This window comes from Macaca thibetana, chromosome 8 (assembly GCF_024542745.1).
Source record: "Macaca thibetana thibetana isolate TM-01 chromosome 8, ASM2454274v1, whole genome shotgun sequence".
NCBI classification, from domain to species: domain Eukaryota; kingdom Metazoa; phylum Chordata; class Mammalia; order Primates; family Cercopithecidae; genus Macaca; species Macaca thibetana.
In genome coordinates, this window is record NC_065585.1 from 44,401,656 (window position 1) to 44,470,248 (window position 68,593).

A 68,593-nucleotide genomic window follows, 5' to 3' on the forward strand; every position below is an offset into this window, starting at 1 on the left:
AGTGAAAGCAGGAAGATGAGTTAGTAGTCCAGGTTAGTGATAGTGTCATGGTGGCTTGGATTTTAGTGGTAGCAGCACAAAATAAGGTGTGAGCTGATTTCGTTTAAATTTGAGAACTAGTAGTAGTAATTACTAGAAGTAGTTATGCCTAGTTTCTGCTGGCAGCTACCAGCCTTGTTTGTTCTACATCAGAGGTAATCACTAACTTCTTAAGGTCATCAACGTGTCAGTGTTGACGGAGGCTTCTGTGACTCACTTGTTCCGAGAGTATATAGTTGCATAATAGATCTGGGCTTATTCAATTTACATTACAAAATCATGTTCATATATGAAACAAAGAATCTGACATTTCCGGTTTATTCATTTTTGGTTACCAAGAGTCACTTTTGTATCAATAGGAAATGAAACTGTAAGAAATAAAACTATCAAAAGTCCTCAAGACAGGAATTGCTATATTATAATGACTGTGTTCCCATAGTGATCTCACAAGATATGCAAAAAACTTGGGCCACTTTGCAGTCAGCACACGACCATGGATTGACAAGAAGGCCGTTGGTGGATGGTGGGAGTCTGCCTGTAGCTGCAACGTCCTTCCAACAGGCAAAAACATTCACCAGTAACAGAGGGCTGAAAGCTGCCATAGGCTTCAGTTACCTTGAAAGCTTGTTGATGCACAGTTGTCAAAGATTTAGGAGTACAGAATTAAAAAGCCAAGCTAAGCATTTTGAAGATAGGCAACCTTATATCGTCCCAAGTCCGAGATCGACCTCCAGGATAAACAGGCAACCTGGAGAATGAGGTCACATGGGTGAAATTTGTCCTTGACCCCCTGAGCCATCTTCAGCAATATCCAGCTGTTTGTACTTTAAAACGCAGAAAAGTAGGATCAGTAGTGCCATGGATTAGAACATGAGTCACGCCTTTTAGTCATGATGCTCCTCTTTCCAGCACATGGTGGGCAGAAAGGTATAATAGCAACCACTTTCATTGCTCTGAAGCTAGGCTGCCGGGCAAGACTTGCCACGAAGACAATAGGCAACGCGGCTGTGGGATGCTTGGGAGGAAGGAGAAGCCCATAAACCCACCTGGTGTGTCAATTAGACTCAAGGTGGGTCTGCTCAAGCAAATAGGAGGAAGACAGATCCCTGATAATTTTAGAAACAAGTCCTACAAACAGACAGATACTAACCAGGAGGCAGTTCTATCCCAGCCTGGTGTGGTAGACAGTGCTAAGGGCTCCTGCGTAGGCACAGAGGTATCAGAAGAGCAAACAGGGGCTCCTTGGCAGCTTCTCATGGGAAGAGAAGACTAAAGCCAGAAGACAGGGCTAGTCCTGGCTTTGCCACCTACTAGCTGTGGAACCTTAGGTATGTTCCTTAAGCTGTTTGGATCTCAGCTTTTCTCATTTGTTGCCAAAGACCTTCCTGAGTGCTTGTCCTATGTGTCATCTCTGCAGCATTTGACACTGGTACCTACCCTGGCCTTAAGTGCCTTGCCTCTTCCATTGACTTATCTCACCCTGTGTTCTCTGACTCTCCCAGTTACTCCGACCCCTCGTTCTCATCTGCTTCATTCGCTTCTCTTCCAGTGCTCACCTCTTAAGTGGCAGTGCTCCCTCTTCCCATCTCATACTCTGGGCAATCCTGTTCACATCCAAGCTCTGACTACCATGACGTTTTCTAAATTTCTGTCTCCAACTTCAACCATTTTCAGGGTCCTTGGACAGATATTGCAACTACCCACAGGATTGGACATTTCTACCTGGATATTCTGTTTTTTGTTTTGTTTTGTTTTGTTTGAGACAGAGTCCTGCTCTGTTGCCCAGACTGGAGTGCAGTGGCGCAATCGTGGCTCACTGCAAGCTCTGCCTCCAGTGTTCAAGCGGTTCTGTTGCCTCAGCCTCCTGAGTAGCTGGGATTACAGGCACACACCGTCATGACTGGCTATTTTTTTTTTTTTTTTGTACTTTTAGTAGAGACGGGGTTTCACCATGTTGGCCAGGCTGGTCTCAAACTCCTGACCTCAGGTGATCCTCCTGCTTCGGCCTCCCAAAGCACTGAGATTACAGGTGTGAGCCACCGCTCCCGGCCCTACCTGGATATTCTGCAGTCAACTCAGATTCATTAAGTCTAGTACTGAGCTCATATTCTTCTCTCTTCTTCTAGAATCTCTACCGCAGGCCAGGGGTGATGGCTCACACCTGTAATCCCAGCACTTTGGGACACCAAGGCAAAAGGATCATTTGAGGCCGGAAACTTGAGACCCGCCTGGGCAACATAGCAACTTCATCTCTACTAAAAATAAAAAAGAAAACTAGCCAGGTGTGATGGCACGCGCCTATAGTCCCAGCTACTAGGGAGGGTGAGGTGGGAAGATCGCTTGAACCCAGGAGTTCAAAACTACAGTGATCTATGATGTAGATCTGCACACCAGCCTGGGTGACAGAGTGAGACCTTGTCATATATAAATAAACAAATAAAAATAAAAAAATAGACTCTCTACCAGTTAACACCATCACCATCCAATTGTCTAGAAACCTAGGAGTTGTCCACTTCTCCTTCCTCTCCCTCACCACAAGATCAAAGCAGTCATCAGAACAGAATTTATTTCTGAAGTATATCTCTTCCTCTCTGACACATACCCACTGCTTTAGTTCTGTCCTTCACTGTTTGTCTGTCTTATTCTATTACAATGGTGGCAGAGGCTGTTAATTTTCTGCCAATATTCATTCCTTTGATTTTTCTTTTAGTACAGAAGCCCAGTTTGAGCTGTATAGAAGGCTTCCCAGCTAGAGATTAGATTTTCCAAGGTTCCTTACAGCTAGTTAAGCCACAGGACCACATGGCCACATAACTAAGTTCCAACCAGAAGACTGTGGGCAAAAGTGATACACTCAACTTCCAGGTACTTTCTGGAAAAAGGAAATGGTTTCCTTCTTCCTTTCTCTTCTTCCTTTCTTTCTGCCTCTCCATAGGCTGCTCCCATAGTCCTAACATGACAGATGAGCACAAAATTCTAGGTTAGTGTTTCTCAAACTTGAGTGTGCATCAAAATCACCTGGAGGTGGCTGGGTGCCATGGCTCATGCCTGTAATCCCAGCACTTTGGGACGCTGAGGTGTGATCACCTGAGGTAAGGAGTTTGAGACCAGCTTGGCCAACGTGGTGAAACCCCGTCTCTACTAAAAACACAAAAAATTATCCAGGCGTGGTGACACACACTGTAGTCCCAGCTACTCGGGAGGCTAAGTCAGGAGAATCACTTGAACCCAGGAGGTGGAGGTTGTAGTAAGCTGAGATTGCACCACTGTACTCCAGCCTGGGTGACAGAGCGAGACTCTGTCTCAAAAAAATAAATTAATTAATTAAATCAACTGGAGGGCTTGTTGAAATACAGATTGCTCATGTCAGTTTACCATTGCCATGGCAACACCCAGGGAAAAAACACAGATTGCTGGGCCCCACCCCTGGAGTTTCTGATTTGCTAAGACTTGGGAGAGGCCTGAAATTTTTCATTACTAATAAGTTCCCAGGTGATACTGATGCTGCTGCTCCAGCAGCTGCATTTTGAGAGCCACTCTCTTAAGAGGTAGCAAAGTAATCAGGTAAAAGAAACCTGGACCCCTGAGTGGCCTCACAGAGCCGTGTCCCTTCTGTGGCTCTTGACCACTCACTTTTACACTGTTACATGAAACTCTTGTTTGGGCCTTATTTTGAGTCTCAACGTTATAAAAGTTTAGCCTATACCCAAATAATACACCCCTTAGATCATCCTTCATGATACAACTTACACTATCTTTTTGTTTTGTTTTGAGATGGGATCTTGCTATGTTGCCAGGCTCAAGTGCAGTGGGTATTCACAGGTGTAATCATAGCTACAGCCTTAAACTCCTGGGCTCAAGCCATCCCCCCGCCTCAGCCTCCTGATTAGCTGGGACTACAGGTGTGTGCCACCATGCCCAGCCCAGCTTACACTATCTTTTAAGCCACTAATCTGACATGTCATTCCCCTTTATTAAATTCTTCAAATCTTTCCTATTGTCCAGCACAGCTTGACGCAACCAAGATGTCCTGACAAACATTAACCTGAAGCATTGTGAGGAAGGGAAGGAATCCCAGGCAGCCAGCTGGGGTGGGAGGGACGGGCATGACCCTCTTCTATTCCTTGGGCCATGGTGAGGGATTTTCAAAATCCAAGCGTTCTCAAAGTAGAAAGTATATAGTGACTTCATCATCAGGGCAGAGAATAATAATACCTAGTATCCTTTGGGTTAGATACCAGGCATATAATCCTCCAATTGCAAGAGATCTACTACTAATATTTCCGTTTTGCCACTGAAGAGACAGAGATGCAGAAGTAAGTAGACCACCTGTGGTAGGTACCAACATGTGCTGCTCAGAGCCCGTGCACTTCACCCAGCTACAGGGAGTGCAGTGAGCAGACAACTTCCTCCTGCAGGGTCTCCACTGCTGCAGACATCACCCGAGGCCTGGCCCCACCTGGGGCAGCCTGTGTCTGGTGATGGAGCAAGGCAGGGTTATAAAGGCCTGGCCATTTCAGTCTGATACAGGTCAACCCTGGCAGGCCACACTCGTTCCAGAATTTCCCATCAGGTTGGCCAAGACTTTGTTGGGCCTGCTGTTTGACTTCCTCTGCCCAACCTTGCTTCTTCCTTCTTCCTCTCATAGCTGTTAATTCCTAATAAACATCTTACACTCCAAATGTGTTCCAGTGTCTGCCTGCAAAGAACCCAACCTGCAGCCCAGCCCATGAGTAGGGGAAGCTGGGCTTCAAACACAAGCAATCTGCCCACGTTCACAAATCCACAGTGCATTGCAAAATCCACTCACAGGAGAAATTCAACTTCCTTAGCATGGCATTCCAGGCCCTTTATAATGTGACTGCAATATTCTTCACTCACCTTATTTCCCACCACTCCCCAAGACAGGCCCTACTCCATTCCCATTCCGAGCATTTACTCAAGTGGTATATTGACAGGAACGCCCTCCTTCCTCCTGACAAGGTCCTTCCAAGCCTAACTCAGACACCTTCTCCTCTGTGAAGCTTCCCTGCGGTCCCCAGAGAGGAAGGAGCTGTCTGGGGTAGTGAATGGAGCCTGGGAGTCTGTCAGGCCTGAGTTCAAATTCCAGCTTCATGACATAGCTATGCGACATGGAGAGAAGTCCTTAACTCCATCTCCTATCCTACACGACGATAATAGCAACTTACTTACCAGGTTTTGAATTAAACGAAATCTATACATCGGCTGGGCACCATGACTCAGGTATATAATCTCAGCACTTTGGGAGGCCAAGGCAGGAGGATCACTCGAGGCCAGGAGTTTGAGATCAGCCTGGGCAACATAGAAAGACCCTGTCTCCACAAAAACTTTCCTTTTAAAAATTAGTTGGGTATGGTGGCACGTGCCTGTGGTCCCAGCTATTCAGGAGGCTGAGGCAGGAGAAGTGCTTGAGCCCTGGAGTTGGAGGCTACAGTGAGCTATGATGGCACCACTGCACTCCAGCATGGATGACAGCAAGACCCTATCTCTAAAAATAATAACAATAATAAAATAAAATAAATCTGTCTACCACCTAGCCTAGTGCTTCTCGAACTTTAATGTGCATAAATATGTCCTGAACGTTTTGCTCAGATGCAGATTCTCTTCTTTTTTCTTTCTTTTCTTTTTTTTTTTTTTTTTTTTTTGAGACAGAGTCTCGCACTGTCACCCGGGCTGGAGTGCAGTGGTGCAATCTTGGCTCACTGCAACCTCCACCTCCCGGGTTCAAGCAATTCTTCTGCCTCAGCCTCCCAAGTAACTGAGATTACAGGTGCCCCCCACCACACCCAGCTAATTTTTTGTATTTTTAGTAGAGACGGAGTTTCACTATGTTGGCCAGGCTGATCTCGAACTCCTGACCTCAGGTGATCCACCCAACTTGACCTCCCAAGTCCTGGGATTACAGGCGTGAGCCACTGCACCCAGCCAGATGCAGATTTTCAATCAGTGGGTCTGGGGTGGGGCCTGAGATTCTGCATTTCTAGCAAGCTCCCAGGTGATGCAGCTGCTGGGGGTCCGTGGACCACACTTTGGAGTAGCAGGGCAGAGCCCTAGCCCAACACCTGGCACTTGGCTAGCACTCAATGACATGTACTCTCCCCACCCCTTTCATTACTCCCTCTTCCTGGCACCCATAGCATTTCACTCTTACCACCTACACACTGCTCACCACACCATACTTTAGTTGGTTACTATGTTCGCATCTCCCACTGCACTGTATTGAGGACAGAAATTATATTATCATCTTCTCGGTATCACCAATGCCCAGCAGAGCGACAGGTATATGAAAGAGGATCAATAAATATTTGATGAATGGAGCCTTTAAAATGGAAATAAAAATATCAACTCTGCTTGTCTCAACAAGTTGTTGTAATGAGCAAATGTGATAATTTGGGAGAGAGAGCGTAGAAACACGTATTGAGTGGTACAAATATAAAGTATTTTTACCCGTCAGCCCTCCAGCCAGCAGCAGTTCAGACGGATGCAGCTGAAGTGTGTTTACTCATGGCATTTGCTCAGACGCTAGCGATTTTAAAAACTCAGATTCATCTATAGTTTAAAAATAAACCGTATCCTCTTCAGGATAACAACTGTGGCACTCTTTGCCAATTATAAGAAAGTAATTATAATGATTTCAATGAAAAGGATGTGTCTTTCAATCCATAGGCAACCAATCAATCAATCATGAAGCAGGCACAGAGTACCTCTCTCCAGGAGGCACTGGGCTTACAAAAGACATTTGCTTATCGACCTCCCCCAAATGAGCAGGAGATACCAGCCTTGTCATCTCCTGCCTGTTTGAAGGGTATAACATTCAAAGAGACATCCAGATGAGGCGAAAGAGAGAAAAATATCACAAAATGTAGACTATACCAAGTCAATGAGTATTCCTCTCACGCAGCTTGATACCAGGTATGCTTTCTGGATTCATATGGGTACTGTAAGTCTCAGACATGGCGGGAGGCAGATGGTCCACACAGCTGCAATAGAAAAAGAATTTTGAGCCGGATGTGGTGGTGTGTGCCTGTAGTCCCAGCTCCTCAGGAGGCTGAGGCAGGAGGATCCTCTGAGCCTAGGAATTAAAGTCTAGCCTGAGCAACATAATGAGACTCTATCTCTTGAAAAACAAAACTTGCAAAAAAAAAAAAGTGATTTTTTTTTTCTTTCTTTCCTTTTTTTTTTTTTTTTTTTTTTTTGAGATGGAGTCTCACTCTGTCACACAGGCTGGGGTGCAGTGGTGTGATCTCAGCACACAGCAGTCTCTGACTCCTGGGTTCCAGCGATTCTCCTGCCTCAGCCTCCCGAATAGCTGGGACCATAGGTGCCACTACACCTGGCTAATTTTCATATTTTTAGTGGAGACAGGGTTTCACCATGTTGGCCAAGCTGGTCTCGAACTCCTGACCTCAAGTCATCCACCTGCCTTGGCCTCCCGAAGTGCTGGGATTATAGGCATGGGCCACTGTGCCTGGCCAAAAAAAAAAAAAAAGAGATTTTTAATGAAAAGATGACTCACTGAGTGAGGGCAGAGTCAAGATAACCAAGCGAGGCACCTAGGGACCAAGAACAGTGGAAGACATCACTACCAATGCCAAGAGTCAGGGGCAAAAATTGCTATTACCAGAGCTTAAAAACTGGAGCCCTGGTGTAAACACCAAGTGCAGTAGTATTTACAACTAATTTATCACAACCAGCTACTGATTCCTTTGTTCCTTCTCCACTCCCACTGCTTTGCTTGACTAGCCTAAAAAAAAAAAAAAAAAAAAAAAAAAAGGCCGAGTGTAGTGGCTCACGCCTGTTAATCCCAGCACTTTGGGAGGCCGAGGTGGGCACATCATGAAGTCAGGAGTTCGAGACTAGCCTGGCCAACATAGTGAAATCTCGTCTCTACTAAATATACAAAAAATTAGCCAGGTGTGGTGGCAGGTGCCTGTAATTCCAGCTACTCAGGAGGCTGAGGTAGGAGAATCACTTGCACCCAGGAGAGGGGAGGTTGCAGTGAGCCGAGATTGCACCATTGCACTCCTGCCCCGGTGACAGTGCGAGACTCTGTCTCAAAATAAATAAATAGGCCAGGTGCAGTAGCTCATGCCTATAATCCCAGAACCGTGGGAGGCTGAGGCAGGTGGGTCACATGGTCAGGAGTTCAAGACCAGCCTGGCCAAGATGATGAAACCCCGTGTCTACTAAAAATACAAAAATTAGCTGGGCGTGGTGGCACACACCTGTGATCCCAGCTACTGGGGAGGCTGAGGCAGAGAATTGCTTGAACCTGGGAGGCAGAGGTGGCAGTGAGCCGAGATCATGCCACTGCACTCCAGCCTGGGCAACAGAGCAAGACTCCGTCTCAAAATAAATAAATAAATAAATAAATAAATAAATAAATAAATAACTGGAGCCCCGGAAAAGTGTCTGCTCCATGGAAGCTGTGACCACAAAGGGACACAATCACTATGATTCATAATGAAGAATCATAGGGAGAGAGCGAGAGGAATACATATTCTGACCTTTCTCTATTTCTAGCCTCCTGCCACCCACTGGTGCCTCCCATTGACTTAACCCAAGCCTTCTAGCAAGGGAGCCTAGGTAGTGCACCACATAGACATCAGCCTTCCAGGCACAAAGCGAGGCAGAGAAGGGCAGAAAATGCATCAGTTAGTGGGCTGGGCACTGTGGCTCCCACCTGTAATTCAGCAATTAGAGAGGCTGAGGCAGACTGCTTGAGGCCAGGAGTTCAAGGCCAGCCTCGGTAACATAGTGAGACCATGTCTCTGTGAGGAAAAAAAAAAAAAAAAAGCCGGGCACGGTGGCTCATGCCTGTAATCCTAGCACTTTGGGAGGCCAAGGCAGGTGGCTTACCTGAGGTCAGGAGTTCAAGACCAGCCTGGTCAACATGGTGAAACCCCATCTCTACTAAAAATAAAAAAATTAGGCATGGTGGAGCGTGCCTGTAATCCCAGCTATTCGGGAGGCTGAGGCAACAGAATTACTTGAACCTGGGAGGCGGTGGTTGCAGTGAGCCGAGATTGTGCCACTGCACTCTAGCCTGGGCAATAAGAGTGAAACTCTGCCTCAAAAACAAACAAACAAACAAAAAATAACAAAAAAACCAACAAATAGTGGGTGTGGTGGTGCACAACTGACAACTGTAGTACTTCCAGCTACTCCGGAGGCTGAGGTGGGGGGATCACTTGAGTCCAGAATTCAGGTTTCAGTGAGCTATGATTGCACCACTGTACTCCAGCGCCTGAGTAACAGAGACCCTGTCTCTCTCTTAAAAAAAAAAAAAAAGAAGAAGAAGAAGGCCAGCGTGGTGGCTCACACCTATAATCCAAGCACTTTGGGAAGCTGAGGCAGGCGGATCACCTGAGATCAGGAGTTTGAAACCAGCCTGGCCAACATGGTGAAACCCCATCTCTACTAAAAATACAAAATTATCCAGGTATCCTGACGTGTGCCTATAATCCCAGCTATTTGGGAGGCTGAGGCAGGAGAATCATTTGAACCCCGGAGGCAGTTGTTGCAGTGAGCTGAGATTACACCACTGCACTCCAGCCTGGGCAACAGAGTGAGAGAGAGAGAGAGAGAGAGAGAGAGAAAGAAAGAAGAAAGAAAGAGAGAAAGAGAGAGAGAAAAAGAAAGAGAGAAAGAAAGAAAGAGAGAGAGGGAAAGAGAAAGAAAGAAAGAAAGAGAGAGAAAGAAGGAAGGAAGGAAGAAAGAAAGAAAGAAAGAAAGAAAGAAAGAAAGAAAGAAAGAAAGAAAGAAAGAAAGAAAGAAAGAAAGAAAGAAAGAAAGAAAGAAAGAAAGAAAGGAGGGAGGAAGGGAGGGAGGCAGGGAAGGAAGGAAGGAAGGAAGGAAGGAAGGAAGGAAGGGAGGGAGGGAGGAAGAAAGGAAGGGAAGGATCAGTTGGGAGTTGGGATAGAGTTGGGCACTCAGTCAGTTCAGAGATACCCTTGAGCTCTTCCCTCAATTGCCCTAATCCTGGTGATACTAGTCCCAGACTATCCTTTTCCCCATATTTTCTAGGTGCCTGGTCTTTCTGACTCTTCCAGTCTTCATAAAACTGCTCATAACTGGAGCAAATCCTCTAGTTATGTAATGTAAACCAGTATAATTCAAGACCACCCAGTTCCAGTTAAAACCTGAGAGACTAAGACAGAAACAACCATCAATTCTGCATCAATCACTAGAGATAAAAATCTTTGTAATCCACCAAACTGTAATGTCTAGTAACTCAGGGCTAAGAAACGAATTTACTTAACCAAAGATTACTTTTCAATTAATTGTGCAAAAGTACATGCAAACCACACAAAAAATGAAAGTAGCATCCAAGCGGGAGCAGGATGTTTTGCGAACAGTTCCTCCGTGCTTATAAATTCATATTGGATGTGCATAAATCCAGAGAGGCCAGGAGTTCACCCTAACTGGAAGAGAGCCTCTCCTCCCCAAAAAGGGACCTCTGCACAGTCAGCAGGCCAGCACGCTGCTGTTTGGCCTGAAAAAGGAACTGGCCGAATGCCAGGATGAAAGTTTTCTTTTTTAGCAACATGTTCATCATTGTCTTCATCAAAGTGACTATAAAAAAATGCCACACAAAAGAATGACATAATCCTGGACCTGCCCTCTGTTGTTTATAGTATAAGCAAGATTTACTAGTGCAAATAGGTGTGGACAGATTGAAGACATGTTATGGTGAACCAGCAAAAAAAGAAAAAAGAAAGAAAAGAATTCACAGCCTACACACAAAAGGGATAACAGCAAGAGTTAACAGAATGCACATACAGTAGTCCTATGGGGTAGGTATTATTATTATCCCTTTTCTATAAAATATGAACATGAAGTTTTAAACCTCACATTCACATAGTGAGTGGCTGGTAGAGCCATGTATACCTAACAACTGGCTTGGGTACCTGTTTCTTTTTCTCTCTCTCTCTTTTTTTTTTTTTTCGAGATGGTGTCCCGCTTTGTCACCCAGGCTGGAGTGCAGTGGTGTGATCTCCACTCACTGCAACCTCCGCCTCCTGGGTTCACCATGTTGAAACCCTCCTGGGTTTCACTATGTTGGCCAGGCTGGTCTCCAACTCCTAACCTCAAGTGATCTGCCCGCCTTGGCCTCCCAAAGTGCTGGGATTACAGGTATGAGCCACGGCACCCAGCCTCGGATACGTGTTTCTGTACAGCCAGTATGCGTGGTGTCTGACAGACCCACCTGCCGATCCAACCTCCACTACACTAGTTGTTTGATCTTGTAAAAACTCCTTGACCCTCTTGGCTTTTATTTTATAAATAAGTTTCCTTATTTCCAAAAATGGAGACAGGCCAGGTGCGGTGGTTTACGCCTGTAATCCTAGCACTTTGAGAGGCCAAGGCGGGTGGGATCACTTGAGGTTAGGAGTTTGAAACCAGCCTGGCCAACATGGTGAAATCCCATCTCTACTAAAAATACAAAAATAATTTAGCCAGGCATGGTGGTGGGCACCTGTAATCACAGCTACTCAGGAGGCCAAGGCAGGAGAATTGCTTGAACCCAGGAGGTGAAGGTTGCAGTGAGCCGAGATGCGCCACTGCGCTCCAGCCTGGGTGACAGAGGGAGACTTTGTCTCAAAAATAAATAAATAAATATAAATAAAAAGGGAGAGAATCGCATCTACTTTGAACAGGTATTCTAAGGATTCAAGGAAATGTATATATGGGAAGTAAAAGTCCTCAGTAATTGGCAATAATTATTAATAGATAATAAGAAGAAACTATAAAAATGGGCATGCAAAAAGTTTTCACTAACCTAGAAAAGGCCCCTGTAAGAGTCTGTTCTGAACCCTTACAACGAAAAGAACGCCTGGGGGTGCTGAGCAGCTTGGTGGCCATGACAGGAGGATCCCTTGAGGCCAGGAGTTCCAGACCAGCCTGGTCAACATAACAGACCCCATCTCTACAGAAAAAAAAAGAATGCCCAGGGGCTCTCAGCATGTGTGTACTGAACTCCCGCCCTTGCCCTCCTTGGCTCCAGGCTACAAGCCTTCTCTTGTTCTCTGTCCCTCTTCCGAGCAAATGCACTGCTGCTTGACTTCTGACTTTAGGGCCCTTAGAATTTTTCAGACGGCTCTAAGGCCAGAAGTTATCCTCTTTCCTGATAAACCAGCCATGTGACTTGTACATCCTGCAGTGCTGAGAGGAAGGAGGGCAGAATGGGAAGTGGGAAAGTTTGGCCATGGGGAGAATGCTCAGGCTACTGAGCTGAGATTATGAAAGGATTATTGATGGAAACCTTCACTAGGAAAGGAAAAGACTTCAGGGGAGGCTCCTTGAATTCAGCTCCAGCAGAATTACCAGGACCACCCATCCCCAGCCTGTTCCCTTCTTCTCCCTCTTCCCTCCTCTTCCCAAAGTGGTGAGTTCTGTGCCAAGACACACACACACGCACAAACAAAAAACGAGAAGAGGGACTTTTAGACTCCACTAGGAATCATTCAATTTGGTGTATAGTTTCTAGGTTTGGTCTGTTCTCACTGGTTTTACATGGTCCAAAGCCCCACCCAGTGCCAGCTCTGGATTCAAAAGGTTCCAAGGCCAAATCTAGTCCAGAGAGGTGGCCAGGTTCTGGGAAGCCAGAATTGCTGCTTCAGAGTCAAATCCAAAAGGCAAGGCCAAGATGAAAGTGGGGAGATTCACTGGGCATGGTGGTTCATGTCTGTAATCCCAGCACTTTGTGAGGCCAAGGCGGGTGGATCACGAGGTCAGGAGTTCCAGACCAGCCTGGCCAAGATGGTGAAACCCTGTCTCTACCAAAAATACAAAAATTAGCCGGGTGTGGTGGCAGGTGCCTGTAGTCCCAGCTACTCAGGAGACTGAGGCAGGAGAATCGCTTGAACCCGGGAGGTGGAGGTTGCAGTGAGCCAACATCGTGCCACTGCACTCCAGCCTGGGTGACAGAGCAAGACTCCGTCTCAAAAAAAAAAAAAGAAAATGGCCGGGCGCGGTGACTCATCCCTGTAACTTTGGGAGGCCACGGCTGGCAGATCATGAGGTCAGGAGATCAAGACCATCCTGGCCAACATGGTGAAACTCCGTCTCTACTAAAACTACAAAAATTAGCTGGTCATGGTGGTATGTGCCTGTAACCCTAGCTGAGGCAGGAGAATCACTTGAACCAGGGAGTTGGAGGTTTCAGGGATCTGAGATCACGCCACTACACTCCAGTCTGGCAACAGAGCGAGATTCCATCTCAAAAAAAAAAAAAAAGAAAGTGGGGAGACTCGTAGGGGAGCATAGGAAACTGGTAAATACAAGATCACTTGAGCTTAGAAGTTCAGGACCAGCCTGAGCAACATAGGGAGACCCTATCTCTACAAAAAATAATTTTTAAAAAATTAGCCAGGCATGGTGGTACATTCCTGTAGTCCCAGCTAATTGAGAGGCTGAGGCTAGAGGATCATTCAAGGCTGCAGTGAGCTTTGATGGCACCACTGCAGCACTCTAGCCTGAACAACAGAACGAGACTGTAAAAAAAAAAAAAAAGAAAAGAAAAGAAAAGAATAGGCCTACAAGCCAATAAAATCATGTTTTAAAATAATTTTTATGAAAATGAGGCAGTTTGTGGCAAATTTTTTTAAAGGCAGAATACAAAGCCATATATTAACAATGTCCAAAATGAGTTGAATATATATGTATATATAATTCACAAAAACTTTGATTCTGCTTGTAGCTGGGTGATTTTAATTTCCAAGTTTATTTTTTCTGGATTTTTCCTAAATAACATGTATTGCTACCTAGGAAGTTTTTTCTGAAAAAAAAAAAAAAAAGAAATAAATGAATCTGGCTGGACGCAGTCACTCACACCTATAATTCCAGCACTTTGGGAGGCTGAGGTGGGCAGATCACTTGAGGTCAGGGGTTTGAGACCAGCCTGGTTAAAATGCGGAAACCCCATCTCTACTAAAAATACAAAAATTAACCAGCCATGGTGGTGGGCACCTGTAATCCCAGCTACTCGGGAGGCTGAGGCAAGAGAATCACTTGAGCCCAGGAGGCAGAAGTTGCAGTGAGCCAAGATCTCACCGTTGCACTGCAGCCTGTGTGACAAAGCAAGACTCGGTCTCAAAAAAAAAAAAAAAAGAAGTAAATGAACCCACAGATTAGTAAGTAGTAGTTTCCTGTGAAGTGAATTATGGGTTCATGAATATTTTATATTTCTTCATTTATATTTTCTGTATGCTTTAGATTGTTCTACATCAATATATATTGCTTTTATACTAAAAAATTAAGTTTTCATAAGGGACACAGTAACAGTAGAAAATAAGGGAAAATCTACAGTTGCCCAGTTTTTGTTTTTTGTTTTTTGTTTTTTTTTGAGATGGAGTTTCTCTCTTGTCACCCAGGCTGGAGTGCAATGGCACAATCTCGGCTCATTGCAACCTCTACCTCCCGGGTTTAAGCGATTCTCCTGCTTCAGTCTCCCAAGTAGCTGGGATTATAGGCACACACCACATGCCCTGCTAATTTTTGTATTTTTAGTAGAGATGGGATTTCGCCATGTTGGCCAGGCTGGTCTCAAACTCCTGACCTCAGGTGATACGCTTGCCTCGGCCTCCCAAAGTGCTGGGATTACAGGCATGAGCCACCATGCCTGGCCGCACAGTTGCCCAGTTCTAAATCTAGAAACAGTCCTTTCTCTTTCACTTCCTACACCCAACTTATCAGCAAGCTCTGTTAACCTTACCTCTGAAATGTATCCAGTATCTCACCTGTTCTCCTGCTCTTCCTCCATTGCCACCCTGGTTCAAGCCTATCACCTGGATTATACCACAATAACCTCCTAACTGATCTCTCTGATTCCATTCTCTGCCCTATACAATCACTTCTCCATGTCATGGCCAAAGAGAGCTTCTGACACATAAAGAGGATCATGTCGGTCCCCTGCCTTAGAACCTCCAATGGCTCCCAATTACCCTTACAATAAAACCCACACTCCTCACCCCAGCTGGAACTCATGCTTCAACCTCCTCTCCCAACACCTCTCCCCGTTGACACCTCTCCCCCTCGACACTTCTCCCACTCGCTCCTTCTTTTTGTTTCTCAAACATGCCAGGTCCTTTCACACTTTAGGGAGAGCTTGCATTTGCTGTTCCCTCAGCCTTCGAGCCTTCATCCCACGGATCTTTAGCTGCCTGTTCCTTCTTCTCATTCAGGTCTCAGCTTGAACCTCCTCTCTGCAGAGGGGCCTTTGCTGAGCGTCAGAAAGAGCCCACCAGTCCTCTCCAGCTGGTCACTCTCACTATAACCCCCGATACTTTCTATTTTCTAACTGCCTGCATCACCAAAGTAAAGAGAAGCTACTTTATCCTTCTTATTCAGCCATTTTCCCAGAACTTAGAACAGAGCCCAGCACAAAGAAAGCATCAACTATTTTTAAATAAGATTAGGGGAAAGGTGGCTGATTCAAATTACAAGTCTATACTCATCAAGAGAAAGGAAGCAAAATCCTTTCCTCTGACCAATTTTTTTTTTTTTTTTTTTTTTGAGACAAGATCTCACTCTGTCACCCAGACTGGAGTACAGTGGTGAGATCACAGCTCACTGCAGCCTTGACTTCCCAAGCTCAAGTGATCCTCCCATCTCAGCCTCCCAAGTAGCTGGGACTTCAGGTGCATGCCACCACGTCCAGCTAATTGTTTCTATTTTTTATAGAGACAGGGTCTCACTATACTGCCCAGGCTGGTCTTGAACTCCTGGCCTCAAATGATTTTCCCACCTCAGCCTCCTAAAGCACTGGAATTATAGGCTTGAGCCACCGTGCTCGACCTGGACTTTGCATTTAACAAGTAAGTTTATGCCGTCATGTAGAGATATGATTTTAAATGTATTTGATTCAATAACATATATACATAGGTCAATATTCCCTGGATGATCCCCTAGGTCCCTTTTCCTAGAGGCAACTACTACTACCAACCTGATAAATGATTACGTCATTCATGGGATTCACTCATGCTTACTGGATCAGAATCTTCAGGCTGCAAATATTTTCTCCAGCCCTTCCCACATGTTCAACTATCACAAAGACTTGTGTAATGAATACAAGATACAAAATCAGAAGATTGTTTACCAGTTTTAATTCAAATTCTTACCAGGCTATTCCCCAGCCCTTTCAGGCCCTAGAAAGGCCTATGCCATTTGCTGCAGTTGGACAAGTTTCTAGACAAACTAGAAAATCTGGATTTCAGGACAAGCTCAACGTCTAGACAGACAACACCCTGGCGGTGGTTTCAGAGATTAAGAGATGTACTCCCCTCCGATATCACCCACATGGGCTTTCTATGACAGGCACAACTCCATCTCCTTTGCTCTAAGGCAGTGTGGTTTCATATGGGGTCATTCAAAGAACACGGGCTAAACAGCCTGGATTCAAACCCCAGGTTTACTTCTTGAAAACTGTGTGACCTAGGACATCTTGCTTAACTTCTCTGAGCTCTTTTCTCTAGTATAAAATCGAAGAATACCTACCTCCTAGTGTTGTTGTGAAGATTAAATGTAATGATATACGTGAATGGCTCTCAACAAGTAGTCATCTCATGGTTAGGTTAAATGACTTTGGATTTATGTAAAATTCAGATGACCTCCCCCGGGGGTGTCTTCCATGACCGACCACACCCGACTCTGTGGCATCAGCATCTGCAGGTCCCCGAGGAGTCTCTCTCTTCCTGTCTGGAGTCAGCCCCTCTGCAGTTGATCTCCATTGCAACCCTCCTCCTGCTCCTCCAGGATCTGCTTTCATCGTTAGTTTTTTCTCTCTTCTATCTTGAATCTCTCTTTGTCCATTGACTCTCTCTTCTCTCACAGGTTTGCTCAAGTCTTTTTTTTTTAAGGCAGACTCACTCGGCCACCCAGGCTGGAGTGCAGTGGTGCCATCATGGCTCACTGCAACCTCAAACTCCCAGGCTCCAGCAATCCTCCCACCTCCTGAGTAGCTTGAACCAGAGACATGCACCAGCACATCTGACTAATTTTTTATTTTCTGTAGAGATGGGGGTCTTGCTATATTGCCCAGACTGGTCTTGAACTCCTGGGCTCAAACAATCTGCTCACCTTGGCCTCCCAGAGTACTGGGATTACAGGCATGAGCCGCCATGCCCAGTCACGTCTTTCATACTTGAAACAAAAAGCCCATTGGTAACTCTTGTGTGTTTTCCATTACTTCCCACTCTTGTCTTCTCTCTTAACAAGATTTTTTTTTTTAAGTATGAAAAGTTTTAATCACTAAACTTAAAAAGAGCCTGAGCGACTGGTCAGACCCCTCAGGCTGGGACAGGACTTCCAAGATCAGCTCAAGCCTGAAAGCTAAGTATACCTCCCTTCTCATGGAAGAGCTGGCTTCCATGTTGGTGATAAATGGATCCTGGCTGAGGTCTGGAGCAGAGTGGGACGGACTGAACAGTGACAAAGGAAAGGATCCCAGTTCCTCCACGACTCTTCTCTGCTTTTAAGAGCCTGGGGAAGGCTGGGTGTGGTGGTTCACACCTGTAATCCCAGCATTTTGGGAGGCTGAGATGGGAGGATCATTTGAGGCCAGAAGTCTAAGACCAGCCTGGCCAACATGGCAAAACCCCATCTCTACTAAAGATATAAAAATTAGCTGGCCATAGTGGTGTGCACCTGTAATCCCAGCTACTCGGGAGGCCGAGCCGGGGAATCGCTTGAACCTGGGAGGCGGAGGTTGCAGTGAGCCGAGATCAGGCCATTGCATTCGAGCCTGGATGACAGAGCAAGACTCTGTCTCAAACAAACACACACAAACTTGAATGACTCTTTCTTCCCCTCAAGACGTCTGGATCTCCTTGATTTGATCCCTATCTCTCAGCCACCCCCCAACTTTCACTAGTTGTCCTCCCACTTTGCTGTGCTAATTCTCTTCTCTGTGCCTTGGATTATGCTGGGAATGCCCTGCCTACCTCCCTTTACCTGAAAACCTTATCACCTTTTAAGATAAAATTCAGATGTTATCAGCCAGGCGCGGTGGCTCACGCCTGTAATCCCAGCACTTTGGGAGGCCGAGGTGGGTGGATCACAAGGTCAGGAGATGGAGACCATCCTGGCTAACATGGTGAAACCCCGTCTCTACTAAAAATACAAAAAAAATTAGCTGGGCGTGGTGGGGAGTTCCTGTAGTCCCAGCTACTTGGGAGGCTGAGGCAGGAGAATCGCTTGAACCCAGGAGGCAGAGCTTGCATTGAGCTGCGATCACACCACTGCACTCCAGCCTGGGCGTCTGAGCAAGACTCCATCTTAGAGAAAACAAAAAAAGCAATTCAGATGTTAATATCTCCAAGAATCCTCCCCTGAACCCTCAGGCAGGATTGTGGCTACCTTGTGATAATAAATTCCAAGAAGACTGGCAGCCTGTCTGCTGAGATATTTCCTAGCTGACTCAGAAATCTGATTTCATCAGCATTTTAAGAACAAATTAGCCAGGCGTGGTGATGCGTGCCTGTAGTCCCAGCTACTCAGGAGGCTGAGGTAGGAGGATCCCATTAGCCTGGGAGGTATTTCTCAGGAAATAAAGTTTTCCTCAATATCTCCACTCCTCACCCCACTTTCCCTGCACAGCTCTCACCCCATGCTTCTGATAATAACAGATACATGTGAAAGTTTCTAGTTTCTTTCTTTCTTTCTTTCTTTTTTTGAGACAGAGTTTCACTCTTGTTGCCCAGGCTGGAGTGCAATGGCGCGATCTTGGCTCACTGCAACCTCCACCTCCCGGGTTCAAGCGATTCTCCTGCCTCAGCTTTCCAAGTAGCTGGGATTACAGGCATGCGCCACCATGCCCAGCTAATCTTGTATTTTTAATAGAGACAGGGTTTCTCTGTGTTGGTCAGGCTGATCTCAAACTCCCAACCTCAGGTGATCCACCTGCCTCGGCCTCCTAAAATGCTAGGATTACAGGCGTGAGCCACCACACCCGGCCTCTAGTTTCTATTTGGCTGCTACAGAGAGGCCTTCAACAAGAGCTTGGAAATACAGTTCAGCTCTTGAATGATGACTTTAAGGATCTTGATGACTTTAAGGATCAAAGTACAAGCTGAGAGGATGGCTTTTACTAACAGGTTCTTCAGTAGCTACATTAAAGGATTAATGAGCAAGAGGCACCCAGGCCAGGGTTTGGGGAGTGACTTTTGGTAGGCCAGGAAAGTAAAAAGGGAGTCACATAAACTAGCATGGGTAGTGATTATCCAGACTTCAGCCTGGGATGAGGGGACACAAATGAACTGTCTTCTGATATCATGGTCCCTTTGGCAAACCCATTCCTGATGTAGAGATAGAGGCATCAAACTTTCACCCCGATTCCACCAAATGCTTGATTTACTCAGCTTCCATTGTTCTGATTTTCATTCATCTCCATGGGTAGGTCTGTTTGCTATTTATAACAATAATGACTATTACCATTTTGCCAACTGCATTGACTTTAGTAAAAGGGTAAGTCTGTTTGCAGGGAAAGAGTGCATTAGTCTCTCACATTCCAGTATTACAGTTTTAAGAAAATTATCATTCTTTTTTAAATTAATCTGTTCATATCCTGCTTCATGCATTACATTTTTCTTTTTCTTTTTTCTTTTTCTTTTTTTTTTTTGAGACAGAGTTTAGCTCTTGTTGCCCAGGCTAGAGTGCAATGGCGCAATCTCGGCTCACCATAACCTCTGCCTCCCGGGTCCAAGAGAGTCTCCTGCCTCAACCTCCCAAGTAGATGGAATTACAGGCATGCGCCACCATGTCCAGCTAATGTTTTGTATTTTTAGTAGAGATGGGGTTTCTCCATGTTGGTCAGGCTGGTCTCGAACTCCTGACCTCAAATGATCCGCCTATCTTGGCCTCCTAAAGTGCTGGGATTACAGGCGTGAGCCACTGTCCCTGGAGACTTTACACATTTTTCAAGAAAATAGTTAATTTGAGCCCATCGCTAAGAGATGAATTTTTGTCTTTCTTTCTTCCCCTTCCTTCCTTCCTTCCTTCCTCTCTCTCTTTCTTTCTCTATTTCTCTCTCTCCCTTCCTTCCTTCCTTCCTTTTCTTTCTTTCTTTCTTTCTTTCTTTCTTTCTTTCTTTCTTTCTTTCTTTCTTTCTTTCTTTCTTTTTCTTTTTTTTCTTTCTTTCCTTTCTTTCTCTATTTCTCTTTCTTTCTTTCTCTTTCTCTCTTTCTCTCTCTCTCTTTCTTTTTTTTTTTTTTTTCATGGTGTCGATCACCCAGGCTAGAGTGCAGTGGTGCAATCACAGCTCACTGTAGCCTCAAACTCTTGAGCTCAAGTGATCCTCCCACCTCAACTTCCCAAGTAGCTGGGACTACAGGCTCCAACCACTGCACCTGGCTAGATTTTAAAAATATTTTTGTAGCGTTGGGGTCTCAGTATGTTGTCCAGGCTGACCTTGAATTCTGGGCTCAAGTAATCCTTCCACCTACGCCTCCCAAAGTTCTGAGATTACAGGCATGAACCGTTGCACCCAGCTCTTGGTGAAAATTTTAGGCAATGATTCCTCTCCTCTATCTCCACTCCAGCACAATTTTCAAGAGCTGCAGCTCTTTTAACAACTTGTTAGGGTTAGAAGTTGCCACAGCAGTAAAACTGTGGTGAAAAGAACATAGGGAAGTGATGGAAGCTCAGTGATCAGACCCTGAGACCTATAGAGAAGGAAGGTGAAGAATAGTGCTGTTTTGGTGTTTTTGTTTGTTTGTTTTGAGACAGAGTCTCACTAATTTTTTTTTTTTTTTTTTTTTTTTTGTATTTTTTGTAGAAGCGGGGTTTTGCCATATCACCTAGGCTGGTCTGGAATTGCTGGCCTCAAGTGATCCACCCGTCTGGGACTCCCAAAGTGCTGGGATTATAGGCCACCACGCTGGCCAGCACGGTTTATTCTGTGCATCCATACCTAGCCCCACCCCACCATCTCAACCTCAGTGGATCTCAAGTGCAGTCTCTACATCAGTGGCATCAGCACTGCAGGGGACTTGGTAGAAATTCAGCGCCTCACCTCTGACCTACTGAATCAGAAACTCTGGTGGTTGGACCCAGCAATCTGTTTGAACAAACCCTCGAGGTGACTGTTTTTGGATTTGAGAATCACCGATCTAGGGCAGAGTCCAGGGCCCTCCTCACAAGGCACACCCTGACCCATAGCCAGGCAGACCTGCTTCCTGGATGGGTTCCTCCTGATGCTAGAACGTGGCTTTACCCTGGACAACGTCAGGGGCCTCGTTTTATGTATTCCCTGGGTCTAGCACACAGGAAGTATTTAAGAATGGCTAATGGGCCAAACTTGGTGGCTCCCACCTGTAATCCTAGTACTCTGGGAGGCCAAGGTGGGTGGATTGCCTGAGTTTAGGAGTCCCAGACCAGCCGGAGCAACATGGTGAAACCCCTGCTCTACTAAAAATACAAAAATTAGTTGGGCATGGTGGCATGCACCTGTCGTCCCAGCTACTCAGGAGTCTGAGGCAGGGGAATCACTTGAACCCGGGAGGCAGAGGGAGGTTGCAGTGAACCAAGATTGCACCACGACACTCCAGCCTGGACGACAGAGTCAGAATCTGTCTTAAAAAAAAAAAAAAGAATAGCTAATGAACTAAACTGAAGTGCATATTTTATGTGTTTGGAATCAGTTCATTTATTCCATTCCTTAGCTCTCTATGATTCAGCAATATTCAAATTCTCCTCTCTCTCACACCATTTCTTTCTTTCTTCTTTCTTGGGGGGAGTGGGGGGACAGACTGTCACTCTGTTGACCAGGCTGGAGTGCAGTGGTGTGATCTTGGCTCACTGAAGCCCAACTTTCTAGGCTCAAGCAATCCTCCTGCCTCAGCCTCCCAAGTAGCTGGGACTACAGGTGTACACCACCATACCCGGCTATTTTTATTTTATTTTATTTTTGCTATGCTGATCAGGCTGGTCTCGAACTCCTGACGTCAAGTGATCCTCCCATCTCAGCCTTCTAAAGTGCTGGGATTACAGGTGTGAGCCACTGCACCTGGCCTCACATCATTTCTTTCAGTTTTCCCCAGGGTTTCTTTTCTCCCTTCCCCATCTCCCTAATTCCAGTGTGCAGAGCTCTCAAACCATCCTGCTGTGCAGAGTCCATGCTTTCCTCTCTAAATTCAGTCCTTCGGAAATGTATTCCATTCACTGTCCCAAGTATCACAACCATGGCCTATCTTCCAGACACAGAATCCACTTGAAGGCCCCAGCACACAGCATTCGGCGTCGCTACCCCACGCTCTCTACCCCATCATTCCTCCTGCCCACCTGCCCCCAATGTTTTAACTTCATTCCTTCTGTGATTGGTCCCACTATTTTCTTTTACTGTGGCTCCTACTCTTACTACTCTTACTGATATCCCTAAGTCTGTCCTCCATCTGTCACTTCTATTCCCTTCTATTCCAGTTGACGCCACGATAACTAAAGTCTTCATTCCTGGTCAACTATGAGTGTCTCCTAACTGTTCTAATCTCAAGTATCTCCTAGCTCTGATCCAAACCGTAGCGCATTGCTCTCAGATTAACTTTCATCAGACACCACTATGGTCATGACAGGGAGGGGTACACTGCAGAACAAACTATAATGCACAGGCACCAAACCTATCACCAGGGAATTGGCATGCGCCCCTCCCATGGAGTCCACCCACCTACCTTATCCTCAGAGCTTGACTTCTCTCCCTCCCCATTCACTCTAATTTTCCTCCCTTTTCCTCTCAGACTGTCCTCTGGAATTGATAATTTATTGCGTCCGCTATTTTACTCCTAACTTATTCCTGTCATCCCCTTTCTTGGGGGGGGAGCGGGGGGACAAACTGTCACTCTGCCGCCCAGGCTGGAGTGCAGTGGCATGATCTTGGCTCACTGCAAGCTCTGCCTCCCAGGTTCATGCCATTCTCTTGCCTCAGCCTCCCGAGTAGCTGGGACTACAGGCGCCCGTCACCACACCCGTCTAATGTTTTGTATTTTTAGTAAAGACGAGGTTTCACCATGTCAGCCAGGATGGTCTCGATCTCCTGACCTCGTGCTCCACCCACCTCGGCTTCCCAAAGTGCTGGGATTACAGGCATGAACCACCGCGCCTGGCCCTATTTTGGAAATTTTAAGAGAAATTACAACTTACTGTATGTATTAGTTTAATGTATTTGTTTAATGAGAATTACTTAAGAATTTGGAAAAGTGTGTTAATCAGAAAATTGATGTATTTGAAAAATAATCAAATTTTTAAATTAATAAGTGCAATTTAAAATGTTTAAAATGATTAACCAAGTGGCTCAGACACAGTTTGATTTTTAAATAGCATAATAAAATTGAAATGTTTAATGTAAAAGCTTGAGATTTTAAATGTGAAAGTAGTGAATATTAATTTTTAAAAACCCAAGCAGTGTTGTATGAAAGGAGAGAAAGTTAGCACACCTCTTGACAAGGATGAAAGAGGCCCTCAAGCCTGACAACACACACATAGTTAAGGCATTGCCACATACTTCGTGGCATCTGACTATCTTTAAAAAATAATTTTAAAAAAAAGTAACTTTTTTACCTTTTTTTTTTTTGAGACAGGGTCTCACTCTGTCGCCCAAGCTGGAGTGGACCTCGGATCGCTGTAACTTCCACGTCACAGGCTCAAGTGATCCTCCCACCTCAGCCTCCTGAGTAGCTGGGACGGAAGGCACTCACCACCACATCTGGCTTTTTTTTTTTTTTTTTTTTTGCGGAAACAGGGTTTCTCCATGTTGCCCAGGCTGGTCTCAAACTCTGAGCTCAAGTGATCCACCTGCCTGGACCTCTCAAAGTGCTGGGATTACAGGCGTGAGCCACTATGCCCAGCCCCAAGTAACTTTTTTTTTTCTGATGGAGTCTCGCTCTGTCGCCCAGGCTGGAGTGTAATGGCGCAATCTCGGCTCACTGCAACCTCCTCCTCCCGGGTTCAAAGTGATTCTCCTGCCTCAGACTCCTGAGCTGCTGGGATTACGCTACCATGCTCAGCTAATTTTTTGTATTTTTAGTAGAGATGGGGTTTCACCATGTTGGCCAGGCTGGTCTTGAACTCCTGACCTCAAGGGATCTGCCCACCTCAGCCTCCTAAAGTATTAGGATTACAGGCACGAACCACCACAACTGGCCCCTAAGTAACTTCTAAATAATCATTTCAGGGTGAAAAGTCCTAATGAGTTTTTAAAAAGCCTTTTATCTTTCTTTTTTATGCTACCATAGAGAAAGTTCACTAGGAAATATCTGAATCTATAAATGTAAATTCTTTGTAATAGTAAATGTACAAGAAAAGTGCATTTGAGTTGGGTGAATAGGCAGCAAGTGTGCAGAGTTGGGAAAGCGAGCCAGAGGCTAATCAGAATGACACAACACAAGCTCTGACTTCTTACCTTCTCTCCAGACTTGTTTCTCCAGTTGCCTACAGACCTGCAATTGAACAACCTTGCTTCATCTTCAACTTTGCATTTCAAAAACTTAGCTCATCACTTCCTCATCCCCATCTCTCTATTCTTGGCCTCAGCCAAAAGGCTTCCTGTCATAAATAATGTGTTTATTACACCACAATCAGCCCAGCACAACAGGCTGGTCGCCTTGCAGTCATTTTTTCACTCTTTCCTCTCCTTCTCTTTTACTCTAAATCCATCAGTCAGTCCTGATGAGCCTTTCACGCTGGGCCCACTTTGCTCCAATATCCTCAGTCACCACCATCAGCTTCGGCCACGTTACCTCATGCCACGATTACTGCCGCAGCCTTCTGTCAATTTCTCCTGCTGCAGTTCATTCCACACAGAGCTCCCACAAGAGCCATCAAACTTTGTTTTCATCTCTAATTTTTATTTGCATAAGCTTTTATGGATTCCCCAATGTCTGTCAAATAAAACCCAAGCTCCCTTTGCTATCCAAACGTTTTTACCAATAGGGGTACTCTTAATCTTCATCTTTTGTTATTCCTTGATGGGACCCCTCTGTTTAGTGAAGCTAATTTGCTGGTCCCGTTCTCCAATGGCGTTGTGCCTACACACACATCTTTGCACAGGCCATTTCCTCTGTCCGGAAAACTCTGACCCCTCTTGATTTCCACCCCTCAACTCTGGTTTCTTCCTCTCCTTCCAAACCTTGTTAAACACTCACCTCTTCTGACGCTTTATAATAGATCTCATTTGGCTATAAACAATTCACAATCTCCTTGGCATCAGTACACATTTCTGTAATTAATTTCCACGTGTTTATATTATTCTGTAACAATGTCTTTGGTTTTACATGTGTATTATTTCCTTAAAAGAATATATAAAGTTTTTGGTTGGGCACGGTGGCTCGTGCCTGTAATCCCAGCATTTTGGGAGGCCAAGGCAGGTGGATTACTGGAGGCTAGGAGTTTGAGACCAGCCTGGCTAACATGGTGAAACTCCATCTCTACTAAAAATACAAAAGTGCCTGTAGTCCCAGTTACTCTGGTGGCTGAGGCATGAGGATTGCTTGAGCCCAGGAGGCAGAGGTTGCAGTGAGCCGAGATCATGCCATTGCACTCCAGCCTGCACGACAGAGCAAGACTCTGTCTCAAAGAGAAGAGAAAAAAAAAAAAAAAGGGCTATATAAAGTTTTTAGAGAAGAGTTTTACCAGAAAAATTTAATCCCTCCTAAGTTGCAGTAACCTCACCAGTAAAATGGCCACAAAATGCTTTACAGAGTAGGGGGCTTGGGAAGATCAAATAAATTGACATCAATAGAAACTTTGCAGATTGGGCACAGTGGCTCACACCTGTAATCCCAGAATTTTGAGAGGCTGAGGTAGAAGGATCACTTGAGGCCAGGAGTTTGAGATCGGTCTGGGCAACTCAGGTCTCCAAAAAGAAAAATAAAAATGTTTTACAAACTTTAAAGCACCAACAAATGCACATTCCCTTTGTTTTCTTTTCTTTTTTTTTTTTTTTTTTTTTTTTTTTGAGACAGGGTCTTGCTCTGTCACCCAGGTCAGGGTGCAGTGGAATGATCTCGGCCCACTGCAGCCTCAACCTCTCGTGCTCAAGCGATCCTCCAACCTCAGCCTCCTGAGGAGTTGGAACTACAGGCTCATGTCACCATGCCCAGCTAATTTTGTCTATTTTTTGTAGAGACGAGGTCTCACTATGTTGCCCAGACTGGTCTCCAACTCCTGGACTCTAGTGATCCTCCTGCCTCAGCCTCCCAAAGTGCTGGGATTCCAGTGTGAGCTACCATGTATTTTTTGGTAATGACAAGGTAAGCACTTGACTAATAAATTTTGACTAAGAGACAGATACGTGTCAACTTAGTGATTCAACAAGATTATAAGATGAAGAGCATACATTATGGCATAAGCAGCATCACTTCATAAACTGCAATCACAGCAGAGCAAGCAGCCTAGTGATTCAAACACACTGAATGTCTATGACTTACAAAACAAGTTAATGGGACTCCAGATAGAGGCTAATGAATCAAAAACCTCACATAAATCACTGTTTCTATGAAAGTAATTCATTATATTTATTCAATTATGAGGGACTATTTGAAAAGCATAACATTTGTCCAAATTCCCCCAAGTTCTGATCCTATATTTGAAAGGCATTCAAATTTGCTTATTCAACCTTTTTTGCTTTAGCAAATATTAGCTGTATACCAACTATATACCAAGCTCTATTTTAGGCCCTGGAGACATACCAGTGAAGACAGTTCAAGTTCATGTTCTCAGGGATCTTATATTTCAATCAGATAAGTAGCATTAAATAAACAAAATAATTACAGATTATAGTTAAGTGCTATGAAGAAAGCAGAATGGGGACTGGGTGGGAAGGACTATGGATGGCATATTTAGGGAAGACATCAATGAGGGTGCCTTTTTTGTAGAGACAGGGTCTCACTCTGTCATCCAGGCTGGAATACAGTGGCATGCATGATGAAGGCTCACTGCAGTCTCAAATTCCCAAGCTCAAGTGATCCTCCTGCCTCAGTCCCCCAAGTAGGTGGGACTACAGGCATGTGCCACCACACCCAGCTAACTTTTTTAAATTTTTAAGAAATTTTTTAAATTTTTTGAGATGGAGTCTCACTCTGTCACCCAGGCTGGAATGCAGTGGTGCGATCTCGGCTCACTGCAACCTCCACCTCCTGGGCTCAAGTGAGCCTCCCACCTCAGCCTCTGAGTAGCTGGGACTACAGGTGTGTGCCACTACACTCAGCTAATTTTAGTATTCTTTTAGTACAGATGGGGTTTCACCATGTTGGCCAGGTAGGTCTCAAACTCCTGGCCTCAAGTGATGTGACCATCTTGGCTAGAATTACAGGTGTGAGCCATTGTGCCCAGCCTAATTTTTCCAAATTTTAGTAAGGACGAGGTCTCGCTATATTGCCCAGGTGGGTCTCAAAGTCCTGGGCTGAAGCAATCCTCCCTCCTTGGTCTCCCAGAGTGCTGGGACTACAGGTATGAGCCACCATGCCAGCCAGGATGGAGGATGAAGTAGAGAGGCACAGGAGCCCAGGAGGGAGCGTGCCAGCTGAGAGAAGAGTGAGTACAAGGGCCCTAGGGCAGCAAAAAGCTGGCTGTGCTAAGAGGTCTATGTGGCTGGAGCCTCCTGATTAAGAAGTCTGGAGCCAGATCACACAAAGTTTGGTGAGCCTTAGGGAGGAGTTTGGATGTTACTCTTTGTGCAATGGAAAACCACTAAAGGAAATTACATAGTATTGAAATTTAAATTGTGTTATTTTTTAAACAGTCATATTTATTATTATATCTTGGGTCACTTCACAAAACTTAACTAGATTTTGTTCAAAATACAAGTTTTTTTTTTTCTTTTTTTTTTTTTTTGGAGACTAGCTCTGTTGCCCAGGCTGGAGTACGGCAGTGCAATCTCTGCTCACTGCAATCTCCACCTCCTGAGTTCAAGTGATTCTCCTGCACCAGCCTCCTGGGATTACAGGCATTGCCACCAGGCCCGGCTAATTTTTGTGTTTTTAGTAGAGATGGGGTTTCGCCATGTTGGTCAGGGTGGTCTTGAACTCCTGACCTCACGTGATCTGCCCGCCTTATTCTCCCAAAGTGCTGGGACTGTAGATGTGAGCCACCATGCCCAGTCCCCAAAACACAAGTTTTGAAAAGAAAAAGGACAAGGTATTTTGAAATGCGAGCTTCTGCATATGGGCAGGGTGCACTGAGGAGCGGCTGTCATAGGCTCTACTTGCTGTTATTATCACCTGTATTATGAAATTATGATTTTTTGAAATTATTTTTGGAGAGACAGGGTCTCACTACATTGTCCAGGCTGGTCTCAAACTTCTAGCTTCAAGTCATCCTCCTGCCTTGGCCTCCCAAAGTGTTGGGATTATAGGAGTGAGCTACTGTGCCCGGTCAAAATTAGGATTTTTAACATTTCAAATGCAAGCTATCTCGTTGACTGTCAAAATGGCAGACAAGCCACCTTCAGGTATCTTTTAAAACAGATTCTTAAGACTACACAGTCATAGGAAGGAGACAGTTGATGAACTGATATAAAGTAACCCTTAAAATATGTTAAGAGGAATTAAAAATGCCTTGTGGATAACAATGATGTGCTAACATTACTTGTAAATGCATAAAGTATCGCTGGGATATATAAGAAACTGGTAACATCGGTCACACCTGTGCTGAAGAGACCTGGGTTGCTGAGGGATAGGATGGGAGAGAATTCTTACTATACATCTTTCTGTTGTTTTAGTGTTTTGAAACAATATGAATTTACCTATTCAAACAATAAATTTAAATTGTAAATTTTTTCAGTATAGATCCTTATCTGAAAGAAAATGGACAATGTTCCAGAATTGATGAGAAGAAATTTGCATCACTGGGTAAACCATCTATTTTTTTGTTTTTATGTTTTCTTTTTCTTTTGTTATTTTTCTCAAGAGGCCACACTGAGGAAAAACCATCTAATTTGAAGGAAGTTTAATAGAACAGTGCAGTGGCTCAGGCATATAATCCCAGAGCTTTAGGGGCATCTCTTGAGGCCAAGTGTTCTAGAGTAGCCTGGGCAACATAGCAAGACCTCCTATCTCTACAAATCAATTTTAAAATTAGCTGGGCATCGTGGCACAAGCCTGTAGTCCCAGCTACTTGGGAGGCTGATGTGGGAGGATTGCTGGAGCCAGGAGTTCGAGGCTGCAGTGAGCTATTATCACACCACTGCACTCCAGCCTGGACAACAGAGTGAGATCCTGTCTCTAAAAAAAATTAAAAGTGGCTTAAAATCTAGACGTATACTGTCCAATACATTAGTCATTAGCCACATGTGTCTATTTTACTTTAAATCTAAATTAAATGAAATTAAACTAAAAATTCAGTTTCTTGGTCACAGTAGCTACATTTCAGTGTTCAGTAACCATTAGCTACATGTGACTAATGGCTACCATATTGGTCAGCCCAGATATACAATATTTTCATCATCATGGAAAGTTCTATTGAACAGCCTGCTATATACTTAAACAAAATGCCACCAGGGTTACAAACTACCTCTTAAAATTTATTTGACAGGCTGAGCACAGTGGCTCACACCTGTAATCCCAGCACTTTGGGAGGCTGAGGCAGGTGGATCAACTGAGGTCAGGAGTTCCAGACCAGCCTGGCCAACATAGTGAAACCTAGTCTCTTCTGAAAGTACAAAAATTAGCCAGGTGTGGTGGCATGCACCTGTAATTCCAGCTACTCAGGAGCCTGAGGCAGGAGAATCACTTGAACCCAGGAGGTAAGGGTTACAGTGAGTCACTGCACTCCAGCCTGCGTGACAGAGCAAGACTCCATCTCAGAATAAATACATAAATAAAACAAAACTTAGTTAACCGAAACAAATTCGAATATATTCCAACACCAATTTTCCTGAGATGATTCACTAAAATGACATTTTGAGGTGTAATCAAAACCCTCAGTACTCAATTTCAAAGGCAGCCAGGGATACCCTGGGAAGGTGCCTACATACACAAATAATTTCATCACTACAAAAAAGCAGTTTGCACTAGTAGACACAGGTAGTTATGGTCTAAGAGTTAAAGAACTATTTTTCTCAATGTAAACTTAAAACTAACATACTTGTTATTTACTGAATTTGGTATTCTGCACTGATTCAATAAATGAGTCAGTAGTGCTAACATGATAACAGGGTAAATAATGAGATTGATTATATTCAATTTCTTTAGTACAATTCATCGACTTTTCTCATTTTTGCTATCATTATGAATTCATCACCTCCCTACTTAAAGCATTTCAACTAACTATAGCCATCATTTTCCTTTTGATACACAGTTTAACAGAATTTAGTCAATGGGTGTCCCATTAAACTGGCTTCCGTATTCTTCCATTATTTTCAACACTGTTATTTTTATTTGTATATTTATTTATTTATTTATTTGAGATGGAGTCTCGCTCTGTCACCCAGGCTGGAGTGCAGTGGCATGATCTTGGCTCACTGCAATCTCCACTTCCTGGGTTCAAGTGATCCTCCCACCTCAGCTTCCTGAGTAGCTGGGACTACAGGCACACACCATCACAACTAGCTAATTTTTGTATTTTTAGTAGGACAGTGTTTTGCCATGTTGGCTAGTCTGAACTTGAACTCCTGACCTCAAATGATCCTCCTGCCTCAGCCTGGGATTGGGATTACAGGCGTGCTGTAAAATGCTGGGATTACAGGCGTGAGCCACCATACCAGGCCCCAACACCATTACTTTCAGAAAGTACTTGCTTTCTGGCCCAAACAAAAGGTTCCAAGACTCACCTGTGCTTCCCTAGACCCAGACATGGAATCAGCCATTTTTCTGAGGTATGTTGGTTCTTTTAAGTGAAAAATGGTTTTAGACCTTAAAATTTAGCCAGCAGGAGTGCATATGATCAGGCTCACGTTGGTGGTGTAATATTGCTCCTTGACAATTTCATTGAACAAAGTTAGAAAAGACATATTCTATTAAATGTTATTAGTTTGTATTAATATTTTCAACTTAGTTCTTACGTTACTGCATGTCTACTCCAATTTTTTATTCTTCTTCCAAGTTATAATTGTAATTCTCTTTCTTTATAATTCAATGAAACATGAATTATCACTCTAAATAAAAATGTTAAATTCTTAACAAAGTTAGCATAATCCCTTCTTTTATTTGGCAATATAAAAAAGCATGAAATAGTAATGCAATTATTAACACTAACAGTAAAATACTGAATAACGTTCAAATTATTTGCTTTTCTCTTATAATGTATCTCACTAAGGATGACCAAACCAATGATTTTGTCCCTCACAAGAAGTCTCCATTTTGTTTGCTTACTGAATACTTCACGAATGTGCGGTTCCATCCTCTTAGTTCACATGAGAGCATTGGCAGGCAAACAACTGACACCTCTGAGTTCTTAGACGGGAATGGCTTTCAGCGTCTCAATTTTCCTCTTCAGAGGCTAGGACTTTTTAAAAATGCAAATTATCTTATCAATAGTTAAATGGCAGATAGGCTACCTTCACATTATCTTTTAAAAATAGATTTTTATATGGAAGGAAATGAACAATGTTCCAAAATTATTCATGACAAGGAAATGGTATAATGTAGGTAACTTGAGGTAATTCTAATTAACAGTAGGTTATCATTCAGACAATACAACTATAGATTTGCAAGACAGAGACACACTGGACAGGTACCTACACACAACATTCTGTCATGACAATCATTCGACACACACTTGTCAGGACATAGGCCATTACCACCATTCAGCGTAAACATATTTTCCTGCTCAGCCTGTGAAGGAGCCAAAAGAAAGATTACTAGAAGGAAGTTATTCATACCTGGTTGGCTTCCTAGAAGAGAAAACAAACCAATGAACCATAGTTACAGGAGCTGTCCCATAATTAGTAATACAAAGCTGGAACTGATTTTGTCATTTAATCTGATAGGTAGGTCATTTATGACTCACAAGAGCTGCCTGGCACCTCTGTCATGGCCTATCCCAGAGAAGGCAGTGCTACCACTCAGCACACTGCTAGTGAGCCTGGACCTGTGTCTGGCTGTGAGCCGACCTTATTTGGGCCTCACTTGGCTCCCCTGAGCTGTTGTTTTAAGCAATAGGGCTCCTTAAGTGGTGACTATTATCATTTTTTTTATTTTTCATTTTATTTTATTTTATTTTTTCTGAGACAGTTTCACTCTTTTGCCCAGGCTGGAGTGCAGTGGCATGATCTCGGCTCACTGCAACCTCCGCCTTCCGGTTTCAAGCAATTCTCCTGCCTCAGCCTCCTGAGTAGCTGGGATTACAGGTGCCCGCCACTGTGCCCGGCTAATTTTTGTATTTTTAGTAGAGATGGGGTTTCACTATGATGGCCAGGCTTGTCTCCAACTACTGACCTCAAGTGATCCACCCACCTTGGCCTCTCAAAGTGTTGGGATTACAGGCGTGAGTCACTGCTCCCGGCTTTATTTTTTATTTGGAGACAGGGTCTCACTGCGTCTCCCAGGCTGGAGTGCAGTGGTGTGATCATGGCTCACTGCAACCTCCACCTCCTGAGCTCAAGCAACCCTCCCACTTCAGCCTCCCAAGTAGCTGGGACTACAGGTGTGCACCACCACACCTGGCTAATTTTTGTATTTTTTGTAGAGATGGGGTTTCACTATGTTGCCCAGGACAGTTTGGAACTTCTGGGCTCAAGCAATCCACCCACCTCAGCCTCCCAAAGTGCTGGGATTATAGGTGTGAGCAACAGTTGCCCAACTCCAGCTCTTTTAAAAAGCCCAGATAAAAATAACTGATATTTGAGATACGTTGCCTAAAGGGTGCACCACCATCAGTTTCTGTAGATTTCGTAAGCTTTATGTTAAATTTAGTTCTCAACAGGAATGCCACTAGTACATTACAATTTGCCATTATTTATTTTTCTTCGGAGATAGAGTCTCGTTGTGTTGCCCAGGCTGGAGTGCAATGGTGTGATCTCGGCTCACTGCAACCTCTGCCTCCCAGGTTCAAACGATTTTCGTGCCTCAGCCTCCCAAGTAGGTGGGACTACAGGCGAGAATCACCATGCCTGGCTAATTTTTGTATTTTTATTAGAGACAGGGTTTCACCATGTTAGCGAAGCTGGTGATATGCCATTACTAGGAGGTGACAAAAGAGGCTGGGCATGGTGGCTCATGCCTGTAATCCCAACACTTTGGGAGGCTGAGGAGGGTAGATTGCTTGAGCCCAGGAGTTTGAGACCAGTCAGAGCAACATAACAAAACCCTGTCTCTACAAAACATAAAAAATTAGCTGGGCATGGTGGCACTCACCTGTAATCTCAGCTATTCAGAAGGCTGAGTTGGGAGGATCACTTGAGTCTGGGAGGTGGAGGCTGCAGTGAGCCAAGATCGTGCCACTGCATTTCCAGCCTGGGCAATAGAGTGAGATCCTGTCTGGAAAGGAAAGGAGAGGAAAAAAGAGGAAAGGAAAGGAAAGGAAAGGGGAGAGAGGAAAAGGAAAGAGTTGACAAAAAATTGTTCTTGCATTAAAAACAGTCACTTGAATGTGGCTTTTGTTTCAGAAAAAATAGAATATAAAAACAAATAAAAACAAAAATCACTATTTAAGACAACTGCCCTAGACAATTTCTCTAGAAAGTAAGCTCCATAAGGGCAGACACTTTAGTGGTTTTAATGTTTTATAACAACATTTATAACAACACATGCTGTAGGCCTAAAAAGCATTTGATCTGTAGTGAATGAATAATTGATTTACATAATTCAATGTCTTTAAAGAGCTACACAGTAAGTTCTTTAGAAGATTTACTATAGGAAAAAAAATTAGTCTTCCTGAATAAAACAGTTGTGCTGCTTTTCATTAGACAGGAACTTATTTCTTTGACTTCCAGGAAGATGAAAGTGAGGCTATTCCAAGAATATCTCAGCTGGTCTTCCTTTGGCTCTCATCTTTCCAATCCAGTACTTTTACACCACCGCTGGAATTACCTTTTGGAAAAAACCTGAAAGCCAAAAGTTTAGATCCTGTGTTCCCTTTTCATTCAAGCCCTAATCTATTGTTTATCGTACTTGCCCCCTCTCCCGCCTGCCTTTACGCCCTCCTATTCACCGTTTCAGCCAAGGGTTCATCATCCCTTCAACACATGCTGCTTATTTCCACCTCCACCACATTCCTGAGGTTATTTCTTCCACCTTACAATGCCCTTTCCTCACTCCAAATGCTGGTCTGCCCCCCGTCATTCCCACATCAAAGGCATCCTTTGAAATTTGCACTGCCTGTGTTTGAATCAAAGTTGTTCTACTACTGAAGCCTCAGTTTCCTCATTGGCAATACTGTAGTTTCCTGCCTGTTAGGATTCTGTGAGGAGGCAATAAAATTATCCAGGTTCAGCCAGGAGCAGTGGCTCATGCCTGTAATCCCAGCACTTTGGGAGGCTGAGGCGGGCAGATTACCCGAAGTCATGAGTTTGAGACCAACCTGGTCAATATGGTGAAACCCCAGCTCTACTAAAAATACAAAAAAAGTAGCTGGGCATGGTGGCGGGCGCCTGTAATACCAGCTACTCGGAAGGCTGAGGCAGAAGAATCGCTTGAACCCAGGAGGCAGGGGTTGCAGTGAGCTGAGATTGTGCCATTGCACTCCAGCCTGGGCAACAAGAGCGAGACTCTGTTTCAAAAAAAAAAAAAAAAAGAAAATTATCCAGGTTCAATAAATATCCATGCTCCATTAATATTAGCTGTTAATAAAATTAAAATTTCTTCTATTTATCTGAAAAGTATTTTTGTCATTCTTTATATCTTCTTGTTGTTTGTTTAGAGACAGGGTCTCGCTCTGTCACCCAGGCTGGAGTGTAGTGGTGCAATCATAGCTCACCGCAGCCTCAACCTCCCTGGCTCAAGTGATCCTCTTGCCTCAGTCTCCCAGTAGGGGGGACCACAAATGCACACCACCACACCTGGCTTTGTTTTGTTTTAACTTTGTAGAGATGAGGTCTCACTGTGCTACCCAGACTGGTCTTGAACCCCTGGCCTCAAGCAATTGTGCCACCTCGGCCTCCCAAAGTGCTGGGTTTACAGGTATGAGCCAGCCACCATGCCTGGCCAAATATTTTATATCTTTTTTTTTTTTGAAATGGAGTCTAGCTTTGTTACCCAGGCTGGAGCACAGTGGCATGATCTCAGCTCACTGCAACTTTCACCTCCCAGGTTCAAGCAATTCTCCTGCCTCAGCCTCCCAAGTAGCTGGGATTATGGGTATGCACCACCACGCCCAACTAAGTTTTGTATTTTTAGTAGAGATGGGGTTTTACCATGCTAGCCAGGCTGGTCTCGAACTCCTGACCTCAAGTGATGGGCCCGCCTTGGCCTCCCAAAGTACTGGAATTACAGGCATGAGTGACCATGCCCAGCCCCAAATACTTTACATCTTAACCTATGTTCTTAAAGTATTTGTGCCTTAAGAACAGTGATCCTAGAATATGACCCATCACAAGAATATTCTCACTTTGACCCCTCTTGTTAGTTTTTTTGTTATGCATCTAATATTTAATATTGTCTCAATGGGGTCATTGCATTTTTCTGTTCTCTAAATTAGTTCAGGACAGTAACAGTTGTATCTCTTTCATGTGTCTGCATGTGTATGTTTGTTTTATTTTTTTTTGTCCCCCCCCCACCCTCCTATGTATGTCTCTGTTTAATACTTCTGTCATATATTCGACCTCGGTATCTACCAAATCAATTGGTGTGTGTTAATAGAGAGATATGAGGTACTCAATAAGTGGTAGCACCGTATATTATGCTATTTAAGTTTACATATAGGCCAGGCGTGGTGGCTCACGCTGTAAACCCAGCACTTTTGAAGGCTGAGGCTGGTGGATCACCTGAGGTCAGGAGTTCAAGACCAGTCTGGCCAACATGTTACAAAAATGAGCCAGGCTTGGTGGTACGTGCCTGTAATCCCAGCTACTTGGGAGGGTAAAGCAGGAGAATCACTTGAACCTGGGAGGCGGAGGTTGCAGTGAGCAGAGACCGTGCCACTGCACTTCAGCCTGGGGGACGGAGCAAAACTCTGTCTCAAAAAAAAAAAAAAGTTTACATATAATATTTTACTCAAGTCTTACAAGAATCCTATTAGGTAGGTAATAGTATCCTTGTTTTGTTTTGTTTTTGTTTTTGTTTTTGTTTCTGAGATGGAGTCTTACTCTGTCCCAGGCTGGAGTGCAGTGGTGTGATCTCGGCTCACTGCAACCTCCACCTTCTGGGTTCAAGCGATTCTCATGCTTCAGCCTTCTGAGTAGCTGGGATTACAGGAGCATATCACCACACTTGGCTAATTTTATGTATTTTTAGTAGAGACACGGTTTCACCATGTTGGCCAGGCTGGTCTCGAACTCCTGACAAAGTGCTGGGATTACAGGCGTGAGCTGCCACTCCTGGCCATAGTATCCCTGTTAGATTAAATGATTATTATAACAACTACACTGGTTTAACATAGATGGCTATGCCATTAGAAAAGCACCTTGTAAGAAACCCTAGTATTTTGAGATTTCTCTTATTCTCTTCTACAACAAAATCATTAACCACATTTTTTCCCAATATTGTTTCTGTGTTTATGACTCCGTGTTTATGACCCTTGACTTTATGACCCTTGATCCTGCCGCAGCATGTTACCTCTAAACTCCAGGAGCTGTTTCAGGGAGTGTTTCCTGACATGCTGGCTGGGTTCTCATTTCTAGTGCTTAGCTTGGAAGTAGTGGACTTTTGGTACCCAAAGTCAGGCAAGCAAGGACAAGCAAGGACTTCTGGACAAAAGGAGTTTCTGGACCTGCAAAGCTGAGGACGCTGTACGGCGGTGACCCCACTAATGTTCTGAGATCCCCTCTTTGATGTTAGCAGTCTAATTGCCATTTTCTCAGAACTAATGTCAGGTTACAACATCAGACACACAATCTAGAAACAGGACCCCATTTCAAACTCATATAAATTCCTTCCTTCGTTCTTGATTGGTATGAGAAAAACATGTAATGAATACAGAAGAAAACATGAACTCGAAGTGAGTCTCATTTCAGGAATTCCTCCGATCATGGGCCTGACAATTTGCAAATCTGAGTAGGTGTTATGTTCCTCACCAACCCGGCAAAGCAATTAAGTGGGTAGCTCATCTTCTGAAACACTGCATAGTTTTGATTTTATCACAGACAGCATATAATATTTTTTTTCTATGTCAAGGATCTATAGAAAGTATACCCCTTCAATTGAGAGGGATCTGCTCTATTCACTTATTATCCATTTCAAATATATCCTTCTATATTACCTAAAGCTCTTACAAGGCCAGGCAACTTTAATTTATCTTACATTACACAAGATACTATAAATTACCCTGGATATATTCTGAACATATCCTGGATATAACCTGAAAATTACTTATAAATTGCTAGTGAAGTTCAAGTGAATAAGCTCTCCGGAGAACTTTACAGTTTACTCATTAAATAAAAACAGGTTAATTGAATGACTTTAATGTCATTAGATATTCTTAGGCACCCACAGTGAGATGCTGCACATATAAAGACATTATTCTGTCCCACAGCTTGCAATCTAAAATTAGATAAACACAGGCAAGCCAGATAAACATAGACAGCACATTTTTTAAGACAAAAAAAATGATGGGAGATAAAAATGAGAGTAGTGAATCAAAAAGGCAGAAGGAATCAACAAATATTTCATCTTCTGCCTTTTATTCGTAGCCTTAATTACTTCTATCACAAGCAATCAGACTGCTAACATCAAAAAGGGGGTCTCAGAACATTAGTGGGATTACCACTGTACAGTGTCCTCAGCTTTGGAGGTCCAGAAACTCCTTTTGTCCAGGAGTCCTTGCTTGTCCCTCCTTGCCTGATTTTGAGTACTAAAAGTCCACTACTTCCAGCACTAGAAATGAGAGCCCAACCGGCATGTCAGGAAGCACTCCCTGAAACAGCTCGTGGAGTTGAGAGGTAACATGCTGCGGCAGGCCAAGGAGTCTGGAGGTGAACACGGCCCTAGGTGCCCACGTGACCATCAGGTTGAGACCTCCCAACTAACCCCCTCCTCATCCTATATGGTCAGTCCATAAGGCCTAGCTGGTCCTCTCCTGAAGGTTTGAAAAGAACCTCTCCTCTTAGGTTTCAAAAGAAAAAATACACCCTCAGTGTGCCAAGCTTCATGGTAGATGATAGGGATGCAGATAAACATGACATAAGCCCTCTTTTGGAGCTTACAACTTATTTTGGGAGACAGCTCATAAACAGACTATTTTGATATAATGTAGTAAATGTAGTGTCGGGGTGTGGGGAGGGCAGGGGAAAAACCGAAGGAGGGGTGCCCAATCCTACCTGGTGGTCAGGGAATGGTTACTGGGGGAGAGGAGGAGGAGTCTGAGAGGCAGAATCAAGAGAGTGTAGTCCACACGCCAAGAGTGTGTGTGACAAAAGAGAGGGAGGAAAACAGTGTCAAACTCTGCAGATGTCCAGTAAAACTGACCTGAAGAAAGTCCACTGGATTCATCAAATAGAAAGGGATCATTGGCAACTGTTGACGGGGCAATTTGAGTGGAGCTGGAAGTCATACAGTAGTGTTGAGGAACTAAGGAGAGATAAAGTAGAAATGAAAAGCTTGGCTATGAAAAAAAAAAGTGAATGAGAGAGGAATATGTCATTAAGAGAAGACTGGTTTGTTTTCTTTTTGATCCGAATTGACCAGTTTCTGATCTGAGCGAAAGGAGCTGGCTGTTGATTGATGGATCAAGGGAACAGGTTCTTGGTTTCACTTCCAGATGCCACTCCTGTTTCCTCCTGGGCTCTGACTCTCTCTCCTATTCTATTAAATAGCAGTTGCCTTTCCTCAGGGATGGACTTTGCTTCTACTTTCCCTTGCACTTACTCAACTGTACCTCCATAAAATATGACAATGACATCTACTAAACCCAAGAGCCACAGCTGCATGGACATCCTAATGACTGACTCCCTTCCCAAACTATGTATTCTCCTACAAAGCACTAATATCCTTTTCTAGTGATGAGAATGCTTCCATTTACCATCCAGGGAATCACTGCCTGTCAAGCTGCCCTGGAAGCCTAACTACTGTTTTTATTTTTATTTTTTGAGTCTCACTCTGTCACCAGGATGGAGTGTAGTGACATGATCCTGGCTCACTGCAACCTCCGCCTCCTGGGTTCAAGCGATTCTCCTGACTGAGGCTCCTGAGTAGCTGGGACTATAGGTGCACGCCACCAAGCCCAGCTAATTTTTGTATTTTTAGTAGAGACAGGGTTTCACCATGTTGGCCAGGATGGTCTCGATCTCTTGACCTCGTGATCTGCCCCACTCAGCCTCCCAAAGTGCTGTATTACAGGGATGAGCCACCGTGCCTGGCTACTTTTTGTATTTTTAGTAGAGACGGGGTTTCACCATGTTGGCCAAGCTGGTCTTGAACTCCTGACCTCAAGTGATCCGCATGCCTCAGCCTCTCAAAGTGTTGGAATTACAGGCGTGAGCCACCATGCCCGGTCACATTTTATCTTCTTCCTAATAGGAGCAAAATGGTATTTATGTGGGATTCCATTGGTTTAAATTCTATTTAAATGAGAACAGATAAAAAGTACTTAATTCCACATCTAGCAATACAGTTGGCATCCATTAAAGTTTATTGAATTAAAGAATAAATTGGACAGTCATTTAACTTCTTTGAGACTGTTCCCTTAACAGTAAAATAAAATTATTACTACTTGCTCCACCTCCCACACAAGATTGCTCTCAGGAACAAATGATAGTATGTTTACACAAGTGCTTTAAAAACTGTAAAAGCACTTTACTACTTTCGAGTGGAATTTGTATGTTGATTTAATGTCATTCCTACAGCCGATTTTTATTACTATCAATTCGTTAAATTTAGCATTCCTATTAAAACCCACTACTAATGTGCAGAATTGTTTTATTTATCTATAATGACGTTGTTTTAGACTATTCCTAATTTTGTCTGGTTGCAGGGCTGTGGTGCCATATAGTAGTGATTATGACAAACCCATACTTTCAGGAAAAACATTCATTTTTCTCCACTCCTGGTTTCTATCGCCAAGAAATGTCTGGCAGAAGCAGCACAAATCACTGACTCCAATCTAGCACCTTAAGGTAAGAAGTGATCAAAGACCCCCAACACAGCTATCCCAAATTAAATCCACTTTGACCAACGACAATCTCCAGTGAAGACACGGAGGAGGATCGGGCTGGACAAGCAGAGGACGAGGAACCCGAGGGGCCCTCCCCTCTCTCTCCCTCCCCCCACCCAACTCCCCGCCGGGAGCTTCGCGGGTTGGCGCCGGGGTCGGGCGCGCAGGACGGTTGCGGGTCCCGGAGCGGGCGGCCACGACCCCCGCAGCCAGTTGGGGTCAGCGAGCGCCGCGGCCGTTGGGGACTCCAGCTCCCAGCAGGCACCGCTTCTGCGGCCGACGCGCGTGGCGGCGGTGCCCGCTGGGACTCGTAGTGCGGTCCGGGTAGGAGAGAGCGGGGAGCCACCCCGGATCCATCTACGCACGTTTCGGAAACCGGGCCCGGAGGGTACCACGCCCGCTCACCCGTGCCCGGCGTCCCTCGGAGCTGGGGCGAGAGAAGCCGGGCCGGCCGCGGCGGGAAGAGGCCCCAAGCGGCCGCGCACGTGGGGGGTGGTTAGCGCGTAGGAACCCGGAAGCCCCTTGCACCGCCCACCGCCGCGGTGACGGGTTAACGCTCCTCCTGGTGGAGGCGGGGGAGGGCGGGGCGGAAGGCGGGGCCGCCTCAGCAGACACCCCCCCCGAGGACCGCCCGCGTGCCGCCCTCCCCTCCCCCACGGACGCGACGCAGCGCGAGCTCCGCTTCCCCGGCCGCGGCGCCTGCGCAGAAGCCCCGCCCCTTCGCCCCAGCCCCACCCCCACAACGCAGCCTCCGCCGCCGCCACCTCTCCCTTCCTCTCTGCTCTTTCCTGCTGTTTTCTCTTCCCTCCTCCCCCTGGCCTCCGCGTCTCCTCCTCCTTCGGCGCTGACGCTCGCGTAGGGCCCTGGCGTCAGACGCGCGGGGGCGGGGCGAGTGCGGCGGGGGGTATAAGTACAGGGTGCAGGAGGCGGTGCTTCCCCTTCTCCCCGGCGGTTAGTGCTGAGAGTGCGGAGTGTGTGCTCCGGGCTCGGAACACACATTTATTATTAAAAAATCCAAAAAAAATCTAAAAAAATCTTTTAAAAAACCCCAAAAAAATTTACAAAAAATCCGCGTCTCCCCCGCCGGAGACTTTTATTTTTTTTTCTTCCTCTTTTATAAAATAACCCGGTGAAGCAGCCGAGACCGACCCGCCCGCCCGCGGCCCCGCAGCAGCTCCAAGAAGGAACCAAGAGACCGAGGCCTTCCCGCTGCCCGGACCCGACACCGCCACCCTCCCTCCCCGCCGGCAGCCGGCAGCCAGCGGCAGTGGATCGACCCCGTTCTGCGGCCGTTGAGTAGTTTTCAATTCCGGTTGATTTTTGTCCCTCTGCGCTTGCTCCCGCTCCCCTCCCCCCGGCTCCGGCCCCCAGCCCCGGCACTCGCTCTCCTCCTCTCACGGAAAGGTCGCGGCCTGTGGCCCTGCGGGCAGCCGTGCCGAGATGAACCCCAGCGCCCCCAGCTACCCCATGGCCTCGCTCTACGTGGGGGACCTCCACCCCGACGTGACCGAGGCGATGCTCTACGAGAAGTTCAGCCCGGCCGGGCCCATCCTCTCCATCCGGGTCTGCAGGGACATGATCACCCGCCGCTCCTTGGGCTACGCGTATGTGAACTTCCAGCAGCCGGCGGACGGTGAGCGCCGGGCTCCGCGGTCGGGCGGGCGGGCGGCCATGAGGCTCGGGCGGCGGCGGCGGGCGGGGTAGGCCGGCGGGCCCGGGGCGGGGGGCGGGAGGGCATGTCACCCCGCGACGGCCAGCGGGAAGGCGCCGGGGCCCCTGGAGTCACGTTCCCCGAACCGGCGGGGACTCACGCTGCCGGCAGCCGCACGCCCGGCTACTTCCTCCTTTGCGACCATTTTCTCGGCCTCAGACGCTCTCAAACTTTAGGGTGATGACGCGCCGGGAGGGTGGGTAGATTCGGTTCCTCCGCCGCGCTCCCGCCGGTGGCCCCGGGATTCTGGGACGTTGAGCGCTGAGCTCCCTTCGTGGGTAAGAGGTGGAGGCGCTCCCACCACCCGGAGCTCCTGCCGGCGCCCCAGCCTGGGGAGGAAGTGCAGTTCGGTGCTCAAAAAATACCACGTGTTGAACCCTGTAACCTCGCAGGCCCGAGGCCTGCTCCTGCTCCTGGCCCAGTCGCCTGGGGGAGCCACCAGGCCTTAGAATAAAGTTCCTGTGGCGATGTGTGGTGTGGTGGTGGTCCTGAGGCTTGTGAGTCCACTCCCCAGAACTCATCAGTGACTGATGGATCTAGAAATGGAATTTACTGGAGACGTGCATTTGGGGGTTTCCCCTAGATCAAGCATTTCTTTAACATTAAAAGGGCAGAGTGGGAGGAGGGGTTGTGGGAGCCGACCACTTTGAAGGCCAGTTTTCTCAGGCAACTTAGACCATGTTTAGTTAAATTTTACCTTAGATTCACAATACTGGTAGTTTTCGAGTATATTATATGTTACCTTCTGAAATAGTTCTTGTCGTTTTGAGGGGCTTTTCTTTATAAAATGGTCACTTTTGGCTATAAAATATTACTTTAGTGTAATTCCAACTGGACCAGTCTTACCTGTAGCATGCAAGAACTTCAAGTTTCTCTTTTTTTTTTAAAAAGTGGCCCATGATACTTGTAAATCTTGGGAAATGACTGAGTACAAACCAACAGAGATTAAATTGAGCTTGAAATTTATGGGGGGGAAATGCAGCTAACTTTGTGCTTTTATTTGGAAGCTAAACAGTTAACAGAAATACAATTTTGTAAACAGATAATATCTATGATGGTCTGTTGAGTTGCTAGGATTTGTCTTTAGATCAATTGGCTTTGAGAAGTCAGCTTCATTCCATTTTACAGCCCAATTTTGCCTTTTTCCCCCCTACAGGCTGGCCACTTGAATATGTGTCAAATAATAGAAATAAGAATTCATTTTTATTTTAGTAGAAAATGCCTTAAGGGTGAGATTTAAGCTTCTATTAACATTCATTCAGTAGAACTTAGGTTACTGATCAGCTCTTCACTGTGTAAAATTGATACTGATTTTGGAAGCGAATATTGAGTGACACAGAGCCAGAAGTTGTAAAACTGCACTGCAGGTTTCCTGCCCTTTTGCTCTGTAAGCAGTAACTCCAAATGTCACTTCATAACAGTTCTTGTCAACTTTAGGCAGGATGTATCAATGCGTGTCAGATGCGGGTAGATAACTTTGGGGCAGGTTATCACAACCTAAGAGTTGGTAGAGAAAAGACGGGAGTGAATTCTAGAGACCGTAAAATGGTAACTTGAAAGTGTTACTCTTTCTGAACTTGACGTTTTTAAATCCAAAAAACAGTTTTTACGTTTCTTGGGGTTCGAAGAGTTGAACTTCAGGTTGCCGTGGTTACAGTGTACAGTATATATTATCAGTCTGTACCAGTAAGACCAGTACCCTAACTACTGAAAAGAATATGGCAGTTTTCCATTTGTCTAGTTCTGTGTGTACAATTTGCCATCCAACTAATTCAGTGGATTTCTTGTTCTTATTTTTTTAAAACCTTATTGCTACATTGATAGGCAGAATAGCTTCTGAAAGTGACCAGTTTTCAATTTCATAGGAAGAGGTGACTCATTGAAAAATAGCTCAAGCAAAGTCAGCTAAAAAAAAAAAAAAACTAGGGAAGCTGAGTAGGTGTGGTCACTTGATAATGAGCTAACAGCTGATTATCACTATATTCTAGAAACTGGAACTTTCATTTATAAAAAAGGTGGCTGGAAAATTCGTCCTGTGAATAATTTTAAATTTACATTGGCATGGAATTTGTGGAAATTGTTTCAGGACTTAAAAGGGACTGTTTTTCCTCTCTTGGGGGACCAGTCTTTTCATTTAAGGATGTGTTATTTCATTTAGAGCCTTTAATGGTACAGGAATACATCCAATTCAATCCTTTATAGACCCTGAAATTAATTGTAGATTTTGAAATTTTCTAGCACTATTCAGAAATAACTAAATCAATTGTTAAGAAAATCAGCGATCTAAAGTGAAATTGATTTTATGTGTCAAGAAAGTGTTAATAGTGATTTCTGAATATTGCAGACCTGGTGTTTTTAAAATTCTGTGATTATGAAACCGAGTATGTCCAACTTCACATTAGCTTTTGAAAGCATGATTCAAATCTTGGTCTAGCCTTTCATTTTCTTAAATGGAAGTTGTGCCATGAATCACTGAAATCCTCCCTCCTCCCAATAATTAAGAAACTTTCATTTTTTAGGAAATGGACTGGTTTTCGTATAATATTGTCAGTCATTAGCAATGAAATGATCAATTTTAGCAAGTAGTTGGGAAGAAGTTAAACTATTGAAATCTGTAAACTACTTCCAGCTTGTAGATAAATCTATTGGGTAATGTCTTATACTATTAAATGGGTCATATGTGAAGGAATTTGGATTTTGTTAACTAGGGGAAAAAAGTGCTTCTAGATTTAATGGCAATTAAGGCAAGAGATTGCTTCAGGAATTCATTATTAGCAATATGGCATCTTTTTATATGTGAGAAATTTCGGGGGCTTCTGGTATTTGTCTTTGCTTTATACAATTTAGGTCCTACACTAGTGTGTGATACTTGAAAAGGTCTAGCCATCTTGAAGCTTAAAGAGGAAGTGTTCAACTGTGAGACCATGTGTCCACCCACTCCACTCACCATAGTTTATGTAAAGTAGCCAGCAAAAATAATATTGACTCTGAAAATGTCTTTCCTGCAGCGGAGCGTGCTTTGGACACCATGAATTTTGATGTTATAAAGGGCAAACCAGTACGCATCATGTGGTCTCAGCGTGATCCATCACTTCGCAAAAGTGGAGTAGGCAACATATTCATTAAAAATCTGGACAAATCCATTGATAATAAAGCACTGTATGATACATTTTCTGCTTTTGGTAACATCCTTTCATGTAAGGTAAGCCAAAAATGTCCGGTAAACATGTTTATATTGTTGAGCTACTTTTAGTTTAGTGCTTGAAATAGGAACTGTGCTGTAATGGATATCTTTATTTCACAAATATCCAGGTTAGATGGCTAACAGGTTGTTTCTCAACACTGAACAAATGTTAAATCAATAGCAAATAAAGAAAAATGGGTATACGTTTTTCCCTAGGTGGTTTGTGATGAAAATGGTTCCAAGGGCTATGGATTTGTACACTTTGAGACGCAGGAAGCAGCTGAACGAGCTATTGAAAAAATGAATGGAATGCTCCTAAATGATCGCAAAGTGTAAGTATAAATAACTAATCATATTTTGAATCTTATTTTTAATAATTCCAAATCCATTCATTTTAAGTTAATATTTGTCAGGGAGAAGTTAGATACACGTAAGATAAAAGAATAAAAATAAAGATGAATAACAAGAAAATTGAATACAGTTGTACTGGAGTGAAAATAAGCTAATCTTGATTTTTATAATTGGATTTTTTACACAATAAGTATAACATACAAATAACAGGTTTAGTATAATTAACATTCATGCCAAAAGGAAAACAGAAGATAGGTAAACAGAAATATGAAGCTTTTTCAAAATCAGTGCATTAGTGAAAAATCAGGAATTCAGACCTAATATTCATAATTCTTGAGGTACTGGTTAAATTAGCCCATTTTATAGGTGAGGAAACTCAAAATAATTTGCTTTTAAGTACTGTAAAATGAGAGACATACATTACTCACAAGTCTGGCCGCGGTGGCTCATGCCTGTAATCCTAGCACTTCGGGAGGCTGAGGTGTGCCCATCACCTGAGGTTGGGAGTTTGAGACCAGCCTGATCAACATGGAGAAACCCCATCTCTACTAAAAATACAAAATTAGCCAGGCGTGGTGGCACATGCCTGTAATCCTAGTTACTCGGGAGGCTGAGGCAGGAGAATCACTTAAACCCAGGAGGCGGAGGTTGCAGTGAACTGAGATTGCGCCATTGCACTCCAGCCTGGGTGACAAGATTGAAACTCTGTCTAAAAAAAAAATTAGTACTCACAAATGCCTGTCACCAGTGCTTTAGGAGGAAAAAAAAGCAAGCCCAACCCTGGCAGGATCCAGAAAAGGATGCTATATTGCTCTTTGGAGTAAAAGTGATATAACTCTTTTGGAAATTTGTAGCTGTCCTATGAAGAAGTACACAAAGTGTCTTTCATAAAGTTTCAGCTTTACTGCAGTGTGCCTTTCTTCCCAGCCACTGGGAAGCTGAGGCAGGATGCTTGAGCCAAGACTGTAGTGTGCTGTGATTGTGCCTATGAACAGTTATTACACTCCAGCCAGGGCAAAATAACAAGACCTTGTCACTTAAAAAAGTTGCAGCTTTATTTACAAAGCAGAAAGTGATGCCCACAATGAAATACACTCCCTTTGAGAACATTTATGAAACTAACAGCATAGTGAAGACCAACCATATTTTGTGGGGAGATAAGGCAATTATTTTTATTTTACTTTTTATTCCAAAGCTAGGTTAGAGATAAGGAGATTTAGATGACTAGGGTTAGATTATGGAAGATGGTTTTTCCTTCTGCTTTGCTGTGTATTACAATATGCTATGACACACGTGCTACCTTTTCTTCTTCAGTGATACTTATTCTTTTTATTTTTATTTTTTTGAAACATGGTCTTGCTCTCTTGCCCAGGCTGGAGTGCAGTGGTGCAACCTCTGCCTCCCGGGTTCTAGTGATTCTCGTACTTTAGCCTCCCAAGTAGCTGGGATTACAGGTGTACACCACCACACCCAACTAATTTTTGTATTTTTAGTAGAGACAGTTTCACCATGTTGGCCAGGCTGAACTTGAATTTCTGGGCTCCAGTGATTATGCCACCTTGGCCTCCCCAAGTGCTGGGATTACAGGTGTGAGCCACTGCCTAGCCCAGTGATCCTTGTTGTGAATTACTACTGTTACATTCAGGAAAAATTAAATTTTAGTGTCATTTTGTTGAAAATGCTGCAGTTATGTCAGGCTGTTGTATGTTAGAGTACAGGATTGGGAAGTTTAAATTTTTTTTCTAGGAGATGGCAGAGAAAGCGCAACGGCCACTTTGAAATGACGATGAAAGCTTTTTAATTTGATAGAGGTCTTTTTATTGGCATGGTATACATGCACTTCCACTCATTTGTATTGATGGGAGTGATCCCTTTAACCCTGGGTTAGCTAGAGAAGTGTGTATTAAAAGTTTCCTTTTTTGTGATTGTAGTTAGAGGTTTATTCATGTATTTCATGGTGTCATATCTTAAATTATGGCCCTATTTCTCTTTTGTAGAGTGCTCTTTATTAGGGATTCTGAATATTCTCAGTAACAATAACAAAACCAACCATCAGGCTTAATTAATTTGAACTTTATAAAATAGTATCTAATGTTATAGTCCTTGTATATCTTAGATTTGTTGGACGATTTAAGTCTCGTAAAGAACGAGAAGCTGAACTTGGAGCTAGGGCAAAAGAATTCACCAATGTTTACATCAAGAATTTTGGAGAAGACATGGATGATGAGCGCCTTAAGGATCTCTTTGGCAAGTTTGGTAATGTGTCTTAATTAAATTTTTACACACAAAGTTCTGAATTAGTGCTCAATGTTAATTTTAGCTATTACTTTATACTAAAAAAGTCAATAAAATTAGACTTACGTGGTACTTTAAAATATTTGTGGTTATTAGAATTAAGCTGCTGGCCATCTATTACACATAAATAGAATTCTATCCAGGTTAAAGGTTAATAGCATTAGATTAGCACAGTAAGATATGACTAAGTAATTAGGACAGATTTTAAAATATTTTAAGAGGCTGGAGATATATATATGTGTGTGTGCACGTGTGTGTGATTAGAGATCCCATGTCGTCAGAAGTATACATTTGACACAGCCAGCTTACAGTGGAATGCAGTCTCATAGGACAATAAAGCTGGTCAGTTTAAGTAACATCATGTTTGAGCAGTTTAAAACAATGATTTTCAGCAATGAAGCCAAAAATCCAGATTTTCCAGTGATTCCTTGGGATTTAAAATACTTATTTCCTGCATTTAAAAATAACTTCGTAAAACTTGAAATTAATGAAGCACAAACCAGCCTTAGTTTAGGTAGGGGTGTAACAGAAAATAACTTTTAAGCGTACACGTGCAGATGATTTGCTTGACCCTGCCCTTTGCACTTTTTGTTGAACTTAGAGGTGGCTTGCTTTTTTTAGTATGTCAAATAATAAAGAATTTGGAAATATAATACTAAATCTAGTACTTTTTTTTTTTTTTTTTTTTTTTTTTTTTGACTCTTGCTCTGTCACCCAGGCTGGAGAGCACAGTCGCGTGATCTTGGCTCACTGCAACCTCCACCTCCCAGCTTCAAGCAATTCTCCTATCTCCTCCTTGAGTAGCTGGGATTACAGGTGTGCGCCACCATGCCCAGCTAATTTTTGTACTTTTAGTAGAGTCGGGGTTTCACCATGATGGCCAGGCTGGTCTCCAACTCCTGACCTCAAGTGATCCCAGCCACCTCGGCCTCCCAAAGTGCTGGGATTACAGATGTGAGCCACTGCGCCTGGCCAGGAAATGTAATAGCTTATTGCCATGCTAGCATGTCACATTGAGCCCTCCACTAGAGCAAAAAACATACCATTTTGCACAAAGATAATATAAAATGTAGAAAGTGACATCATGTTTCACAGCTCAACCCCCAAATTGTCTTTAGCTACTGTCTTTTATATATTTCAACTATCGTGTTTCTTAATATCTTTTCATTAGAAGCTATTTGTAAAAGTTGATGTTGTTAACTACCTATCCTATGAGTAATGCTGCATAAGTTGACCACAAATATGTGAATATGTCGTATTTTCTTTGGCCTCAGGAGAGAGGCACATTCAGAAGAAAATCTGCCTTGGCCCATACATCTTCTAAATTTCTGTAATCAAATGTGATTTTTAACCTTTTCTGCCCCACTTGCTTGAGAGACCACCTGCCTCAGGTGGTCTCTTACTTATCTTATCTCTCCCACTTTAGAGGGAGTTAGGGGAAAACATGTCTTCAGAAATAAATGCTTCCTCCTCCAGGTAATTCACCTGTGTCTTTAAAAAAAATTTTTTTTTCCTGTCTTTCAAATTCCTAAATCACCTGTATCTTACCAAAGAGTCCAACCATCTATTCCCTCCACTCCCTATTGAAAGTCAGGTAGGCCAAGGCTTAATAAATACTTGTGTCTTAATTGATACAAAGAAAATCAAATTGGTCTGGCACAGTGGCTCATGCCTGTAACCCTAGCGTTTGGGGAGGTCAAGGAAGGAAGATCACTTGAAGCCACAAGTTTGAGACTAGCCTGGGCAACATGGCAAGACCCTGTCTCTACAAAAAGTAAGTTAGCCAAGCATGGTGGTATGTGGGCCAGTAGTTCCAGCTACTTGGTAAGTTGAGGCAGGAGGATCACTTGAGCCCAGGAGTTGAGGTTAAAGTGAGCTTATTCATTGTGCCACTACACTCCAGCCTGGGCGATGGAATGAGATACTATATAGAAAAGGGAAGGCTTCAAATTATTGGGTAAAAAACGCAACTCTGTTTTGTTCTAGAGCTGAGAATGAAACTTTTTACAGCCATTTAAAGTAAACCTCCTTAAATGGAAGGGAGGAATCCTTCAGGGGAGGGAAGGTATTTACCTTCTTAATAATAAAGGGTCTTTCAAGGTGGGAGGGAGGAGTCAATTATGGAGTTTTGAAATTTTATCTCATTTTTTTCGTGGCTTTGTCTTTGCATATTGAAATTTGAAATGTATAACATGAATATTGTATGGAATATTTTTGATTTATTTAAAAAAATTTTTTAGGGCCTGCCTTAAGTGTGAAAGTAATGACTGATGAAAGTGGAAAATCCAAAGGATTTGGATTTGTAAGCTTTGAAAGGCATGAAGATGCACAGAAAGTAAGTGGTCTGTATTCAGCAGGAAGAAGGGGGTGCAAAGTTGAGTTGCTCTTGTGTTGAAGTTTATGTGCATACTAATAGCTATTTTACATGTTCTTATATTTTCAGTTATTTGCATTTTATGCATTAGCTTTGAGAGTATAAATTGGTAACCTATGTTGTCCCAAAACCTTGAGATTTTGGGATGGGTTTGTCTTTAGCTTTTGTGACTTAACAAATTCGTCTTAACTGTTAAGGAAATGAACTATAAGTTGAAAGTTTTGTGATTTTTTTTTTTTTTTTGGAAGGCTGTGGATGAGATGAATGGAAAGGAGCTCAATGGAAAACAAATTTACGTTGGTCGAGCTCAGAAAAAGGTGGAACGGCAGACGGAACTTAAGCGCAAATTTGAACAGATGAAGCAAGATAGGATCACCAGATACCAGGTTCATTTTTAATTGAACAAGCAAAATAAGACAGGGATGAGGAAACCTATTTTACATTGATTTCAGTTACTCCCAGGTAACTGGAGGGTTTGAGAGGGGAATAGGAGAAGAAACATGGGATAAAATAATAGGAGATGTAATTAGGTACCACCATGGTTTTCTTTTTCTATAGTTTTCTTTTCTTCTTTTTAGGGTGTTAATCTTTATGTGAAAAATCTTGATGATGGTATTGATGATGAACGTCTCCGGAAAGAGTTTTCTCCATTTGGTACAATCACTAGTGCAAAGGTAAGAAAACATATGGTGCAGTTTTTTTGAGGTTTGATAAAAATTCATACATGTAGATATATGTATATAAATTTTGCATTAATTATAGCCATTAGAGAGGTGTTTGCTTCATTACTTCTAAAACTTATATTCACATTTGAAGTAGTTGTCGTAGCCTAAGGGTTAACTTATAAATGGCAAGTGCTGAACTCTTCGCTAAGGAAGACTGATAATCCTCACATGATATGCAGTATTCCAACAATTAGTCATTTTACTAAAGCAATTTATTAGGGACTTATAATTGTTAGTATAGTTCTGATCTGTTTGTTCATGTCTACAATTCATTCTGGGTAGTCAAGCCCCAATTCCTTCCCCTGCCCCCTAGCAGTAAGAATAGAGATCATATTTTCTTTTACTTGAAATGAGAGATTAAGAAACACAACAGTAGTATTCTAGTACAGATTCTGAAATCTTGATTTAAGAAGTTTTCTTCTAGATGTTTTTGTCTAGTGTCCGTGGGCCAAGAGTCCCTCTATATGCAAAGTTTTGTGCATATGTAATTTTGCTGGGGTTGGGGAAGAGTGCATAGAAAAAATTACAACTCAACTGAACTGGAATGACGCTGTGGCTGATCTTTCTAGTCAGCTTTTCCTGGCAAGCCCGAGGAAGCTTCTGTGAGAGTGAGGAAATGTTAGGGGAAAGGTGTGTGAATACAAGTAAGATGGAAGTCCCATGGTTGTCTTGTGTTTCAGATTATGCTTTTTATGTAAGAGTACTTAGAGTATGATAGAATTTATTCCTGAATGTTTTTGTCTTCAGTGTGTTCCCTGGATGTTGTTTAAATTGAGTGTTGTGCATCAGCATATTTTGAATGTATGAAGCATGCATGTTTTTCTGTTTCTTGAGACAGGATCTTACTATGTTGCCCAGGTTGGAGTGCAGGGGCATGGCACAGTCACAGCTCACTGCAGCCTCAGCCTTTCCTGGGCTTATGCCAAGCTTGTCCAGCCTGCTGCTTGCAGGCCACATGCGGCCCAAGAGTGCTTTTAATGTGGCACAACGCAAATGCTTAAACTTAGGAGGGTTTATTTTTTATTTTTTATTTTTTTGCCTTTTTTAAAGATGAGTCTCACTCTCGCCTGAGCTGGAGTGCAGTGGTGCAATCTCGGCTCACTGCAGCCTCCGCCTCCCGGGTTCAAGTGATTCTCCTACCTCGGCCTCCCGAGAAGCTGGGATTACAGGCGTGCGTACGCTCAGCTAATTTTTGGCATTTTGAGTAGAGATGGGATTTCACCGTGTTGGGCAAGCTGGTCTTCAACTCCTGACCTCAGGTGATCTCCTAAAGTGTTGGGCAGGCGCGAGCCACCGTGCCTGGCTGATTGTCTTTTTACTGATTGAGGGAACATTTGTTTTATTATTTTTTGCTCTTTCACCCAGACTGGAGTGAAGTGGCACGATCTCAGCTCGCTGCAACCTCCACCCCCTGGGTTCAGGCAGTTTTCCTGCCTCAGCTTCCTGAGTAGCTGGGATTATATGCACCTGCCACCACGCCTGGCTCATTTTTGTATTTTTAGTAAGGACGGGGTTTCTCCATGTTGGCCAGGCTGGTCTTGAACTCCTGACATCAGGTGATCCACCCGCCTCGGCCTCCCAAAGTGCTAAGATTACAGGCATGAGCCACCACGCCCGGCCGAACATTTGTTTTATATTGGAAATATTTTCTTCGGATTTTCCACTTTATGGACTTCAGTTGTGTGTGTGTGTGTGTGTGTGTGTGTGTGTGTGATCTTAGAAAGGCTTTCTATTTCTACATTTTACATTCAGATTCAGAATCTACCTGGCATTTAAGATTTTTCAATGTAATGTGAATAAGAGTTCTACATTTTTTCATTTGTCCCAGTGTATCATATATTGAGTAGTCCAAAGTCCTTTTTCCCCAGTACTTTAAAATGTTAACTTTTAACACAATGAATTCCCATAATTGCTCGGGTATATTTCTGAACTCTTATTTTATTACCATTTGTTTCTGTGCCACTCGCATACTGTTAATTTAGTTTTATAGCACGTGTATATATGTTGCTGGCCTAGCGAGTGGTTCTTTGCAAGTCTTCATTTCTCATTTAAAAGGTCTTTGCAATCAATTTTAGAGGAACCTTCCTCTTGAGTGTTCTTTGTAGTGTAATATTTATGGATCCTCTGCTCTTGAATGTGAAAACTTTAAGATGTGGGTATTGTAAGATGCAACTACTTTTTTTCTCAAAGGCATAGTAAAGCATCTTGTCAGCTTGAATTGTTAGAGTAGTCACAATTTAATTGGGAAATGCTTCCAGTGGTGCCCAAAAGCCCATTTAGTAGACCTGGGATGTATTTATTTAGATAATTTTAATATTGAAAATACAATCAAATTTAGTATCTAAAATCTTTAAAAGTTTCTGTGCGGCCTTCACTTCTGTCAGTTCTTTGGCTTGACTAGGGCAGTGCATGTGTGTAGTTTGCCCTTAGTAACTTGGGTATTAAGGAAAAATTGTGAACTCAATGGGTGAATACAAGATTAAGCATTAATATGGTTTAGTTATTTGATTCGGTGATTTATCATTGTCTAAATTGTAATACTGTTTTTATGTGCCTCATTCTACCATTGCATTAACTTTTTTTTTTTCCTTTTAATAGGTTATGATGGAGGGTGGTCGCAGCAAAGGGTTTGGTTTTGTATGTTTCTCCTCCCCAGAAGAAGCCACTAAAGCAGTTACAGAAATGAACGGTAGAATTGTGGCCACAAAGCCATTGTATGTAGCTTTAGCTCAGCGCAAAGAAGAGCGCCAGGCTCACCTCACTAACCAGTATATGCAGAGAATGGCAAGTGTACGAGCTGTGCCCAACCCTGTAATCAACCCCTACCAGCCAGCACCTCCTTCAGGTTACTTCATGGCAGCTATCCCACAGGTAGGTTTTAGGAGGCAACCAGAACCATGAAGGTTTTCATATTTGGTCATTTCTAGTGTTTTTTATGCCCCATGTCCCCCAAATGTGAAACATTAAGAAAGGTGAATTATGATTGAGTTGGAAAAAATGCCTGAGTGTGAAGGCCTGGTAAATGTTTTGAAAAAGTACGTATAATTTATTGCATTATTTGCTTTTTTCTTCAACTGATAAACTCATGTGCTTTTTTTTCCCTGCAGACTCAGAACCGTGCTGCATACTATCCTCCTAGCCAAATTGCTCAACTAAGACCAAGTCCTCGCTGGACTGCTCAGGGTGCCAGACCTCATCGTAAGTATTTTTTCTTTTAATTAAGGTTGGGGATTGAGTTTAAAAATACGCATTGGGTAAAACAGCTCTTCTATATCAATGTTAGGTTAACTATTGCATTTCACGTAATTTGTGGTTATGGATGTTCATTTTTATAGCATTTAAAAACAGTGCTAAGATAGTAATGTCTACAGTGGTTTGATTTCCTTTTATAAGAGTTTTGGGAATAGGTACAGCTCTTCTTTCTTTCTTTCTTTCTTTCTTTTTGAGACAGAGTCTCGCTCTGTTGCCCCAGGCTGGAGTGCAGTGGCTCAATTTCGGCTCACTGCAACCTCCACCTCCCAGGTTCAAGCGATTCTCCCTGCCTCAGCCTCTGGAGTAGCTGGGATTACAGGTGCCCGCCACCACACCCAGCTAACTTAATGCATTATTAGTAGAGACGGGGTTTCACCATGTTGGCCAGGTTCGTCTCGAGCTCCTGATCTTAGGTCATCCGCCCACCTCAGCCTCCTAAAGTGTTCAGAGTACAGGTGTGAGCTGTGGTACCCAGCCAGTTTCGTATTTTGTTAGGCCACAGTTTTAAAGGTCTCGTTCCATTTAATCATGTATGAGAATCAGAGTCGTGGCATTTTAAGTCTTGTCCTGTGGAACAGTACGTTATATTCCAAGAGCACTTAGAGTTTATTTTTTTAGACAGAGTCTCACTCTGTCTTCCAGGCTGGAGTGCAGTGGCATGATCTTGGTTTACTGCAGCTTTCATCTCCTGAGTTCAAGTGATCCTCCGGCCTCAGCCTCCCAAGTAGCTGGGACTACAGGCACACACCACCACACCCAGCTAATTTTTTAAATTTTTTGTAGAGACGGGATTTTGCCCTGTTGGCCCGGCTGGGAGCACTTAGAATTTTACCATGATTTTGTTCCAGGTATATTTATAAGTACTCATCCTGTATGAATTAATGTTTTTACTTACTGATGCTCTTGACTCTGGGAAAATGGCGGATGTAAGACTCAGCTTTAAAAAGCTTTGTCACTTTTTAGTCTTTTATGCAAACCTCAGATCGAAGAAAAAAGCATGAACACTTTTCAGTCAGTAAATTTTCCCAGTTAATGTATATTCAAATCTTTAAAATGCAGCATTCCAAAATATGCCCGGTGCTATCCGCCCAGCTGCTCCTAGACCACCATTTAGTACTATGAGACCAGCTTCTTCACAGGTTCCACGAGTCATGTCAACACAGCGTGTTGGTGAGTCTTAATCCTTCCTTTAAAAATTGATCACCAATTTGAAAGAGCAAGATAAAAATACAAAACGTTCTTATTTTTTAGCTAACACATCAACACAGACAATGGGTCCACGTCCTGCAGCTGCAGCTGCTGCAGCTACTCCTGCTGTCCGCACCGTTCCACAGTATAAATATGCTGCAGGAGTTCGCAATCCTCAGCAACATCTTAATGCACAGCCACAAGTTACAATGCAACAGGTATGGATTTAATGATTTCTTAATAAAAATCACATTTCTTGGGTGAAGTCAAAGGTGTGAAGACAGCTGGGTACAGTGGCTCACACCTGTAACCCCAGCACTTTGGGAGGCTGAGGCAGGCAGACTGCTTGAGACCAGGAGTTTGGGACCAACCAGCCTGGGCAACATAGCAGGACCCTGTCTCCACAAAGAAAACTAGCTGGATGTGGTGGCACATGCCTGTAGTCCCAGCTACTAGGAAGGCTGAGGCAGGAGGATTGCTTGAGCCCAGGAGTTTGAGGCTGCAGCAAGCTGTAAATCCCTGCTGGGTGACAGCAAGATTCTGTCTCAAAAGAAAAAATGTGAAGACACCTGCATGATAGATTTTTGAGAGCTTAGCCTATCTGGATCATCTTGCTAATATGATAGTACGTAAGATGTCTTATGCTTCAGGAATTGGTCAAGCAGCCAGAAATTCACATCCTAAATCACCATGCCTGGTCTAAAACAACTATTATAAGTAGCTATGGGCCGGGCGTGGTGGCTCACACCTATATGTAATCCCAGCACTTTAGGAGGCTGAGGCGGGTGGATCACTTGAGGTCAGGAGTTTGAGACCAGCCTGGCCAACAGGGTGAAACCCCAGCTCTAAAAATACAAAGATTAACTAGGCGTGGTGTGGCACATGCCTGTAATCCCAGCTACTGGGGAGGCTGAGGCAGGAAAGTTGCTTGAATCCGGGAGGCGGAGGTTGCAGTGCGCCAAGATTACGCCATTGCACTCCAGCCTGGGCGAAAAAGCGAGACTCCATCTCAAAAAAAAATATATATATCTATGGTATATGATATATAATAACTACTTTGGCCTCTGATTCACTGACTCAACTTCTCCACCTCATGTTTCGATGGAAGTCTACCACTTCAGCAGATGTCCATTGATGACTGTATTTGCCTTTTTTTCTGTGCTTTAAACTTAAGTTCTCATTTTCTGTCTAGCCTGCTGTTCATGTACAAGGTCAGGAACCTTTGACTGCTTCCATGTTGGCATCTGCCCCTCCTCAAGAGCAAAAGCAAATGTTGGGTGAGTACTTTCGTCTCACCTTGCCAGTTTAAAGAGACTAGAAAATATAGGAATCACTTAGGAACCGTTTGTACCTAAAATTGACAACTAGGGCAGTGGAATTGATCTGAATTGGCATGAATGATTATGATACACAGTTGGTCTGCCTAATTAAAACCACTGGAAAGCCAGTAAGAAAATGTATTGTTAGTAATAAATAGGGTAGTAGGGCATTAGTCACTGTGGGCCCTCACTACATTTTTCAGATAAGGAATTTGGAAGCAAATGAGAAGAAAATTTGTGACTTTGCCTGAACACCGATTTGACAATCTAATGGTAACATTGCTTAATTGGCAAGCCGATAATGTCAAGAGTTAATTGCCTCATGGCTGATTTTCTTAACTCTGTTGTTCCCATGAAGACATAATGAAATTGTGGATTATGGTTTATTATATACGTAAGACAGAAGTATGGTTCTTAAACCCCAGTTTAATGTGGTAATTCAATGCAGTTAAAAACTTTTTTTTTTATTGAAGGGAGTTTTTGAATGTTTCTGTTCCTAGGTGAACGGCTGTTTCCTCTTATTCAAGCCATGCACCCTACTCTTGCTGGTAAAATCACTGGCATGTTGTTGGAGATTGATAATTCAGAACTTCTTCATATGCTCGAGTCTCCTGAGTCACTCCGTTCTAAGGTGATTTAAATTTATTTACCATGTTGCCTCTTTACACAGTTATTACATGGCTTTTTATGGGGACTTAATTGTACAGAACACTTACATCATGTTATATATAAGCCATGTACAATTGTAAAGTCTGCATAATAACCTGTGGTGCTATTATCCCCATTTTATAGATAGGGAAACTGAAACAGGCTGAGTAATTTGCCAAATGCCTACACAGCTCTTAAGTGGCAGAACCTGGCTTCAAATCCCATCAGCTCCAACAGTCATACTCTCAACTGCTGCTGCTTTCTCTAGTGGAGACAGAAATATTTTTCAAGCATGGGGAGGACAAGGAAAGAGAAGTGCAAGGGGTCGATTCATAATTCTAGAATAATGGTGTAATGGAACTCAAAATTGAATGTATATAGTTTAATGTAACAATTTATACTTTCATCTGAGGGAAGAAACTTTGTTGGGAATTGGTATGTTACCAATATGAAATTCTTTATTTCCTTTCCTGAACCAGTTTATCTGTTTGCACCTTTCTTAGGTTGATGAAGCTGTAGCTGTACTACAAGCCCACCAAGCTAAAGAGGCTGCCCAGAAAGCAGTTAACAGTGCCACCGGTGTTCCAACTGTTTAAAGTGAGCTTTTCCCTCTGGTTTATTGTTTTAAGCTTATTTTCTTCATCTTTTATTAAGTTTGTTGAGCATATTTTTGAAATGTACGTAGTAAAAGATCATTTTACAGGTCATTTAAATGTATTGCTAATTTTTCAAGGAAAAGTAGAACTAACTATAGAGGAATTAAAGGAATTTTAGCTGTTAACTGTTGGATTCTTAAAATCCCAGCACTTTCAGGTTTTTTTTTTTTTTTGAAATGGAGTTTCGCTCTGTCACCCAGGCTGGAGTGCAGCGGCGCGATCTCGGCTCACTGCAACCTCTGCCTCCTAGGTTCAAGCAATTCTCCTGCCTCAGCCTCCCAAGCAGCTGAGATTATAGGCCCATGCCACCATGCCCAGCTAAGTTTTGTATTTTTACTAGACTCGGGGTTTTGCCGTGTTGGCCAGGCTGGTCTGAAACGTCTGACCTCAAGTGATCTTCCCATCTCTGCCTCCCAAAGTCTTGAGATTACAAGGCGTGAGCCACTGCGCCCTGCCAGATTTTGTATAGTAATATATATTAAATGGCCTGTCACAGGTTGGCTTTCATGGTTACACCTTTCCTTTTCGGGTGATGTCCATGGGTCTCTACTGCTGTCTTTCATTACTCCCAAGAAATTGAGTAGTGCAGCCAGGATCAGGACCAGGGATTGGTAAATCTTTTTTGTAAAGGGCCAGATAGGAAATATTTTGGGCTTTGAGGACCATGTTATCTCTGAAATGATCTTGTTCCAATGTTACCATGTCACGACAACCGTATACAGTATATATACAAATGAACAGTTATGGCTGTGTTCCAATAAAACTATAGATAAAAACAGGCAGCTACATTGGATTTGGCTAAGGGCTTTAATTTGCTACTGACAAGTGATAGTCCTGGTCTTAATTTATTTTTTTAACATTTACAGATTGATCAGGGACCACGAAAAGAAACTTGTGCTTCACCGAAGAAAAATATCTAAACATCGAAAAACTTAAATATTATGGAAAAAAAACATTGCAAAATATAAAATAAATAAAAAAAGGAAAGGAAACTTTGAACCTTATGTACCGAGCAAATGCCAGGTCTAGCAAACATAATGCTAGTCCTAGATTACTTATTGATTTAAAAAAAAAAAAAAAAAAACACAAAAAAATAGTAAAATATAAAAACAAATTAATGTTTTATAGACCCTGGGAAAAAGAATTTTCAGCAAAGTACAAAAATTTAAAGCATTCCTTTCTTTAATTTTGTAATTCTTTACTGTGGAATAGCTCAAAATGTCAGTTCTGTTTTAAATAACAGAATTGATAACTGAGCAAGGAAACGTAATTTGGATTATAAAATTCTTGCTTTAATAAAAATTCCTTAAACAGTGCACGGTTTTGCTTTTTTTCAAAGTATTTATAATTGCCATGCATAAATAGGTAATATCTTAATGGTGCTGAGCTGACATAAGAATCTTTGAAAAATGTACTGTTAAGTTCAGGGGGTCTATTGGTTTTATGTAAAAGGCACAAGACAATTCCTGTAGTGCATTTTATGAGTTAAGGTTTCCATATGGATTATGATCTTAATATTTCATGTACAAGACTGACACCCATCAGCTTTTGAAGATAAACCAGTTTATGGGTTTTTTTTTTTTGCGGGTAGAGGTGGGGTCTTCCTATTTTGTCCAGGCTGGTCTTGAATTCCTGGGCTCAAGGTGTCCACCTGCATGAGCCACCATGCCTGGCCTGCCAGTTTATGATTATATTGAGGTTTCTAGGCTATGAGATTATTAGCTTAAACTCTTACATCATGTAAAACAATGACAGCTACTCTTGAAGAGGATGTAGATAAGATAAGCTTTGGTATGATTTTAATATTAAAGTGTTAAAAGTTATGATTAGTTTTAAACCTTATTTTTGTAAGGTCTTTAATTTGGTAGTTCATGATTGTGACTTAATTTTAGTGTAATACCCCAAGTACTTGTTAAAGGTGAAGATACGGGGTTCTTTTAGGAGGATGGATTTACAAGATCTAGCCTGGGGTATAGGGTATCTGCATAAAACTGATAACCCAGGCAATTTACACTTTTGAGTTTTAACTTCTAACCCATCATTCTCTGTGGACTACTGCCAGAGTTAGCTTTCTAAGTTAAACATGTGGTTATCTCATTCCATGCTAAATAAACAATTCTATTAACCTTTGGGATTAAATAAATCCAAACAAAACCCTGGCTTGTGACAGTGGCAGCCCTCCCTGCTGATGAAGCCTGGTGATGCTTCCGTACCTAGGATGCTTTTCACTCTGGCTTCTTTTGAAACTCAAGATAATACAGACTCCACCCTCCTACCTTTTAGCATAGAACAGTGCATCCAGTGGGGATCCTGATTATTTTGTGTTTTGCCTCACTGCAGACATACCCTCTCGGGCTGGTGGTTCATTACAATTTCTTCTGAAAGATTTTCTTCACTGTGTTAAGAAGGCAGAGAAACACCTTATTTTTTCAAAATTGTAATACAAAATGATTCAAATTTTGAGGATTTAAAAGAGCTGGCTATTTTGAGACACTTGAAGTCAGATCTATAAAGTTCACACACTAGTTCCAAAATCTAGTGCCAGGTTGGGTTATAGCTTTCTACGTTAGGTGGCTGATTGGAAGTCAGTATTTGTTGTGAATTCGAAGATAAGTCATTCATCTGTTCTTGAAATGTCTACTTTTTCAGGTGTAGCAAACTAAGTGGCCAGAGTCAACAGCTCTGGAGAGTAGACATTTGGATTCTTGCAGGAATTAAGGAAACAGAGTTGATCCTCATTTGCAAATTCCATATTTGCAAATTTGCCTGCTCACTAAAATTTATTTGTAACCCCTATATGCTGCTTTCATGGACGTGTACAGAGCAACAAAAAGTTTGCGTCACCTGACATCACACTTCAGACGAGTATCCCTTTCATGGTCTCTTGAGTACTATGTTCTTGACATTTTTGTGCCTTTTGTGGGTGGATTTTGCTGTTTAAAATGGCCCCAAGGATAGTGCAGAAGTGTTAACCTGGTGTTCCTCAGCACAAGCAGGAAGAGATGAGCCTTTTGGAGAAAATGGGTATTAGGGAGGCTTTTTTTCAGGCATGGGTGTCATGAGGTATATGAGTTCAGTATTAATGTATGTTAAATAAGGTATCTCAACAGAAACACATAAAACAAGGTCATGTATTAATTGCTGGACATGTCACAGGCTTACAGGAACCTAACCCTGTCTTTCCTCTAGGGGGGCAACAATTTGGTACAGGTTGATTATCCCTTTTCAGAAATGCTTGGGATTTTGGAATATTCACATATACAGAATGAGATCTTGGGGATGGGACTGAAGTCTAAACACAATTTATTTCATACACGTTACAGCCTGAATGTAATTTTATACAGTATTTTCAGTAAATTTGTGCATGAAACAAAGTTTTGACTGTGACCCATCACATGAGGTCAGGTGTGGAATTTTCCACTTGTGTCATATCAGCACTCAAAAGTTTTGGGTTTTGGAGCTTTTTGGATTAGGGATGTTCAACCTGTATTTTCTAATTCAGTGTTCATGGTGATTTATTTCTTTTTTGAGACAGAGTCTTGCTCTTGATGCCCGGGCTGGAGTGCAGTGGCACGATCTTGGCTCACTGCAGCCTCTGCCTCCTGGGTTCAAACGATTCTTGTGCCTCAGTCTCCCAAGTAGCTGGGATTACAGGCGTGCACCACCACGCCTGGCTAATTTTTGCATTTTTAGTAGAGACAGAGTATCATCATGTTGACCCGGCTGGTCTCAATCTTCTGATCTCAGGTGATAACCCTCCTCAGCCTCCCAAAGTGTTGGGATTACAGGCGTGAGCCATGGGGCCTGGCCCATAGTGATTTCATAGAATATAACTGCTATGAGTAAAAAAAACTGACTGTAGTTGTATATGGTAAATAACGTAGCTTATAATCCACAATGGTTTGTTTGAAACTACCTAGTTTCATAGCAGGATTTGAGATGCAAAACAGAATAAGACAACTGACATTTTTTGGGCTACCATGTATCTTTTAAAGCATGTATATGACTGCATCATTTGACAGTTTTGACACAAACTAATAGGTGACATTTTTCTGTGGATACTAGATGTATGATGGTTAATTAGAAACTTCTGGAATCTTTTCTCTGTTTCAATATGTATGCTAAGACTTGCATAGATGAAATAAGCTCAAGTAATGTGCCTTGTTTATAGTATGCTATCTTTGGTTTGGTTATGCGAGAGACGTTAATGGAGAGTACTTTGAAAATTGCTTATTTTTGGTTTAAAATTGTGATCCCAGATTATTCATTTAAAGCAAGTATATGACTTTTTTGTTGTTGTTACTGTTGTTTGGTTTTTGTTTTTGAGACAGAGTCTTGCTCTGTTACCCAGGCTGGAGTGCAGTGGTGCGATCCCAGTTCATTGCAAGCACTGCCTCCCGAGGTCAAGCAATTCTTAACGTCTCAGCCTCCCAAGTACCTGGAATTACAGGTGCACAATACTACATCCGGCTAAAATTTTTGTATTTTTAGTAGACAGAGTTTCGCCATGTTGGCCAGGCTGGTCTTGAACTCCTGACCCCAAGTGATCTGCCTGCCTCAGTCTCTCAAAGTATTGGAACTACAGGCGTGAGCCACCATGCCTGGCCGAAATCAAGTATATAACTTTGAAGGGCATCTGGATACTTAACGTTTAATGAGTGCAGTAGACAAGTTGTCATGGAAGCAAAGTAAAATCCTAAGTCTGAGTTGGAAGCACCATGGGTGGAGCTACTCAATATACTGCCTAACACTGTCCGACTATGATAGTCTGCTTCTTGGCTCTCTGCTAGGAGACCTAGCCAGTCATAGGGACATCTTTGAGTAAACCAGTCAGGGCAGACACACAATGCCAGTGCTACACCAACGAATTTTTTTTACTTTTTTGTATTATAGAGACAGGGTCTCATTCTTGCCCAGGCTGGAGTGTAGTGACACAATTGTAGCTTACTGTAGCCTCCAATTCCTGGGTTCAAGAGACCCTCCCACCTCGGTCTCCAAGTAGCTGAGACTACAGGCACTTACCACCTCGTCCAGCTAATTTTTTTATTTTTAGAGATGGAGGTCTTGCTATGTTGCCCAGGCCAGTCTCAAACTCCTGGCCTCCCGAAGTACTGGGATTACAGGTGTGAGCCACTACACCTGGCCCCACACCAATGATTTTTTAATTTTTATATTTATTTTTTATAGAGACAGGGTCTTTGCTCTGTCACCCAGGCTGGAGTTCAGTGGCATGATCACAGCTCACTGCAGCCTCAACCTCCTGGGCTCAAGCCATCCTCCCGCCTAGCCTCCTGAGTAGCTGAGACCACAGGTACACTCCACCACATCTGGTTAATTTATTACTTTTTTAGAAATGGGGTCTTGCTCTGTTACAGCCCAGGTTAGTCTTGAACTCCTGATTCTCCTGCCTAGGCCTCCCAAAGTGCTGGGCTTATAGGTGTCAGCCACCATGCCTGGGAATGAATTATTTGTCTTCCATTTTCTAGGCCTCATATTGACTCTCCCTCTTCAGTAAATATAGCCTGTCTTCTAAGTTAAATTTAAGGGTTTTTAGTTACCACTTTGTATAACACTCAGATCACTTTGATACATCTTCTGTTGCTGTATCTTCTCTACCACCTAGTTTCACATGCTAGAGAGATACATGGCAGAATTGCAGGATAACCTAATTTTTATTTGTTATTTATTTTTTCTTGAGATGGGAGTCTTGCTCTGTCATCCAGGCTGGAGTGCAGTAGTGCAATCTAGGCTCACTGCAGCCTCCACCTCCCAGGTTTAAGCGATTCTCTTGCCTCAGCATCCGGAGTAGCTGGGACTACAGGCACGCGCCACCACACCCAGCTAATTTTTGTATTTTTAGTAGATACGGGGTTTCGCCATGTTGGCCAGGCTGGTCTTGAACTCCTGACTTAGGTGATCCACCTGCCTTGAACTCCCATAGTGCTGTGATCATAGGCATGAGCCACTGTACCCAGCCAGGATAACCTAATTTTTAAATTTTAGATAGTATTATTTTATTTGACCCTCAAAATCATGGCAAGTTTGCAAAATGCTGTATTATCTAAAAAGGTAGAAAAACATGCAATTTATTTTCTTTGTTTACAATATCCCCAGAAACAGAGACAACATGAGTTTTTCATTAGCTCTGATGTTCTTTTTGTAGAGAAAAAGCTCTACATGTTAGAATATTTGTCCTTTTCAGAAAGTTCCCACAAGATATATAATCATTGATAAGGCATACATGAGCAGCTGGATTTATGATTGGTGATGGGTTTTTGTTTCTATACCCCACGCCAAGTGAAAAAAAAAGTGTGTGGTACATGGAATATTTTTTATTATGCTTATTTGGAATTGCCAGGTAGATGGCCACCTGACATTCAAAAGTATTTTATCAGCCCCTAAATGTCAATATTTCCCAAACTATTTAAATCATTAGAAGACATTTTTGCTGTTAAGAATAAAAAGGTGTAATGTAAAATGGACTAAATGCCAGATTATGTGCTAAACAAGTCCTTTAAATTTTTAAGTTAATATTTTTCTTTTTTTTTTTTCTTTTTTCTTTTCTTTTCTTTTTTTTTTTTTTTTTGAGATGGAGTTTCACTCTTGTTGCCCAGGCTGGAGTGCAATGGCACAATCTTGGATCACTGCAACCACCGCCTCCCGGGTTCACACGATTCTCCTGCCTCAACCTCCTGAGTAGCTGGGATTACAGGCATGTGCCACCACACCCAGCAGCTAATTTTGTATTTTTAGTAGAGATGGGGTTTCTCTATGTTGGTCAGGCTGGTCTCGAGCTCCCAACCTCGGGTGATCCGCCTGCCTCAGCTTCCCAAAGTGCTGGGATTACAGGCATGAGCACTGCGCCCAGCTTTAACATATTTTTATAAGCAAATCATTTATAAATACGGGTGACTATTCTTTACAAATCCAATTGTGATGCGCTGGTAGTTTGATGGCACTGCAATTATGGCCAACAATGAAAATTGTAAAATAATTGCCTGAGGAACCAAGCTCATGTGCACTAAAAAAAAAAAAAAAAAAAAAAAAAAAAGGAAGCAGGGATTCTTAGAAGATTGTTAGAGGTACAGAGCAGTGAATTTTTTGAAGATGGAGTCTTGCTGTGTTGCCCAGGTTGGAGTGCAGTGGTGCAATATCTGCTCACTACAACATCCATCTCCTAGGTTCAAATGATTTTCCTGCCTCAGCCTCCCAAGTGGCTGGGACTACAGGCACCCGCCACCATGCCTGGCTAATTTTTGTATTTTTAGTAGAGACAGGGTTTCACCATGTTGCCCAGAGTAGTCTTGAACTCCTGAGCTCAGGCAGTCTAGTTATCCTGCCTCGGCCTCCCAAAGTGCTAGGATTGCAGGTGTGAGTCACTGTGCCTGGCTGATAAGCCTGTTTTTTAATCAACTAATTTTAAAAAAATTTACCAGAGCCAACTCGGAATTAACATTTGTAACTGCTAATATTGAGTATATGTATGTGTTTACTTATCAAGCAAACTCTTTACATGCCCTATCTCATTTAATTCTTAAAACCACCCCATGAAATTGGTTCAGTAATATGTTCTGATTTTGCAGATGAGGAAACTGAAGCATCAAACTGAACCGTTACTTGTCCAAAGTCACAGAGTAAGTGGGGGTGGAGCTGGGCTTTAAATCCAAGCCGACGTACAGACTCTAGAGTTCACGCTTTTAGGCTTGGCGTAAACTGCCTATAAACTATAATAAAGTAAAACTCCATAAAATCTCAGGTGCTTGGACTACCTTCAGTCTGAGAGATGGGGGATGGGGAGACACAGATAGCAAATTTTTATGTTTATTAAAGCATGAAATATAAAGCAAAAACAAAGATGCTTTTTTTTTTTAATTTAAATTTTTATTTTTTTACGGAATCTCACTCTGTCACCCAGGCTGGAGTGCAGTGGTGCGATCTCAGCTCACCACAGCCTCCACCTCCCAGGTTGAAGCATGTCTCCTGCGCCAGCCTCCCAAGTAGCTGGTACTACAGGCACATGTCACCACACCTAGCTAATTTTTGTATTTTTAGTAGAGATGGGGTTTTACCATGTTGCTCAGGCAAATCTCGAACCCCTGACCTCAAGTGATCTGCCTGCCTCAGCTTCCTAATGTACAAAGATGCTTTTTTGTTGTCATATTTTAAGGCAGTCAAAAGGAATGAGAAAGTCATTGTTTAGAAGAAAAGGAATCCTAGTGACGAGTTGTCTTGAAAGAGAAGAAAAAAGAAAGTTGAAAAACAAATAGAAGAAAAAGGAGATCTTTACCCGTGCTGGGTATAAAATTCTAAATCAGGATACTTCCTTTGAGCATCTTCGACTGCCTGGGGAATATCAGACATTCCTTTAGTGGCCTTGTGAACATTTTGCTGAGCTTGTTCATATTCCTGTTCTAGGTTCTCTTAGAATTGATAAATAGACTTAATGAAAACCTTTTAATTACCATGAGTTTTTAATAGAACATGTGAAATTAATGTTCTGACCTTGTATTGCACTTCTGTGCCAATTAGGAAGATGTTTCAACCTTTTCTCAACAGTTACTAAGAAATATGTTGGATAAAACACGGATTACTACTGCTAAAGAAGAACTTTCCAATAAATTGGGAATGTTTTCTTTCAGATAAGTAACACAGACTGCCAGTTAAGTAGCAAAGCCCAATCTAGAACTCCTGGCTCTCTGACATCAGGGTCTGTGCTGTTAACTTGTTTAATTTTGCTTTTATTTCTCTTGCTATTTATGAAGACAAGAATGTTTGATATTTTCTTTACCGATTATATTAATGAATAATAACTACTGTCATTTAAACTTAGCTTTCATCTGATCTCGTGGAGATGACATAGATGTTTTGTGCCTTGTGAGTGTAAACATTGATCCTGTTCCAGCTCTTTCCTTGAAGAAACAAACCAGTGGACTTGGAGAGGTGGTGTTATTTATCATGTGTGAATTGAGCCAGAAGACATCTAGCATACCATAAATAAGCTCCCCTTGAAGAATTTCCTTTTAATCACATCTTTGATACATGGCAGTTTGGGAACATCACCCCTTGCCTTGCTTTGGGTTTTAAAAAAATTATTCTTTGTTTTTACTATACCCAGATTTTATGCATGATATTTTAATGGAGTTATTTATGTACAATTGATATAGCTTTATGATTTTTGACCAATGTTTATTTTTAATTTATTTTTCATTTTTCATTTTTTTATTTTTTTGACACGGAGTTTCACTCTTGTTGCGAGGCTGGAGTGCAGGGATGGGATCTCGGCTCACTGCAACCTCCACCTCTTGGGTTCAAGTGATTCTCCTGCCTCAGCCTCCTGAGTAGCTGGGATTACAGGCGCCCATCACCACACCCAGCTAATTTTTTGTATTTTTAGTAGAGAAGGGGTTTGTCATGTTGGGCAGGCTGATCTCGAACTCCTGATCTCAGGTGATTGCCCGCCTCGGCCTCCCAAGGTGCTGGGATTACAGGCATGAGCCACCACCCCTGGCCTATTGTATTTTATTTTTTGAGACAGAGTCTCGCTCTCACCCAGTCTGGAGTGCAGTGGCGCAATCTTGGCTCACTGCAACCTCTGCCTCCCGGGTTCTAGCAATTCTTCTGCCTCAGCCTCCGAGTAGCTGGGATTACAGGCGCCTGCCACCACGCCCAGCTAATTTTTTGTGTTTTTAGTGGAGACCAGGTTTTGCCATGTTGGTCAGGCTGGTCTCAAACTCCTCAGGTGGTCTCAAACCTCAGGTGATCCACCTGCCTCGGCCTTCCAAAGTGCTAGGATTACAGGCATGAGCCACCGTGCCTGGCCCTGACCAATGTTTATATCCTGTAATCACTCATATAAAAATGTAGAACATTTCCAGTACCTCAGAGGGTTCCCTTGGGCCCCTACTCAGTTAATATTTGCCCCCTTCCCCAAAGGTAGACATTCTTCCTATGTCTTATATTTGTGGTAGCTGTTTTGAATTTCATGTAAATAAATACACACATACTGACTTGTGCTTGTCTGCTTTTGTCCAACTCATGTCTGAGATTTCTCCGTATTATATGTAGCAGTAGTTAGCTCCTGTGTTGCCGCATAGTACTCCATGTATGAATATACCACAATTTATTCCTTCTGTTGATGATGTAAACTTGGGTTTTTAGTTCTTGGCTGTTAGACAAAAAGCAAGCTTGTGACTAGGTCTCTGAATCACAATAAGGCAGCAAGCTGGATATTGTGTGCTGCAGTGATAATTGCTCTGCTAAGGCCACCAGCAATCTACAACTTGATTTATTGCGTTGAAACAAGGCCAGAAACTCCAGAGACAATGTAACATTGATAATTGCAGGACAATCAATGTTTTCATATTGATTCCCAAACAAGGGGAAAATGTCTTCAAAAGCTCTGCAAAATCAGAGCAAGTCTTAAAATGAGAACAATTACTGTCCTCATAAAATGAAATGTCTTGAAATGTATGCTATTACTACTACTTTGTGACTTCAAAACAAAGCTACGTATAACTTCCTTTCTCTTAATTCACCTTTTCTCCGGTGTTAGGAAGGGGTTTTGCTATTTAAAGAAGAAAAAGACTACAACGCTAATGACAACTACAATGATAAAAACAATGACGATGATTCAGAAATTTGCATTGATACCCACCCCTGATGT

General features: G+C 43.0%; 1 protein-coding gene and 1 non-coding gene across 4 annotated transcripts; both read left to right on the forward strand.

Annotated features, from left to right (window-relative positions):
• The first annotated feature begins 23,451 nt into the window (after positions 1 to 23,451).
• Positions 23,452 to 23,575, forward strand: LOC126961933 (U6atac minor spliceosomal RNA). Its single transcript, XR_007728513.1, has one exon. It is a non-coding gene; the product is annotated as a U6atac minor spliceosomal RNA (small nuclear RNA).
• A 17,365-nt stretch (positions 23,576 to 40,940) lies between these two features.
• Positions 40,941 to 59,246, forward strand: PABPC1 (poly(A) binding protein cytoplasmic 1). 3 transcript variants are annotated; one of them, XM_050800691.1, is made up of 15 exons: positions 40,941 to 41,860; positions 44,947 to 45,140; positions 45,339 to 45,454; positions 47,590 to 47,729; positions 50,009 to 50,103; positions 50,391 to 50,528; positions 50,721 to 50,816; positions 53,466 to 53,738; positions 53,975 to 54,065; positions 55,179 to 55,289; positions 55,371 to 55,525; positions 56,500 to 56,584; positions 57,127 to 57,257; positions 57,778 to 57,871; positions 58,797 to 59,246. In XM_050800691.1, exons 1-14 carry the CDS (start codon positions 41,668 to 41,670, stop codon positions 57,868 to 57,870), a joined length of 1,911 nt encoding a protein of 636 aa, XP_050656648.1. In that variant the 5' UTR covers positions 40,941 to 41,667; the 3' UTR covers position 57,871; positions 58,797 to 59,246. The 3 variants fall into 3 exon arrangements, with proteins under 3 accessions (XP_050656648.1, XP_050656651.1, XP_050656649.1); XM_050800694.1 differs by having other exon boundaries at positions 47,590 to 47,720; XM_050800692.1 differs by lacking the exon at positions 58,797 to 59,246 and having other exon boundaries at positions 57,778 to 58,055.
• Positions 59,247 to 68,593: the final 9,347 nt, after the last annotated feature.

Excerpts from the sequence above, each read along its gene's own strand:
- PABPC1 (XM_050800691.1), top strand. The coding sequence starts at position 41,668 with ATGAACCCCAGCGCCCCCAGCTACCCCATGGCCTCGCTCTACGTGGGG. Across the intron at positions 50,817-53,465 it reads GTACAATCACTAGTGCAAAG|GTTATGATGGAGGGTGGTCG; the intron begins GTAAGAAAACAT and ends TCCTTTTAATAG. Across the intron at positions 56,585-57,126 it reads AGAGCAAAAGCAAATGTTGG|GTGAACGGCTGTTTCCTCTT; the intron begins GTGAGTACTTTC and ends TTCTGTTCCTAG.